Raw genomic sequence first — 71,918 nt, 5'->3', positions numbered from 1 at the left:
TTTGGCATTACCATGGGTTGGTGTCCTATATGGACCAAATATCAATGTGTAACAAATAAAAAATACAACGATTGAGTACTGCTATGAGAGAACAAGACTCTATAGCCAAAGGGCAAACAAACAGTGTGAGGTACAGATTTAGTCAAATGTAATTTGGGATGCAAAAGCTGCAAACAGAATATGGAGTATGACCTAGTCTTTTATGCCACAATTCAATATTAGAGAGCAGTAGTGAGATAAAAAGAACTAGGTAAAGTATCTTATTTAATTGTAAAACAGTAGGTACAGGATCATTTGAAGCATGACAAACAGTTTATTCAATTTCAAAATTTCTACATTTCTGAAAGAGGAATGTGTTGAATTTGGATCAAGAATGTAGAGACCTGGCTATGGTGACCAATTCCCCTCAACTTGCCACTGTAAAGATCTTGAACGAGGCAAAAATCAGGATATAATTGATAACACAATTATTTGAACTGGTGAATTTAGACACTGAAAACAAATTGTGCTTAAATTCTGGAATATGTACAGGTTTGTAAGGTGAAAACCATTGGCCAATTCCACAGAACTTACATGTTTATGTGTGTTTTAGTGCCATTAGGTAATCCTACAAGCGTGTGGTGAAGAAGGTTCTAAAGTGATGGGTGATGTAAGCTAGAATAATTGCAAGTAATATGGTTTGTAGCCCCTGTATCTATGATCCAAACATCATTTCTTAGACAAGAAAAGTAAGCATTTACAGTGCCAAAAATTATCCTGCAAGATTGGTAGCATGGGGTGTGACATTCTCCTTACCCAAAAGCTGAAGAATTGGACTATTATTCAGGTGTTAAAACAGGTCTAATGGCATTACCATTCCCAGCTTCCATGAGTCCAAAACAGATTCTGTGTCTGTGCTTGATTGGCAACAACAGCCTTGTTTTAGAATTAGTTGGTAATCTACTAGATATCCAATCAACTTATAGCAATTTTCCCTTTCTGACCAGGCAGACGACAATATTCACACTCAACTAGGGTTTCTTACCCTTGTACTTCTGGCTGAATTCTGACCTTGCCATTATTCTGAGCTACAAGGCAGTGAAACTTCTGAATTAACACTCATTCCCGTAAGAATTTTCTGGCTTTCATCCTGACTTACAACTGAGTAAGCTTGCTAACTCTTGGCAAAGGATTCATAAGCAATATTTAGCTCTCACCATCGAATATGGTCATTCAAACCCATTAAAAATTGTAATAGCTTCTGTTGATTGAGGTCTCCAGAAAGCCTTGGTAGAAACACTTTCTGGAGCAGGTAAGGTTACTAATGAGCCAACTCATCCCAAGAGACTTCAACTTGTTATAGTATACTGCCCTGTGTTTGTCCCTTGCGTGAGATAGACAATCTCTCGGTGAAGACCAAAAATCCTTGTTCCATTAACCTTGTGAAATGCTCCTTCAAGTCTTGCCAAACTTGAGAAGCATCAGTAGAATAGACGATCCCATGAAATCTCCTTGATACCGAGTTAAAAATCCACGCAAGCACCAAAGAATTGCATCGATCCCACTATGGCACTGACTGTGAGTGAACTGATGTCTTTGTGCATCCCATTTACAAACCTAACTTGTCTTCGCACATAAAGGCACTGTCATTGCCCAACTCCATACTCCATAATTTTCAGTCCCCATTAATTGTTCAGATACAAGAACAGAACCTGCTGTTGAGGGGTGAACATAGAGGAGAATTGGAGTCGATTGAGAGAATCGCAGATTCTTGATTTGAGGTCGCCATAATCGACGAAATTGAAGCTTCAGAGAAACTAAGCTAAAATTGAAGAAACGAGAGGATTGACTTCTTGACCTTGATTAGAGTGAAATTGAGAGTCTGATCAAGCAATCAGATCAATCTTGCGGAAAATCACGCTCTGATACCATGTTGAAGAAGATATAATCGATGAAGAAGGAAATGCATTTCGGGAAAAAAACTTTTCTGTAGATTAATTATTAACTATGTTACAGCACTTTATACTTAGTAAACTAACTCCAACTTGCCCAACTAACTGTGCAAGCTAACTCGAGTAATCTTAACTGGAGTTGACCAGCAGACTAACTATACCAATCACTAACTAAGGCTTCATTTGGTATACTGTTTCAAATGTTTTTCTGATTTTCCATAAAGATAACACCCAAAAACTATTTGTTTTAATATTTTCAAAATCTTATTCTACTTATTTATCTCACAAAACATTAATAATTACATTTCTCGTAAATAACTAATTTACATTTTTTTCCAAATATTATTCTAAAAAGTATCAGAATAATGAACCAACGAACCCTAATTGACTACACTGTAACTACAATACAATTGTTTGTATATACAAATTAATTCCTTAACAGACAAATCTGTAAATATTTGCTCAAATAAGAGATACTGAAATTGTCCATGTATATATAAACATCAATTCATCCACTTTGTTGTTAAAACACTATGATTTTCATTTTCTTTAATAAATAATTTTAAAAGATTGACTTTCCATTATGCTTTTATGGGTATAATTGTTATTTCTGCTTACCTTTTTGACATTCTGGAAACGCCAGAAAGTTTGAAATTACTGTTTGCTTGATCTGTATTGCAATTTTATAATGCTGAATCCATACTTCATAATGGAGATTTAGAGGTTAACTTCTCTAATATTGGTGCTTTGTAGGGCAAATGAGTTAAATTCTCAGTATTTTAACAACATTTTCATCTGAGCAAGTTCTGGTCACAATTCGGCATTAATATATCTTAAAACTTGAAACAACAGAATAAATAACTATGAAGCGTGAAAACAAATGTATATGTAAGACTAGAATTTTCATATTTAATTCCAAACACTATTTTTTTTTTTTTTTTTTTAACTACATAAGTTTGTCACACTTAATGAAAAAATCCAGTAGAATTGGTCAGCCTAATTGGATATTAGAAGTTTCTTCGAAGGAGTTAGGAAGATTACCGGAAAGGATGAAGCTGTTTATTATATCATCGTTTATTTCCAGTTTCTGGTGGTCTCGCAAGTCCTGCTATGTGCAAATTTAGCTTGCTTTGGAAAAACTAAAAATATTAGGACATGGATCCAAGGCTGTTTCTGCATAGGAATGAATGATAGGCATACTTTATAAGATCAGCTCTAGAAAATGTTGAATTCAGTATTACATTGCTCAAAGAACGGAGACAGATGGCATGGAAATTATAAACTTAGGCAGAATTAAATCATCAAGTTTTCTGGAGATCTAAAGATATCATCTATTGATTATATTGAGAGTTACTTGTTTGCCTGTCTCAATAGTTCTTTATCTATATGTTCTGATACTAAAATCCATAATCTGCAGATTTAGTTGGACATTTTAATTCTTTATGGTTTAATTGTGTTTCCTGTTGAACACCTTAACTCTTGTGCCAGTTAGCAGAGTACGTCATAATAAAAACAAATATAATGTTGAGCAGAAACTCAGCACAACATTGTCAATATCGAAAATGGAAGTTGAATAGGAGTTGATGCAATTCAGAATCAAGATGGACGGAAACCAGAAGTTCGTGATATAGTTTATCTAAACGGAAGTCCCATCGCAGAAAAGAAAGAGTTCGAAAATCCTGCACGAACAAAAGCATCAGGGGCAAAAACACAGGCAAGAACTGATAGAAATTTACAAGCGCCATCACAAAAAGCATCATAATAATATCCGAAGGAGCACGCAAACTTATCTAGAAATCAAAAGAGACAAACAGCAAAGAGAGCACCAAACTCTACAAAGAAGAAAAGAAATAAGAACTAGGATCGTGGTCCTTTCTTCTTCCTCTTCTCATCGCATGACAGATCCCAAGGATAGGACTGGGATTGGAGCATGAGCCACTAGTAGCCGTTTTGATTGCCACTGTAACCAGGGAGGACCATTGAAGGGGCAATCAACTGTGGGAAGAACAATAGCTTTTATGCATTGCTTTGTTCACATTGTGATTGGTCTACTCAACATCATCCCTCTTGGAGAGAACCCGTATGAAACTCTTGGTGGTTTGAGGTAGAAAAAATATTGATAATTATGATTTAATTTTGTTTCCTTTTTTTTTAATTTGATTTTCTTACTTATTTAATTAGGGGTTAATTGATTTAAGAAGTTTAAATTTAGTTAAAGTTTACTTTCTTATTTAAAGATTCCTTATTTTTAAGATTTTCTTATTTCTTATTACCATTAATGTAGTATAATCACTTGTTATTTTACAAACAATAATCAATGAATTTAAGTTTTCAAATAAATCTTTTATATTTCCACTTGAGAATTACTCTATCGTATTTCGGGGTTAGTCACGAATTTCGAGTCTAGGGTTTAACAAATATTACATGTCGTCTATGAGTCTTCCAGGAAAGGACAATAAAGCATATTTCATTTTACATATATACATACCCTCCTTTGAAAACTTTCGCGGTTCTTCCCATGCAAACTCCTAACAAAACTCTAAAGTCCTCTCTTTCTTTCTTCACATGCAATCCCATGATGAAATCACCTCTCAGATGCTTCCACTCTCCTAAACTCTTCTCCCACTCCTCAAACCAACCCATCTCTTTCTCGCGAATTTCCTCAATTTTCCCGCCAAATCCACTCCGTACAACCTCGTCTGCTCCGAACCCGACTCCAGCCATCCACCCAAAACCCAAATCCCCATGTATGGTCTATTTATGATCCTGTCCTGCCGGTCTGGTTACCAAAATGACGGTTGAAGGCAGTGAAGAAGCTCGAAGAGCGAGCCCGTCCCGGTGCCAGAGTCGAGTGTTGGGTGATGATTTGGAGAGGGTTTGGGAAGTTAGAAGTCAAAGTCAGGAGATTGAGAAACCCCACACGAAGAAGAAGGTAGTTTGGGCGTTGGGGACATAACGGGAAATAAGAAGAAAGGGAAGGCAATAGGTAAGTTGGGTTTGTGCCGACTGTGGCCACAGGAGGCAGTGGTGGGGAGGTCGTCGTGTGAGAGGTGGGGACGATGAGGAGGTTTTCTGAAGGGGATATGGAAATGGACCGTGGTGGAGCCGCAGAAGCCGAAACGTGCAGCCAAAGCGTTTGCGAGATGTGAACAGGGATTAGTCAGTTGATCGGAAATTCCTCTGTAAGCAGTGATATTTGAAGTGATAAATTGGTTTTATTTTTGTTTTTAAAGTTTAAATTTTTCATCATTAATGTTTTCCTTAGAGAAATGTGACATGAGTTAAATTCACTTCCTGAGTGATGCCATATGTCTGTTTGGTTTTGTCAATCTACATAAATATCCGTATGGAGTGGAGTGTTATAGAGAGTGACTTAACCAACTTTTGCTAGCACTTCCTGCTTAGTGATACCTAAAAATCCCTTGGTCTTACTTGCATGTGAACCAGGTCGAAATTTGAACAACTGTAATATATGCAACCTTGGTAGAAGAAATCTTGAGGATAGTAGGGTCAAGTGGAGTGAGTAGGATGGAAATAGACATTTGGGGTTTTCTTCTCTTATTGGGTAAGTTTTATTTGAGATTTTTAGTATGGATGAACCAATGTGATTGTGTGGTCATTGGGTAGAGTCAGGGGACTGCTTCCTTGTAGAAAATGAGATAATGGACTTGTAATGCTTTTTTCATGTCAGTGAATGTGCCTTTACAATAGTTATATTAAGCAAAGTTTAACCGAGATTCTTATAATAAGGTACTTGTATTTCCATTTTGGTTCGTGTCTCTGTATTAGGTCTGGACCCTTGGGGAATGAAGTTGCTAGGGTGCTTGGGGTGGTCTTGTACCAGGTTTGTTTCATTGACGTTTTCTATTCTTACTTTGTTAATTGCTTGGAGTTATTAATTCTTGTTTTTCTATTTGTTGATGCTGAATTTATTGATAGTGGTTATTGAGATATGATAAAATTTTTTTCTACAATTCTGTGGAATTGGAAGCCAACCTTTTAAATCTTATTTGGGCCTTAATAGCATTAGATACTATACCTTCCATCCCTTTGCATGTCGCATCTTGTTGCAGATTTACTACCTATGGGCCTCTGTTCTCGAAATTCAGTTTTAGCCGACAAAAAGTTGCGTTGTGTTCAAAGAAATATATTGTAATACCTCACTATGCTATTCTGGCTGACAGCATGAATCCTTCTATTCAGCATCAGCTTGTTAAAGATGCCTTGTGCCTTAAATTTTTTCCCTGTAATTGGATATTTCAAATTTATTTTTCATTTTATGATTGCTGGTTACAGCTCTTGTTGTGGTTGGTGGATCCTGGTGTTGGCAAGAGCAACTGTTGTTGCAGGTGTAATTCCTCAAGGTTATTTTTCTCAGGATCTCATTCTATAGACAAACATATGAATTCTCTATCAAATTGAGGATTTAATTCCTTGATTTATTGCATGATTCATTTTGTGTAATAATGCTTTCTTTTCATGCCAATTTTATTTGAACTGGCAGATGGCGGCAATATAGCTGAGGCCGTGATTGTTGGTGAACGCTCCGTTGTTTGTATGTCTCGGTGAAGAGGTTAGTGTTTCATGTTGATAATTTCTTTTCTTCAAAGCATGACTATGTCACGTGTATACATTTTCCAGCTTTCTAATTATTTTGCGTGTGTGTTTTGTTGTATTATAAATATTTGATTCTTTTCTTTATATACAAAATAATAGATTTTCATTTTTTTTATTAATAGTGGAGATGTGTTTTACAAAACGGAGAGAACAAAGTTCTAAGGAGGGTTGACCACCCTTTAGGCTTCTCTGCTTTTCTTGTTTCTTAGGGGTTTTTAGTTGGTCATTAAATAGCTTTTACTTTGTAGGACCTTTGAAGAGATTGTTTGCTGCACGGTTTAATTTGTCAAACATCTAAACATATTTATGTTCACCTTTGGAAATGAATTATAGTTTTTATTGTTTCGTTATATCTAACTGATAGTTTGCTGAAAAACTTCATCGGATGGAGACATGCTTAAAATTCTTTGAAAGATCTTGGGTTATTGATTCTAGGTTAGTTTCTGGAAGCCTATTTACATCTGGTGGGGAAATCATGCTATATGTTGTCGTTAAAAAGTTGCAATTGTGGGTTTCATTATGGATATGCAGACATCAAGACACCTTTAAGACTTTAGAGTAATATTTGTTTCCCTTTGTTTCCTCATTGTACAGAGTGTTGAGCAAATTGGAAATAGAGCTGATCGGATGGAGATTGGAACAGACGAACTTTTCTGTTTCCATCTGATGTGGAGGTCCCTATTTTATGCCAATTTTCTTATGACTGACTTTTCTGATCTTTCCTCTACACAACACACTATTATGTTTATGATTTTTATATCTGATTGACTAATTATTATTTTCTTAAACTTGATTGTGAAAATTGCCTTTTTGTACTGTTTTGATTATGTGTAACATGAATGCATTGTGAGGGATAAGGAGCAATCATTCTTCCTATCCACCCCTCCTTTGGTGATTTGTGTATTACATCAAATCAACTTTTTTCTTTGCAATACTTACTTCATCTGTACTGCACACCAAAATATCTGTTATAAATGGGTGCAGAGAAGATTTTGTTTAAGAATGTTTGTTTATGTATACATGTCATGATCTTCTCATTTTTTTGGATGCCAAGAAGATTTTGGTTCAGAAAGTTTGTTTGTATTATGCATGTCATGATCAAATAATTTTTTTTCTTATGCAGAAGTAGTATGAACTAGTATTCTTTGAGTGCTATCTTTGTAATTGGCTGATACATTTCCTCAGCTGCCAAATTTGTTAGCTTTATCATGAAGCAAATATTATGTTTAGTTTTTGGATCTAGCATCATGGAGGATACCCAAAATAATTGGTATCTTTTCTGATTTCAGGACATATTAGAAAAAGAGTTCGCCCCTCTCCCCTCGGGTGCTAATAATTGATTCAATTCAAACAGTTATTTAAAGAAAGTTAACGAAGGCTGGAGGGCTCATACAGGTTGATTTTTATCGTCTAGTCCTGCCAAGTCTGAATGCATGTTTTAGCTTAATCTGTTTGACTTATATGCTGCTTCTATTATGATCTTTGTGAGTATGTGTTGAAATGACATAGCTCAAAGATTCTTTAATTGTAACAACCTATTTCTAGTTGATAACAACTGTAAAAATTTCTCATTTGTGAAATAATTTTGCATTATTTCAAATTTTAACCTTGCTCTGCAACCCAATGTTACATTTCTGAATAGAAATGAGAAGAATTAAGGATGGCAGATTTGTACTTTGGGTTCTTAAATGAGCGTTGCAACTGATCTTTATATTTATTCGGTTAATCTTATAGGGTGGTTTTGTGATTGCATTTTCTTTGAGTATACATTGTATGGTGTACAACGTGAAGGAAGTACTTTTGGCCTTGCTACTTTTTCAAGAAGTCCACATCCCATTCTTTTGGTGAGAACACATTAAGTTTATTGAATTCTTTTTAAACTCAATTATAAGTGAGAGCACTTTCCAATTAATGGGAAAATTGATACTAGGTTGTTTGAAATGTGTTATGTTATTCTAAGATATGCTACTGAATGTTGAATCTATGATCAGTTGTTCCTTATTTGGTGGCGATGTACAACTCTAAATTATTTCTTTTTACTTATCTACAAAGGAACTACAGCGAGTTTTTTTTTTTTGGTAATGATCTCTCGGCTTTCGATTTGTTGCTGTTTAATTTATATTTACATTTAGTGACTTGTTTTCATAAAATAATTGTTTGGTATTGATGCTGATTTCTAGGTGTTCATGTGAATGTTTTTACCTGTAATTTTTGTAATCAAATTGCATGGGTTAACATGGTTAATATTATGGCTGATCTCTTATGCTTCTGCTCTTTTCACTTTTCCCCTCTCTGTTTTATTCAGGCTGGGCATGTGACAAAATCTGGTGACATAGCTGGGCCTCATGTTCTCCACCATTGTTGATGCTGCTTATATGTGGAAGTTTGTACCTTAAAACATTTCTTTTCTTCGTAGTTGATTTTGTTGGCTTTTAGAAATTTTTTATTTTTTATTGATGCGTTTCATTCTAGTTGTTTGTCTGTTGCCAGGAAGTCCTTATTTTATGAATCATACTTTGCTTAATGCCATGAAAAAAATCTCTGAGTGTTTGTGTTTTGAATGCTAATCTTAGGGTGAGAAGTGCTCATCTTATCGTCTGCTCGCGAGCTCTGAAGAATCGTTGTGTCCATTGAGAGGTAATATGATTTTATAGATGATGGCAGTTCGAACAGGTGCTAGTATATGCAGATATATTATTAACATAACAAGATGGAGTTTTTTTTCTTACTCAATATGGAGAAAATATTATCTTATGACCATTGTTGAGGATTTATCTTTACTTTCGATTGGGGTATTTGAAATGTCTCAATTAGGAATGCAAGTTGTTACAAACCCAGTCAGATGTTTTTAAGTGAGCAGACTCAGATTCTGATGTTTTAGCTGGACTTGCTGTTGCTGTTATTATGGATGGTACTCGGACATTCCTTACTGAAATCAGGTGCTTTCCAATGTTTTATAAATTGTTAGCTTTTTCCACATTGCTACTTCTTGTAACACGTTTTAGAATGGTAGTCCAATTTAATGAATATGGTAAACTTGTTTAGTTCCAGATCTATTATGTTATAACATTATATATAGGATAATCAACATTCTAAAAGTCTTATAATTGATGTACTTAAATAGTTATTTTACTCGTTTGTGTCACTGTGTTTGTTTTAATGTTTTCCAATTTTTTTTTTTACTGAGTATGTACGTATGGTACCAGACCTACTATTAGTATTCTTGGTGCTGTCTTTTAGTGTACTTCTGTGGTCCTTTTTCTGTAATTTAGACTTGCAGAGTTAAAAGTAAATAATTTGTAGTGTGTTAAACCAACAGCTTCAAGGGGTGGAAACTCCATCTAAGATAAGTTTTATTTTGGGAGGTAAGAATTTTTTTGTGAATTTCTAAGTTGAGTGCCTAATGTCAGATTTTATTGGTTATCCTGTTGCTGTTTGTTGCCAATGTTTAGTATTCTTTTTGGCCTAACTTCTTAAAAATTCTTTCTGACTTATAGTTTCCTTGCATGTCCTAAATGTTTGATCGACTTTCTGGATTTTCATGTAGGCTTTATGTGTGTCTGGTACGGTTTTTTCAAAACATTCAATGGTATCAAAGCAAGCAGAGCTGACATGATTATTGCAGTAAGTACTAACTTAGTTCTTCTTTCATACATGCATGCCTATATTTGTGTTTCTCTTCCTATAGAAAAAGTTTTTTCTCTAAAGGTATTGTTGTGCTTCACTGTATTTGCTGATACGATTTGCTGTTTCTAATAGTTTTTATCAGAGTAGCTATAGTTGTTAGATACTAGACCACTTAAACTATTTCTAGTTGCCAGGCTAGGAAGGCCTATATGAATCGAGGAAGTTATTTTGAGAATGTCTTGCCATTATGGACATTAAGCTTCACATAGGCATTGATTGAATAGTTCAGTACCAAAAAACCCATTTTAGTTACTTAGGAAGCATACAGGCAAAACATTACACAGTGTTTAACTATTGTCATACTTGGTTTAAAATTTGAATTAATAAAAGCATAAATTGTGCATGTTTGGTCCCCTGGTTACGAAAATGTTTTTTTCCTCCTCTTGTTGGAGATCCATACGACTAGGCACACTCAAGCCATGGGTTTATAAGAGTGGACAGTCTCTCCCCTCAATAAGGCCTTTTGGGTAGGAGTTAGCCCAACTCAAATTCTAATATGGTATCAGAGCCAGCCTCATTTGACTGAGTGATTGACCAGCGGTGGGCCAAATACCCTCCATTCATAGGCAAGTGGATCATATGGGGCTTGACCGTGAGGGGAGTGTTGGAGATCCCTATCGATAGGCACACTCAAGCCAATGGGTTATAAGATGGACATCTCCCACTATAAGGCCTTTGGGTGAGGATTTGGCCCAACTCAAATTCTAATACCTCTAAACAATCATCTGTTATCTGCAGCAGACAACTTATTTAGCTAACAATGTGTAGAGACTGCTTTCATACTTTTGTCAGAGCACCCGATTAGTTATTATCAAGACATGTTATGTCATTTTCTGCTTTACCAGAGATTGTTTTGAATGAACACAATTTCTTTCATGTGACTGAGTAAAAATATCACTTTCATGACGAGGTATAAACTCTCAAGCTTAGCATTCAAACTTATACACACACTACCTGTACAAATGGATACCAGAATTAGAAAACGAAACTTGTGCTCTGTACACATTCTTGAAAAAGTTTTGAAACAGAAAAAAAAAGCGCTGCTAAATATACCTTATATTTAAATGATCACACATCAACAAAACCTAATTCATCATATCCAGTATGGTATTCATTTCAGAAATGGTATTCAAAATGTTATTTCCATATCTTCTTTTTAGGACATTTAAAAGTTCAGACTCATTTGTTATGATGTTACTTTTCCAAATTGATTTAATGTATTTTATACTTCTGTCTAACAGTAATCTTAGCATGTTGCATTCAAAAGCATCAATTGTGACAATTTCTCTCTGGATTATAGGTTCTCATGGAGCAAGCTGGTCTGCGAGCTTCAGAGAAACGTAAGTTTCTTAACATACTATTTATCTTTTCCTAAATGATTTCCTTACACTATTTACTCTTTTCTCCCATAATTTCAAAAGGACTTTTACAATGTTAGGTCTTCTATAATTCATTCTTTCCTTTGTTTTGATCTACATGTGCACAGTGCAGGCATAATAAATATTTTGAAATTGGTACTTCTAAATTGTTATACATACAATCATACATTCACCAGATGCATTGGCGATTTTCATGTCTAAATATATGGTATTTGTAAGCAATGGAAAATACCTAATAGACCCTTCATTGCTGTACTTTATTTAGAGATGCCATAAGCTTTGTGGTTATGTTATTTTTCTAGTTACTGTATGGCCTACTGTTTTTACTTCTTTGTTTACTTTTATATTTGATTTTGTTCTTTTAAATCTTTTTACACCAGGCCATATTTCTAAATGTTGTTAGGGGGTGGCCGAAAGAGACTCTGGGGATCTTGCTGTAGCAGCAGCAATTTGTAGCAGGCATGTGATTTGAGTAGCTGGCCATTGCTTACCTCTTCAACTAATTCTTATGTTCTCTCTATATATGGGTTTTTACATTTTCTCTTAGCTTTTGGTATCTTTGGTTTATCCCACACATTATAATTAGACATGACTATCTTTCTTACTACTGATTATGACAGAGAATCTTGATTGATTTGCTTTGAGTCATGTTTCTGTGTTCTCTAGTTTATGTATATGCTGCAAATACTTTTTGTTTTCCTGAATAAATGAAAGCTCACACTGTCTCTTCTTGATTCCAGTTTTTCTCATCCCAATATAACATCCTCAGCTTTCTACCAGGTTGAACAATTTAAGCCTGGAAAAGAATCCCAAAATTGTGTATTGTGGAGAATGGTACCCTGAAGACAAATTAATTAGTTATGCTTGGTAACTTCTCTCTATTCTTTCATTTATTTATCTTCAATTAAAAAAGCATAACACTGAAACTTTTACCCCGGTTATGTTGTGTTTTTTTACATGCAGATATTGATTTGCTACTAAGGCTAAATATGCTGATAATTATCTGTAATGGACTCAAATGGTGTGCCTGCAGCAAAGATCAATTTGTTAGTTATGCTTGGTCACTGGTCTGTTTTTTTTCTTCATTTTTTTTTTTTTTTTTATGTTCCATTCATGAAGTGTATCATAGAACTTTTTGACTGTCATACAGTTATACTTTCTTTTAATATGCGGAATTCATTTCTCACACATGCTACCTATTCTGAGAATTTAAAGCTCTATAACCATTCAGCAGATCAATAAAGTACTGAAGACAAAGGCTATGAAGAAATTGTCGTTATATATCAAAGCAATTGCATGTATGTGATTTTCAGTTGTTGAGCTAGCATAATATATTTCTTACTAGGAAAACTTGATTCGGATATTTCGATTTTAATGCAGCGAAGCTAGTTTAGCATGTCATGCAATATTTTCTTGAAGAATCAAGGTCAGAAGGTGGTGTGTAACAGAAGCTTGGAAGAACGTACGAGGCTCTTTACATCAAGTTTCTCCACCTAAAGTTACAGTACATTAAAAAAAAATTCTTTTCTTTTAGCTTATCTAAACCAGCACGAATTTCCATGTACAGAACATTGTTTCACACGGGAGAAAATTGACAGAGGCCAATCATCCTCAACGTATCCTGTATAATCTCTGTCAATACCTCTTAGAGGTCAGAGTCTTAGTTCTCAAAAAATAATTAGCTATTTTTTAACGTTTAAGAGCTATTTTGTTTATTAAGGAATGTTACTTTCTATTCACAGCAATGACAAGTCATTGTTACATTGATCGAGGATGATTCCGCTAATAAATTGATGATTGGTCACAAATGGTTAGTTATACTTTTTCAATGCTCTCTGTTTTTCATCATTTATTGATGGTTGTTAGAAAGCAAATCATTCCATTGTGTGACTGGTTTTGTTATTTCTTTAAAATGCAGGAGTAATCCACTAGTCATGCTACCACGGCAAGCTAGTATATATATAAAAACTCCGTTACTGATTAGCAGAGGAAATGTTCAGTGGCAAAAACTTCATTTAGGATTGCAGAATATTTTGTCAAACTTATGCTGTATGTGTGCACAACAATTGTGTGGGTGCACAATGCATGCTCATGTCAAATGTGTGCACAACAGTATTGTGCTCGTACACTGGCGTTAGACATCTTGATCGCAACTGCTGATCACGATTGTGAGCACACTACTTTGCTATGCTAACATCACATATCTGAATCAACTTGGCACAAGTTACGTTTTTGTCCAAACAACTAAGATATTTATTCCCATCTTTTGAGCTATCATAAGGATCACCTACAAGTGTCACAATATCCTTTTGTGGTCTAGGGACAAATCATGTTTTTTCTTGATTTGGTTGTGGTCCTAAAATAAAGGTGGAATCATTTCCTCATTTGGACAATCATGAATCAGCCTTTGTTTGCTGACATGACACAAATTGTTGAGCAAGAAAAATCCATTATATTATCTTCCTTCTTGCGTATTTTGAACTAACCTTTGATATTATATTTGCTTGTGCTCTGAAATTTTCATCCTTGTTGAATGGCGGCTAGAACTTGGTTCCATTGCTGATGCTGAATCATGGCTTTGGTGTGTGAAGCTTGGGTGGAGCTCAAGTGTTCTTCGGGCGTGTTCCCAACGTGAAGAGATCTTTAGAGCGACAAGACATTAGAGATTCAGAGGGTGGCGTTTAGTGTAATTAGAACATGAAGTTCTCTTTGCTGTAGCTAAAATCAACTTTGAACTATATCTTGTAATGTTTGTTGTTTAGTGGATTTGCTTCGATCTGGACGAGGTCCCATAGATGTAGGCTAAGAGTGGTTTTAGCCGAACCATGTATATGCTCGTGTGCTTTATATTTATTGCTTATGGATGTTGATTTATGTCTTAACTTGATAACCATTAATCAACCTGGTAAATACTTCCACTGCCCTTTAAGAAATGGGTATCCTAACGTTGACTAGAGTTCACCAACTCTAATGTAAGAAATAGAAAATGTGGCTGATAAAACAAGTTGTCAATCTTAGGTTTTAACATTTGCTTGGTGAGCTTTCCATCTGCTCTAAGATTTCTATATCTGTTTTCGTATCTTTTTTAGAAGAACTCTTAAAAATATAGTAGGTGGGTGGCTATTAGAAAAGTTTGCTGAAAAATAAAATAACTTCTGAATAGTGAAAGAATTTCGTCATACATGTCATTAAATCATTCATGGAATTAATTTGTAATCTTATAAATAATAGTTGTATTTAATTTTCATGTTACAGAGTGTGCTTCTAAAGGATGAATTATTCAAGAGAAGCAAATCCCAACTCAACAGGCTCTAGCACCAGTTGGCTCTCACAAATGTAATTTAGCTGATTGAAATTGAGCATTTGAAGATTTTTTTTTTTTTTTTTTTTTTTGAAACTGGAAAGAACCTTTTTCCTATTATGTGTAGGGGAATGGCGCACACTGCTCTTATTTTAGCTATGAAGATTGATAAACTAAGGAAAACTCCATTAGTAAGTAGAGGTCAATTTTTCAGGGCATGCAAATGAGTTACTGTATCTTTAACTTCCATAAGAACCTTAAGGTCATCCAACACTTCGTTAAACCTTGTAACTTCCTATATATGGTGGTTTTGCGATTTTTTATAATCTTCAGAATTTGCTCTCAACTTTTTTCACTTGTCAATGGCTTGATCTCTTATAACCTGACAAATACTGAAAACAGAATTATGTTTTTGCTCAATCAGAAGTTCAATTGTTCATTAATTGCTGCAACACTAAGGAATGAGTCGAATGACACTATTTTCTCATACTTTCTAGACCCATTTATTATTATTTACCACAGTCTAAAATTGAATGAAATCTGCTAGAATCAAAGCTCTATTTCATGGTTCTCTGCTTCAGTTGAGACCCAAATGGATAAAACAGTATATATCAGCTGAATGTAAGGTATTCAACAACAATAAGAAAAAAGCAATCAGAATTTGTTTTCTTAAAACGTTTCCTCAAAATGTTGCCAAGAAATACATCAATCATCAATATTAGGAAAAAAAAAAAAAAAAAAGGAGTTAAGAAAAAGAAGGAAGAAAAGAGAAGAGAAGGGGAAAGAGAGAAAGCTGTCTGGTGCGATGGAGAGAGTAAAGAGAAGAATAGAAGGAAAGAAAAGATAGAAGAAATGAGAGGAAGAAGAAAGAGAAGGACAAAAAAATTAGGGATAAATTTGTGATTTAATCTTAAGAAAAAAATTTCAAGTCAAATAATAAAGGGTATTTTCGTCTTTACATTTAATATACAGTATATTTAACAAAAATTGCTAACAACGGAACATAACGGTGGGTAGTGGAGTGTCATTCTGAAACTTTCTGGGTGGAAAATGGAATTAGGCCAAACGTTGGGTGTGAAAATTGTTTAGTCATTTATCAATTCCCCAGCGTGTGCGAGGGGCATACCCCATTGTGGATCTGTGGTTGATATGAAACCGTTTCAAACTTGACTGTGTAGTGGTTGTTCGCACAAAGAAAGAATTAAGAATTGAAAAGTTATTTATAAATTAAAAGTATTCAGTATCATATTTGATAACTCTCAATTTCTCATCTTTTTTCCATTCAATTACTGTCTCTCATTCTGAACATGGCTGAGGCGATTGTTTCCGCAGTCTTGGAGCAGTTGACTTCAATCATCAAAGAACAAATACAACAAGAGGCGAGGCTGGTTGCGGGAGTCAGCAAAGAAGTAAAAAAGCTCACCAACAATCTTCAAGTCATTCAAGCTGTGTTGGTTGATGCCGAGCAAAGGCAAGTGAAGGAGATGGCTGTGAGATTGTGGTTAGATCAGCTCAAGCACACATCCTATGATATGGAAGACGTGTTGGATGAGTGGAACACTGCAATACTCAAACTGCACATTGAGGGATTTGAAGATACGGATGTTCCTAAGAAGGTGTGCTTTCCCTTTCACTCTGTTTGCTTTAGTTTCAAACAAGTCGGTTTGCGTCGTGATATTGCTGTAAAGATAGAAGAAATAAATGAAAATATGACTGATATTGTGAAAACGACAGACACTTTTAATTTTAATGTGATTAAGAGTGTCGAGAAACCAGAGCTAGTACAAAGTACGTCTTTAATTGATGAGTCTGAGATATGTGGTCGAGTTGAGGATAGGGGTGCTTTAGTAAGCAAATTGCTGAGTGAGGGTTGTGTCGACAATGACCTCCACATCATCTCAATTGTAGGGATGGGAGGCATTGGCAAGACAACTCTTGCCCAGGTTGCCTACAATGATGATGAAGTGATGAAAAATTTCAATAAAAGAATATGGGTGTGTGTATCAGATCCTTTTGATGAGTATAGGATTGCAAAGGCCATCATTGAAGGTCTAGAAGGAAATGCTTCTAATTTAGTAGAATTCAATTCTCTGATGCTGAAAATTCATGAATCTATTAAAGGAAAGAAATTTCTTCTTGTATTAGATGATGTGTGGACAGAAGATTACAATAAGTGGGAACCATTTTATCATTGTCTAAAACATGGTTTCCATGGAAGTAAAATTTTGATTACTACACGTAAGGAGACAGTTGCATGTATGATGAAATCAATCGATATCATCAACATCAAGACAATGTCTGAAGAGGAAAGCTGGGTTTTGTTTAAGCGACTCGCTTTTTTTCGTAGGTCTCCTAATGAGTGTGAACCACTAGAAGACATTGGTAGGAAAATTACAAGCAAGTGCAAGGGATTGCCTCTTGCTGCAAAGACCATGGGCAGTTTTTTGCATTTCAAAAGAACTAGAGAAGAGTGGCAATATATCTTAGATAGTGAAATATGGAAATTAGAAGAGTTTGAGAAAGGTCTTTTACCCCCATTTTTGTTAAGTTATAACGATTTGCCCTCTCCAATAAGACGTTGTTTCTCATTTTGTGCCATTTTTCCAAATGACTACATAATAGAAAAAGATGTTCTGATTAAGTTATGGATGGCTCAAGGCTATCTTGGATTTGGAAAAGACAAAGAATTGGAAATAATTGGTCATGATTATTTCAATAACTTAGCCACACGGTCTTTCTTCCAAGAGTTTGTAAAAGATCTTGATGAAAATATTATACAATGTAAGATGCATGATATAGTGCATGACTTTGCCCAATTTCTCAATAGAAATGAATGCTTTAATGTAGAAATCCATGGTAATGAGGAGTCATTGATAAACTATTTTGATCAAGAGAAAGTTCGTCATTTAATGTTGACAGTTAGCAAAGAGGCTTCATTACCCATCTCCATTTGTAGTATCAAAAGGTTGCGTAGTCTCGTAATTAGTTGTGGAGATTTTTCCTATTCATTGCCTAATGATATTCTATCAAAGTTGTTATTTGGTGAACTGACATGTTTAAGGGCATTGTGTTTTGATTTCCCTATTTCACCTATGAGTGAGATTCCAAAAGAGATTGGAAAATTGATCCATTTGCGATATCTTAAACTGAAGGGTTGTACAGGTTTAGAACAACTACCAGAAACTTTGTGCGGTTTGTATAATCTACAAAATTTAGACCTTAGTCATTGTATAAATTTGAGGGAACTACCTCAAGAGGTGGGGAAGTTGATAAACTTGAGGCAATTGTTAAATGAGAGGACTGACTCACTAAGATATATGCCTATAGGGTTTGAGAGAATAAGTTGTCTACGAACATTAAGTGAATTCACTGTAAGTGGAGGTGGTAATAGCAAAGCATGTAATCTTGATTGTTTGAAAGATTTGAATCATCTTGAAGGGAAACTTACCGTAAGAGGGTTGAGTAATTTGACAAATGGGAGTGAGACTAAGAGAATAGAAGGGCTTACTAACAAGAAAAAACTCTTTACTTTGATGCTAAAATTCGATAAGACTACAGAGTGGGAGACAATAAGTAAGAATGATGAAGTAGTTCTTGAAGCCTTACAACCACCTCCAAATTTAGAGACTTTAAGTATATGGTATTTCAGAGGCATCACGGTTTCCCCTAATTGGATGATGTCACTAACCAAATTGAGGGTTTTAAGTCTATGGAATTTCAAACATTGTAAACATTTGCCTCCTTTGGGAAAATTGCCGTCCCTTGAATCCCTGTATCTAACTATCATGTTGAGTTTGAAAAGATTGGGAAATGAATTTTGGGGAATAGAGGCAATGTCCCATCTTCATCAACTATTTTCTTCCCAAAATTGAAAGTTCTTGAATTTGTGGCTGTGAGAGAATGGGAAGAATGGGATTGCAGGATTGAAGAGAAGGGAGAGGAAGAAGAAAATATTACAATCATGCCATGTCTTGCTTCCTTGAAATTGTTAGGCTGCTCGAAATTGAAGGCAATGCCAGACTGCCTTCTCCGGAGGACGACTTTGAAGAAATTGAGTATTCAGCAATGTCCTATTCTAAAAGAACGATGCGGAAAGGGAACAGGAGACTACTGGCCCAAGATCTCTCACATCCCAAACATCTTCCTTTCTTGAAAATTTTGAGATCCTCCTTAAGTTTTCAAATGGGCAGCAGATCCTTGATTTACAGGTGATTTCTTCTTTCCCTCCTTTATATATATTTTTAAATTTTTATATCTAATCCTAAAAGTATTTAATATTTAAGATCAAGAAATCAGTTTTATATCGTTTGATAATTTTATATAATGCCAGGGGTAATTTCTTTTCCTCCATTTTAATTAGTTGTCGTTAAATAAGCAAAAGGAAGTTTTAATCTTTTGAATTTATTTTTTGTAAACAATTAATTTTCTTCTATAACTCTGTTTTTTCTTGATTTGTTCGATAATAAGGTGTTTGGGAAGTTTGACTCTTATCTGGTACAAAGAGCCACTAAATCCTTGAACACAGCACTACACATTGCTACAAATATGGACACATCAACTTGGTGAGGCAAATTATTAAATTGCGTCCAGAGATGGCTACAGCAGAGAATGAGAACTTGGAGACTCCATTGCAGAATGCCTGTTGTCAGGGGGATGCAGATGTTGTAATGCTACTAATGGAAACCAATCCATGGGTGTCTTGCAGGTCTAACTCTAAAAAACAAAGTTCATTGTTCATTGCTTGCCGCAATGGGCGTCTGGAAGTAGGAAAGCTTTTACTGAGTCAGCCCTGGTTGCCGGAGATAGAAGAAGATAATGATGATCTAACTTCTCTTCATGTTGCAGTTTCTAAAGGCCATGCAAGTAAGAATTTTTCTTTGATTGATCTGTTTAGTTGGTCTTCCAAGTAATGAAAGCATTGCACAGTTTCTTTGACACTAGCTAGCTTCAAGTTCAAGTTCTGTTCATGTACTGATGCTAATCAAACCAATGGTGCAGATATAGTTGCGCACTTGTTGAAAATATGTCCAAACTTGGTTCAAAAGATTGACAAAAATGGATATTCTCCATTGCACTATGCTTTTAGCAAAGGATGTGTTGCCATAACGAAAATGCTTCTACGGTTTGACTCAGACCTTGTCTGCAATTTGATAACAATGGATACACACCGTTGCATATGGCAGCTATGAACGGTGATGTTGCTATCCTTAAGGAATTTATGGCAGCAGCTCGGTCATACTTTCAGATACAAAAAATGAATCAGAAACTGTATTTCATCTTGTTGTATGGTTCAATCATCGTGATGCCCTTATGTATTTGACAGAGTTTTTCAGTTCCACCTATCTCCTTCACAGAGCAGAAATATTTGGTAACACCATTTTACATATTGCAATCTCCCAAGAAAACTATCATGTCAGTATAGATCTCTCTCTGTGAGCTTCTGTTAGTGCATACACATTTTTGATACTGGTTTTGTTTGGCATTACCATCTTCTAATTTCATTTTTCAAGTTCTTGTTTTTGATTGAAGTTCGCCTGTTGCCTGCTGATTGAAGATGCTAATCTTGTTTCAGTTAGCTGAGTATATCTTGCTTAAAAGAAAAATAGATATCAATTATCGGAACTATGAAGGACATACCGCCCTTGACATCCTCAGCCAGGCTGGATCTGCTTCAGGCAATCAGCACCTTAAAGACCAGATAATGAAAGCAGAAGGTAAAATGGGCATTGAACTTCCTCAATCACTGGTACCTGAAATCCCCAAAGATGCACTAGAAAATGGACATGCCAGGTCTCTAGCCCATAAAAAGAAGGAAATTTTCTTCCCCAAAGATGCACTAGAAAATGGATATGCCAGGTCTCTAGCCCATAAAAATAAGGAAATTTTCTTCCCCAAAGAAGAAGAGGAGGAGATTTATACAGAAGTCACGCTGGAAGACAGAGAGACACTGACAGTTCAGGGTACCGACTCATCTGAACCGCTGTCCTCATCAGAGTGGAGTACCCAAGCCACCATGCGTGAGCAGAAGCGTCAGTGTAAGAAACACAGGCGAGAACTAATTCAGATGTACAAGCATTATTATCATACTAAAAATCATGATGCATATACAGAGGTGCTACAAAAATGCATGAAACACAATCACACTAATCTCCATTTTGATTGCCACAGTTACATTCACCACAGGCATTAGTCCTCCTGGTGGTGTCTACCAGGAAGGACCATTGAAGGGAAAATCAACAGTGGGAAGAACAACAGCTTTGAAGGTGTTTGCAATAGGCAACAACGTTGCACTGTTCATATCTTTATGCATTGTGGTTGTTCTAGTCAGCATCATCCTGTTTTGAAGAAAATCACTGATGAAGCTGTTGGTTGTTGCTCACAAGGTAATGTGGATGGCTGTAGCCTTCATGGCGATGGCTTATGTTGTAGCTACATGGGTGATCATGCCACATGGCCAGGGGAATTCATGGACATTGGAGGTCTAGTGTCTATTTGCAGTGGGACTATTGGATCTGTCTTTGTTTGTTTCGGAGTTATGTTGGTTAGAAACTGGCTGAGCAAGTTGAAGTGGAGGAAACACAAGGGGAAGGGGAGAGTAAAGAGAAAGAGAAGGATGAAGGGACTCACTTTCTAGTAACTCTGATGTAGGCTTTCTTTATCTTCAGGATTTGGATTTCATCCGTGGTGAACATTTTATTTAAGGCCAATTTTTCTGAAGTACTTCTTGGTTGTTTCCATCTAAGCTTTCTTTATTCCAGGAATAACATTGCATTGTTCGTCTGAAAATTCCTTCATTGAAAGATGCATTGATCGATATTCAGACGCGTTTTTCAGTAACATGATTTCTATCGCAAAAACTGGCTAGATATTTATCTTATTAGTCATCATATCGGCCTTAATCTTTTAAGTCTACATATTTTGTGGATCTTTCAAAATCTGGTTTCAAAACACATTATTTTTAATCCAATAATTCTTAGTTGAAAACATAGCTGTTTGGTACCAGTTTCAGGACGAGGAAGAAAAATTCTGCAACCTTTATTTGTTAAAGTAACCATATTTTTAAGGTATTAACCATACTGTCTTTATTTAATTAGTGAACTTATGTGGAAAAAAATGACTGATTCTTTCTTTTTCTATTAATATTTATGGGATAATTTAGTTGATATTCTATCAAGTTTTTTGGCTTAATTATCTGGGCATTATCTGGTTTGTTTTTCAGTTTGACAATGTTGAAGAAGATGTAATCGATGAAGAAGGGAATGAATTTGGGGAAAAAACTTTTCTGTATATTAATTAATTATTAACTAATGTTACAGCAGTTTTATACTTACAGTAAACTAACTCAACTAACCGTACAAGCTAACTTTAGTAATCTTAACTGGAGTTGACTAGCAGACTTAAACTATACGAATCACTAACTAATTGACTACACTGTAACTAACAATACAATTGTTCAGTATATACAAATCAATTCCTTAATATCCCCCCTCAAATTGGTGAGTGATAAAGGTCTAAAACCCCCAACTTGTGCAGTAGCTTGAAGTGAAGGTGGCTGCTGAGAGCTTTAGTTAATAAGTCTGCTGGTTGCTTTGGTGAAGGAATGTAAACAGTTGTAATGAAGCCAAGCTTGAGCTGATATCTTATAATATGGCAATTAATATCAATATGTTTTGTTCTTTCATGGAAGATGGGATTAGAGGCAATATGATTGGCAGCTTGGTTGTCACAATAAAGAGGAATAGGCTACAATTTAGACTTAGCAAAACCAAGTTCTGAGAATAGATGCACCAGCCAAAGGAGTTCACACACGGTTGAAGCCATTGCCCTACACTTTGCCTCTGAAGATGATTTAGAAATTGTGGCATGCATCTTAGATTTCCATGAGATTAAGGATTTTCCAAGGAAAACACAATATCCTGTCATTAGGCAAGATGCCTAATCAGAGTCACAAAAAGCTGTCAATTTCATGTCATTTTCTGCTGGAAAGAACAAGCCTAGGCCTGGAGCTGACTTCATGTACTTGACCACTTTAAGAGCTGCAGTCATGTGTGACTGTTTGGGTGTGTGCATGAACTGGCTTAACAAATTGATAGAAAAACTCAGGTCTGGCCTTGTCATACACAAATACAGTAACTTACCTACTAATATCGGATAAACACTAGGATCAAGAAGCAATGGATCTGGTTCAGTACGAAAAAGTTCATCATATGTGGCAGATGTCAACTTTAAAGTTGAATCCATTGGGATGGCAGATGGTTTAGAACTTGATAAACCAGATTCTGAAATCAACTCTAGGGCATATTTTCTCTGACACAAGCCGATTCCTTTAGGACTTCTAGCTACTTCAAATCCCAAAAAATACCTCAGCAAACCCAAGTCCTTTAGCTTGAAATTAGAATGCAGGAGTTCCTTAGTTTGCTGAATCATCTCAACATTGTTGCCTGTGATAACTATATGATTCACATAGACTAATAATATCACAACATGAGAATCAACCCTTTTAATGAACAGGGAGTAACCTGATTTTGATTGGCTAAAACCTCCAACAATTAAAGCCTGTGTAAGCTTGTAATTCCAGGCTCTAGAAGCCTGCTTTAAACCATACAATGATTTGTGAAGCTTACATACTACATTCTGTTCCCCCTGCTTAACAAATCCCTGAGGCAAAGTCATATATATTTCCTCTTGCAAATCACCTTGGAGAAAGGCATTATCAACATCCAATTGATAGAGTGGCCATCCATACATAGAAGCTAAGGACAAAACAGTTCTGACAGTGACCATCTTGACAACAGGGGAAAAAGTTTCTGCATAGTCCACCCCAGCTTGTTGGGTATAGCCCTTAGCCACTAACCTAGCCTTGTATCTTTCTAGGGAACCATCAGCCCTATATTTCAACTTGTAAACCCATTTGCAACCAATGGGAAGCTTTCCAGGAGGTAAAGGGACAAAAAGGCTTTGTAGGAAGGTGAAATATAATCATAGGTAAGGAAATTTGAAATAGGATAAGGAGTAGTAGTGGCTGAATGAGAAAGGGATGGACAAACATAATCTGAAGTCCAAATGGGAGGTCTTTTAGGCCTGTTGGATTGCCTAACAGGAAGGGAAATAGGTTGATTTCAGGTGATGAAGCAGCTTGGGGAGAGGAAGAACTACGAAGGTCTACAATTTCTTGATCACCAAGGCAAAAAGATGGGGGAGCAGTAGGTTCTGAGGACTGGACAGGAGCTAATACAGTATCAGAATCAGGGAAAGGATTATCAAGAGGAAAGACAGGTTGTGAAGGAGTGGACCAAGTGAAAGGAAAAATATTCTCATAAAATGTGACATATCTTGTAACTGAAACAGAGTGAGAAGGAAGGTTATAGCCTTTCTGAGTCAAAGAATATCCAAGAAAAACACTCGTAGTAGCCCTAGGAGACAACTTGTCCTTTAGAGGTAAGAATAGTAGCATAAGCCAAAGATCCAAACACCCTAAGATGATCTAATGAAGGAGGTTTACCAAAGAACTTTTCAAAAGGGGATAAACCTTTTAAAATAGAAGAAGGAAGCCTATTTATCAAGTATACAATAGTCTGCACACTATATCCCCAAAGATGACTAGGTATATTGGCTTGAAATTGTAAGGCTCTTGCAACTTCAAGTATGTGCCTATGTTTCCTCTCAACAATGCCATTTTATTGAGGGGTATAGGCACAAGAACTTTGATGTACAATACCCTTACTACGAAACAACTCTTTACAATCTTTATTAAAAAACTCAAGTCCATTATAAGTCCTAATGCACTTTGGGGTAAAACTGTATTGTGTATGTACCATTTGAAGAAATTTTTTGATGGTAACAAATGAATCAGATTTATACTGAATGAGGAAAATCCAAGTGACTCTAGAAAAATCATCAACTATGGTGATAAAGTATTTGGCATTACCATGGGTTGGTGTCCTATATGGACCCCAAATATCAATGTGTAACAAATAAAAAATACAACTAGATTGAGTACTGCTATGAGAGAACAAGACTCTATAGCCAAAGGGCAAACAAACAGTGTGAAGGTACAGATTTAGTCAAATGTAATTTGGGATGCAAAAGCTGCAAAACAGAATATGGAGTATGACCTAGTCTTTTATGCCACAATTCAATATTAGGAGATGCAGTAGTGGATAAAAAAGAACTAGGTAAAGTATCTTTATTTAATTGTAAAACAGTAGGTACAGGATCATTTGAAGACTGACAAACAGTTTAATAAAATTAAAAAATTAAAAAATTAAAAAAAAAGAAAAAAATAAAATTAAAAAAAAAAAAAAAAAAACATAGAAAAAGAAAACAAATCCACAAAACTTGCCACTGTAAAGATCTTGAACGAGGCAAAAATCAGGATATAAATTGATAACACAATTATTTGAACTGGTGAATTTAGACACTGAAAACAAATTGTGCTTAAATTCTGGAATATGTAACAGGTTTGTAAGGTGAAAACCATTGGCCAATTCCACAGAACTTACATGTTTAATGTGTGTTTTAGTGCCATTAGGTAATCCTACAAGCGTTTGTGAAGAAGGTTCTAAAGTGATGGGTGATTGTAAGCTAGAATAATTGCAAGTAATATGGTTTGTAGCCCCTGTATCTATGATCCAAACATCATTCTTTAGCAAGAAAAGTAAGCATTTACAGTGCCAAAAATTATACCTGCAAGATTGGTAGCATGGGGTGTGACATTCTCCTTACCCAAAAGCTGAAGAATTTGACTATATTATTCAGGTGTTAAAACAGGTCTAATGGCATTACCATTCCCAGCTTCCAATGAGTCCAAAACAGAATTCTGTGTCTGTGCTTGATTGGCAACAACAGCCTTTGTTTTAGAATTAGTTGGTAATCTACTAGATATCCAATCAACTTATAGCAATTTTCCCTTTTCAGAACAAGCAAAAGACAATATTCACACTCAACATAGGGTTTCTTACACTTGTACTTCTAGCCTGAATTCTGAACCTTGCCATTATTCTGAGCATACAAAGCAGTGAAAACTTCTGAATTGACACTCATTCCCGTAAGAATTTTCTGGCTTTCATCCTGACTAACAACTGAGTAAGATTGCATAACACTTGGCAAAGGATTCATAAGCAATATTTGGCTCCTCAACATCGAATTTGAGTCTTCAAACCCATTAAAAATTGTAATAGCTTCTGTTGATTGAGGTGCTCAAGAAAAGCCTTGGTAGAAACACTATATGGAGCAGGTAAGATTACTAATGAGTCCAACTCATCCCAAAGAGACTTCAACTTGTTATAGTATACTGCCACTGTGTTTGTCCCTTGCGTGAGATAGACAATCTCTCGGTGAAGACCAAAAATCCTTGTTCCATTAACCTTGTGAAATTGCTCCTTCAAGTCTTGCCAAACTTGAGAAGCATCAGTAGAATAGACGATCCCATTGAAGATCTCCTTTGATACCGAGTTAAAAATCCACGCAAGCACCAAAGAATTGCATCGATCCCACTATGGCACTGACTGTGAGTGAACTGATGTCTTTGTGCATGTCCCATTTACAAAACCTAACTTGTTCTTCGCACATAAAGGCACTGTCATTGCCCAACTCCATACTCCATAATTTTCAGTCCCCATTAATTGTTCAGATACAAGAACAGAACCTGCTGTATTTGAGGGGTGAACATAGAGAGGAGAATTGGAGTCGATTGAGAGAATCGCAGATTCTTGATTTGAGGTCGCCATAATCGACGAAATTGAAGCTTCAGAGAAACTAAGCTAAAATTGAAGAAACGAGAGAGATTGAGCTTCTTTGACCTTGATTAGAGTGAAATTGAGAGTCTGATCAAGCCAATTTCAGATCAATCTTGCGGAAAAATCACGCTCTGATACCATGTTGAAGAAGATATAATCGATGAAGAAGGGAATGCATTTCGGGAAAAAAACTTTTCTGTAGATTAATTAATTATTAACTAATGTTACAGCACTTTTATACTTAGTAAACTAACTCCAACTTGCCCAACTAACTGTGCAAGCTAACTCGAGTAATCTTAACTGGAGTTGACCAGCAGACTTAACTATACCAATCACTAACTAAGGCTTCATTTGGTATACTGTTTCAAATGTTTTTCTGATTTTCCCAATAAAGATAACACCCAAAAACATATTTGTTTTAATATTTTCAAAATCTTATTCTACTTTATTTATCTCACAAAACATTAATAATTACATTTCTCGTAAATATAACTTAATTTTACATTTTTTTCCAAATATTATTCTAAAAAGTATCAGAATAATGAACCAAACGAACCCTAATTGACTACACTGTAACTAACAATACAATTGTTTAGTATATACAAATTAATTCCTTAACAGACAAATCTGTATAATATTTTGCTCAATATAAGAGATATCTGAAATTTGTCCATGTATATATAAACATCAATTCATCCACTTTTGTTGTTAAAACACTATGATTTTCATTTTCTTTAATAAATATATTTTAAAAAGATTGACTTTCCATTATGCTTTTATGGGTATAAATTGTTATTTCTGCTTAACCATTTTTGACATTCTGGAAACGCCAGAAAGTTTGAAATTACTTGTTTGCTTGATCTGTAATTAGCAATTTTATAATGCTGAATCCATACTTCATTAATGGAGATTTAGAGGTTAACTTCTCTAATATTGGTAGCTTTGTAGGGCAAATGAGATTAAATTCTCAGTATTTTATACAACATTTTCATCTGAGCAAGTTCTGGTCACAATTCAGGCATTAATATATCAGTTAAAACTTGAAACAACAGAATAAATAAACTATGAAGCGTGAAAACAAATGTATATGTAAGACTAGAATTTTTCATATTTAATTCTCAAACACCATTTTTTTTTTTTTTTTTTTTTTTTAAACTTACATAAGTTTAGTCACACTTTAATGAAAAATCCAGTAGAATTTGTCAGCCTAATTGGATATTAGAAGTTTCTTCGAAGGAGTTAGGAAGATTACCGGAAAGGATGAAGCTGTGAATTATATATCATCTGTTATTTCCAGTTTCTGGTGGATCTTGCAAGTCCTGCTATGTGCAAATTTAGCTTGCTTTGGAAAAACCAAAAATATTAGGAGATGGATCCAAGGCTGTTTGCTGCAATAGGAATGAATGATATGCATACTTTATAAGATCAGCTCTAGAAAATGTTGAATTCAGTATTACACATTGCTTCAAAGAACGGAGACAGAATTGGTCATGGAAATTATTAAACTTAGGCCAGAAGTTAAATCATCAAGTTTTCTGGAGATCTAAAGATATACATCTATGATTATATTTGAGAGTTACTTGTTTGCCTGTCTCAAGTTCTTTATCTATATGTTCTGACACTAAAATCCATAATTGTGCAGATTTAGTTGGACATTTTAATTCTTTATGGTTTAATTGTGTTTCCTGATTGAACACCTTAACTCTTATGCCAGTTAGCAGAGTACGTCATAAATAAAAACAAATATAATGTTGAACAGAAACTCAGCACAACACTTGTCAACATCGAAAATGGAAGTTGAAATAGGAGTTGATGCAATTCAGAATCAAGATGGACGGAAACCAGAAGTTCGTGATAATAGTTTATCTAAACGGAAGTCCTCATCGCAGAAAAGAAAGAGTTCGAAAATCCTGCACGAACAAAAGCATCAGGGGCAAAAACACAGGCAAGAACTGATAGAAATTTACAAGCGCCATCACAAAAAGCATCATAATAAATATCCATGAAGGAGCACGCAAACTTATAACTAGAAATACAAAAAGAGACAAACAGCCAAAGAGAGCACACAAACTCTACAAAGAAGAAAAGAAATAAGAAACTAGGATCGTGGTCCTTTCTTCTTACTCTTCTCATCGCATCGACAGATCCCAAGGATAGGAGGACTGGGATTGGAGCATGAGCCACTAGTAGCCGTTTTGATTGCCACTGTTAACCAGGGAGGACCATTGAAGGGGCAATCAACTGTGGGAAGAACAATAGCTTTTATGCATTGCTTTGTTCACATTGTGATTGGTCTACTCAACATCATCCCTCTTTGGAGAGAACCTCGTATGAAACTCTTGGTGGTTTGAGGTAGAAAAAATATTGATAAATTATGATTTAATTTTGTTTCCTTTTTTTTTTAATTTGATTTTCTTACTTATTTTAATTAGGGGTTTAATTGATTTAAGAAGTTTAAATTTAGTTAAAGTTTACTTTCTTATTTAAAGATTCCTTATTTTTAAGATTTTCTTATTTCTTATTACCATTAATGTAGTATAAATACACTTGTTATTTTACAAACAATAATCAATGAATTTAAGTTTTCAAATAAAATCTTTTATTATTTCCACTTGAGAATTTATCTCTATCGTATTTTCGGGGTTAGTCACTGAATTTCGAGTCTAGGGTTTATAACAAATATTACATGTCGTCTATGAGTCTTCCAGGCAAAGGACAATAAAGCATATTTCATTTTACATATATACATACCCTCCTTTTGAAAACTTTCGCGGTTTCTTCCCATGCAAACTCCTAACAAAACTCTAAAGTCCTCTCTTTCTTTCACATGCAATTCCCAGTAATGAAATCAGCTCTCAGATGCTTCCACTCTCCTAAACATCTTCTCCCACTCCTCAAACCAACCCATTCTCTTTCTCGCGAATTTCCTCAATTTTCCTGCCAAATCCACTCCGTACACCCTCGTCTCTGCTCCGAACCCGACTCCAGCCATCCACCCAAAACCCAGAATCTCCATGGTGTATGGTCTATTTATGATCCTGTCACTGCCGGTCTGGTTACCAAAAAGACGGTTGAAGGCAGTGAAGAAGCTCGAGAGGCGGAGCCCGTCCCGGTGCCAGAGTCGAGTGTTGGTGATGATTTGGAGAGGGTTGTGGGAAGTTAAGAAGTCAAAGTTCAGGGGATCTGGAGAAACCCCACACGAAGAAGAAGGGTAGTTTGGGCGTTGGGGACATAATGGGAAATAAGAAGAAAGGGAAGGGCAATAGTGTAAGTTGGGTTTGTGCCGACTGTGGCCACACGGAGGGGCAGTGGTGGGGGATGTGTCGATCGTGTGAGAGCGTGGGGACGATGAGGAGGTTTTCTGAAGGGGATAGTGGAAATGGACGCGTGGTGGAGCCGCAGAAGCCGGAAAAGGTGCAGCCAAAGCGTTTGCGAGATGTGAACAAGGGGATTAGTCAGTTGAATCGGAGAATTCCTCTGTAAGCAGTGAATATTTGAAGTGATATAATTGGTTTTATTTTTGTTTTTAAAAGTTTAAATTTTTTTCTCATTAATGTTTGCCTTAGAGAAATGTGAGCATGAGTTAAATTCACTTCCTGAGTGATGCTATATGTCTTGTTTGGTTTTGTCAATCTACATAAATATCGCGTACATGGAGTGGAGTGTTATAGCAAGTGACTTAACCAACTTTTGCTAGCACTTCTCTGCTTAGTGATACCCAAAAATCCCTTGGTCTTACTTGCATGTGAACCAGGTCGGAAATTTGGAACAACTGTAAGATATTGCAACCTTTGGTAATGAAGAAATCTGTGAGGGATAGTAGGGTCAAGTGGAGTGAGTAGATGGAAGACTACGAATCATTTGGGGTTTCTTCTCGTGTATTGGGTAAGTTTTAATTTGAGATTTTTTAATATGGATGAACAGATGTGATTAGTGTGGTCAATTGGGTAGAGATCGAGGGGACTGGCTTCCTTGTCAGAAAAATGAGATAATGGACTTGTGAATGTTTTGTTCATGTCAAAGTGAATCTGAAGTCTGCCTTTACAAATAGTTATATTAAGCAAAGTTTAACCCGAGATTCTTATAATGGAAGGTACTTGTGATTTCCATTTTGGTTCTTGTGTCTCTTGATATTAGGTCTGGACCCTTAGGGAATGAAGTTGCTAGGGTGCTTGGTGGTGGTCTTGTACCAGGTTTGTTTCATGTGACTGTTTCTATTTCTTATTTTCGTTAATTGCTTGGAGTTATTAACTTCCTTGTTTTCTTACTTTGTTGATGCTGAATTTATTTGATAGTGGTTATTAGAGATATGATAAAAACTCTGTATGTATTAGCTACAATTCTTGGAAGTTGGAAGCCAACCTTTTAAAATCTTATTTGGGCCTTCAATAGCATTAGATACTATACTTACCTCCCTTTGCATGTATCGCATCTTGTTGTCAGATTTACTACCTATGCGGCCTCTGTTCTCGAAATTCAGTTTTAGCCGACAAAAAGTTGCGCTGTGTTCAAAGAAATATTTATTGTAATACCTCACTATGCTATTCTGGCTGACAGCATGAATCCTTCTATTTGCAGCATCAGCTTGTTAAAAGAATGGCCTTAGTGCCTTAAGAATTTTTTCCCCTGTAAATTGGATATTTCAAATTTTATTTTTTCATTTTTATGATTGCTGGTATACAGGCTCTTTAGTTTTGGTTGGTGGCGATCCTGGTGTTGGCAAGAGCACACTGTTGTTGCAGGTATGTAATTCCTGCTGCAAGGGTTAGATTTTTTCTCATGGATCTTCATTCTATAGACAAACATATGAATTCTCTATCAAAATGCTGAGGAGTTTAATTCCTTGATTTATTGCATGATTCATTTTTGTGTAATAATAGCTTTCTTTTCATGCCAATTTTTACATTTGAACTGGCAGATGGCCGCAATAATAGCTGAAGGCCGTGATGTTGGTGAACCCGCTCCGGTTGTGTATGTCTCTGGTGAAGAGGTTAGTGTTTGCATGTTGATAATTTTCTTTTCATTCAAAGCATGACTATGTCACGTCGTATACATTTTCCAGCTTTCTAATTATTTTCCGTGTGTGTTTTGTTGTATTATAAATATTTGATTCTTTTCTTTATATACAAAATAATAGATTTTCATTTTTTTTTTATTAATAGTGGAGATGTGTTTTACAAAACGGAGAGAACTAAAGTTCTAAGGAGGGTTGACCACCCTTTTAGGCTTCTGCTTTTCTTTGTTTCTTAGGGGTCTTTTAGTTGGTCATTAAATAGCTTTTACTTTTGTAGGACCTTTGAAGAGATTGTTTGCTGCACGGTTTAATTTGTCAAACATCTAAACATATTTATGTTCACTCTTTGGAAATGAATTATAGTATTTTTATTGTTTCGTTATATCTAACTGATAGTTTGCTGAAAACTTCATCGGATGGGAGACATGCTTAAAATTCTTTGAATAGATCTTGGGTTATTTGATTCTAGGTTAGTTTCTGGAAGCCTATTTAGCATCTGGATGGGGAAATCATGCTATATGTTGTCGTTAAAAAGTTGCAATTGTGGTTTCATTATGGATATGCAGACATCAAGACACCTTTAAGACTTTAGAGTAATATTTGTTTCCCTTTTGTTTCCTCATTGTGACAGAGTGTTGAGCAAATTGGAAATAGAGCTGATCGGATGGAGATTGGAACAGACGAACTTTTCTTGTATTCCAGTACTGATGTGGAGGTCCCTATTTTTATGCCAATTTTTCTTATGACCGACTTTTCTGATCTTTTCCTCTACACAACAACACTATTATGTTTATGATTTTTATATCTGATTGACTTAATTATTATTTTCTTAAACTTGATTGTGAAAATTTGCCTTTTTGTACCGTTTTGATTATATGTAACATGAGTGCATTGTGAGGGATAAGGAGCAATCATTTCTTCCTATCCACCCCTCCTTTGGTGATTTGTGTATTTACATCAAATCAACTTTTTTCTTTGCAATTACTTAACTTCATCTGTACTTGCACCAAAATATCTGTTATAAATGGGTGCAGAGAAGATTTTTGTTTAAGAATGTTTGTTTATGTAATACTGTCATGATCTTCTAATTTTTTTGGATGCCAAGAAGATTTTTGGTTCAGAAAGTTTGTTTGTATTATGCATGTCATGATCAAATAATTTTTTTTCTTATGCAGAAAGTAGTATAGAACTAAGTATTCTTTGAGTGCTATCTTTGTAATTGGCTGATACATTTCCTCAGCTGCCAAATTTGTTAGCTTTATCATGAAAGCAAATATTATGTTTAGTTTTTTGGATCTGGAGCATCATGGAGGATACCCAAAATAATTGGTATCTTTTTCTGATTTCAGGACATATTAGAAAAAGTTCAGCCCCTCTCCCCTCGGGTGCTAATAATTGATTCAATTCAAACAGTTTATTTAAAGAAAGTTAACCGAAGGGCTGGAGGGCTCATACAGGTTGATTTTTATAGTCTATAGTCCTGCCAAGTCTGAATGCATGTTTTAGCTTAATCTGTTTGACTTATATGCTGCTTCTATTATGATCTTTGTGAGATGATGTATGAAATGACATAGCTCAAAGGATTCTTTAATTGTAACAACCTATTTCTAGTTGATAACAACTGTAAAAATTTCTCATTTGTGAAATAATTTTGCATTATATTCAAATTTTAACCTTGCTCTGCAACCCAACTGTTAACATTTCTGAATAGAAATGAGAAGAATTAAGGATGGCAGACTTTGTACTTTCGGGTTCTTAACATGAGCGTTGCAACTGATGTTATATTTATTTCGGTTAATCTTATAGGGTGGTTTTGTGATTGCATTTTCTTCTGAGTATAACATTGTATTGGTGTACAACAGGTGAAGGAATGTATTTTGGCCTTGCTACGTTTTTCAAAGAAGTCCAACATCCCAATTCTTTTGGTGAGAACACATTAAGTTTATTGAATTCTTTTTAAACTCAATTTAATAGAGTGAGAGCACTTTCACAATTAATGGGAAAATGTGATACTAGGTGTTTGAAATGTGTTATGTTAAATTCTAAGCATATGCTACATGAATGTTGAATCTATTGATCAGTTGTTCCTTATTTGGTGGCCGATGTACAACTCTAAATTATTTCTGTTTTTACTTATCTACAAAGGAACTACAGCGAGTTTTTTTTTTTGGTAATGATCTCTCGGCTTTCGATTTGTTGCTGTTTAATTTTATATTTACATTTAGGACCTTGTTTCATCAAAATAATTGTTTGTGTAGATTGATGGCTTATTTCTAGGTGTTCATGTGAATGTTTTCTACCTGTAATTTTTGTAATCAAATTGCATGGGTTGAACATGGTTAATATTATAGGCTGATCTCTTATGCTTCTGCTCTTTTCTCACTTTTCCCTCTCTTCTGTTTATTCAGGCTGGGCATGTGACAAAATCTGGTGACATAGCTGGGCCTCATGTTCTCCAGCACATTGTTGATGCTGTCTTATATGTGGAAGTTTGTACCTTAAAACAATTTCTTTTCTTCGTAGTTGATTTTGTTGGCTTTTAAGAATTTTTTATTTTTTATTGATGCGTTTCATTCTAGTTGTTTGCTGATTGCCAGGAAGTCCTTATTTTATGAATCATACTTTGCTTAATGCCATGAAGAAAATCTCTGAGTGTTTGTGTTTTTGAATGCTAATCTTAGGGTGAGAAGTGCTCATCTTATCGTCTGCTTCGAGCTCTGAAGAATCGTTTCGGGTCCATTGATGAGGTAATAATGATTTTATAGATGATGGCAGTTCGAACAGGTGCTAGTATATGCAGATAATTTATTAACATAACAAAGATGGAGTTTATTTTCTTACTCAATATGGAGAAAATATTATCTTATCGACCATTGTTGAGGATTTATCTTTACTTTCAGATTGGGGTATTTGAAATGTCTCAATTAGGAATGCAAGTTGTTACAAACCCCAGTCAGATGTTTTTAAGTGAGCAGCACTCAGATTCTGATGTTTTAGCTGGACTTGCTGTTGCTGTTATTATGGATGGTACTCGGACATTCCTTACTGAAATTCAGGTGCTTTCCAATGTTTTTATAAATTGTTAGCTTTTTCCACATTTGCTACTTCTTGTAACACGTTTTAGAATGGTAAGTCCAATTTAATGAATATGGTAAACTTGTTTAGTTTCCAGATCTATTATGTTATAACATTATATTAAGGATAATCAAACATTCTAAAAGGCTTATAATTGATGTACTTAAATAGTTATTTGTACTCGTTTGTGTCACTGTGTTGTGCTTATATGTTTTCCAATTTTTATTTTTACTGATTATGTACGTATGGTACAGACCTACTATTAGTATTCTGTGGTGCTGTCTTTTAGTGTACTTCTGTGCGTCCTTTTTTCTTGTAATTTAGACTTGCAGAGTTAAAAGTAAATAATTTGTGGATGTGTGTTAAACCAACAGCTTCAAGGGGTGGAAAATCCATCTAAGATAAGTTTTATTTTGGGAGGTTAAGAATTTTTTGGTGGAATTTCTTAAGTTGAGTGAGCTAAGATGTCAGATTTTATGGTTATCCTGTTGCTTTGTTAGCCAATGTTTAGTATTCTTTTTGGCCTAAACTTCTTAAAAATTTCTGACTTATAGTTTCCTTGCATGTACTTAAATGTTTGATCGACTTTCTGGATTTTCATGTAGGATTTATGTTTGTCTGGCTACGGATTTTCAAAACATGTCAATGGTATCAAAGCAAGCAGAGCTGACATGATTATTGCAGTAAGTACTAACTTAAGTTCTTCTGTCATCACATGCATGCCATAGTAGTTGTGTTTCTCTTCCTATAGAAAAGAAATTTTCTCTTAAAAGGTATTGTTGTGCTTCACTGTATTTGCTGATTACGTATTTGCTGTTTCTAATAGTTTCTTATCAGAGTAGCTATAGTTGTTAGATGACTAGACCACTTAAACTATTTCTAGTTTCCAGGCTAGGAAGGCCTATATGAATCGAGGAAGTTATTTTTGAGAATGTCTTGCCATTTATGAGACATTAAGCTTCACATAGGCATTGATTGAATAGTTCAGTACCAAAAAACCCCATTTAGTTACTTAGGAAGCATACAGGCAAAACATTTAACACAATGTTTAATAGTTGGTTTAAAATTTGAATTAATAAAAAGCATAAATTGGTGCATGTTTGGTTCCCTGGTTACAGAAAATGTTTTTTTTTTTTTTTTTCCCTCTAAACGATCATGTGTTATCTGCAGCAGACAACTTATTTAGCTAACAATGTGTAGAGACTGCTTTCATACTTTTGTCAGAACACCCTGATGAGTTACTATCAAGAACATGTTTATGTCATTTTCTGCTTTACCAGAGATTATTTTGAATGAACACAATTTCTTTTCATGTGACTGAGTAAAAATATATCAACTTTCATGACGAGGTATAAATACTCTAAGCTTAGCATTCAAAACTTATACTACAACTTACACCTGTACAAATGGATACCAGAATTTAGAAAACGAAACTTGTGCTCTGTACACATTCTTGAAAAAATGTTTTTAGAAACAGAAAAAAAAAGCGCTGCTAAATATACCTTATATTTAAATTGATCCAACATCAACAAAACCTAATTCCATCATATCCAGTATGGTATTCATTTTCAGGAAATGGTATTCAAAATGTTATTTCCATATTCCTTCATCTTTTTTAGGACAATTTAAAAGTTCAGGACTCATTTGTTATGATGTTACTTTTCCAAATTGATTTAATGTATTTTATACTTCTGTCTAACAAGTAATCTTTAGCATGTTGCATTCAAAAGCATTCAATTGTGACAACTTCTCTCTGGAATTATAGGTTCTCATGGAGCAAGCTGGTCTGCAGCTTCGAGAAAACGTAAGTTTCTTAACATACTATTTATCTTTTCATAAATGATTTCCTTATCACTATTTACTCTTTTCTCCCATAATTTCAAAAGGGACTTTTATCATGTTAGGGTCTTCTATAATTCATTCTTTCCTTTGTTTTTGATCTACATGTGCACCATGTGCAGGCATAATAAATATTTTGAAATTGGTACTTCTAAATTGTTATACATACAATCATACATTCACCAGATGCATTGGCGATTTTCATGTCTAAATATATGGTATTTGTAAGCAATGGAAAATACCTAATAGACCCTTCATTGGCTGTACTTTATTTAGAGGATGCCATAAGCTTTGTGGTTATAGTTATTTTCTAGTTACTGTATGGCCTACTGTTTTTTACTTCTTTTGTTTACTTTTATATTTGATTTTTCGTTCTTTTAAATCTTTTTACACCAGGCCATATTTCTAAATGTTGTTAGTGGGATGGCCCTGACAGAGACTTCTGGGGATCTTGCTGTAGCAGCAGCAATTTGTAGCAGGCATGTGTTTTCAGTAGCTGGTCCATTGCTTACCTCTTCAACTAATTCTTATGTTCTCTCTATATATGGGTTTATACATTTTCTCTTAGCTTTTGGTATCTTTCGGTTTATCCCACACATTATAATTATGACATGGAGATATCTTTACATTACTACCATGATTTATGCAAGATAATCTTGATTGATTTTGCTTTGAGTCATGTTTCTGTGGTTCTCTAGTTTATGTGTATGCTGCAGGCACTTTATTTTTCCTGAACAAATGAAAGCTAATCTTCTTCTCTTATTCAGTTTCTTGGGGCTTCCTATTCCTAATGGCATTTTATTCATAGGCGAAATTGGCCTTGGTGGTGAGCTTCGCATGGTGAGCACAAATCTAATCTCTAAATTCGAAGTGACTTTCCACGACATTATTACATATATGCTTGCACAGTCGGGGCACATGCCTTCTTAGATTCTTGTTTCTAGTTTAGCAAGTCTCTGTTTTCACACTTTATGGTTCTATTCCCTATTGCAATATTATAGGTACCGGGAATGGAGAAAAGGGCGAGTACAGTGGCAAGACTAGGATATGAAAAATGTATTGTCCCCAAATCAGCCGAGAAATCTCTAGCAAGTATAGCTTTGGAGAAGATGAAAATCATAGGCTGCAAGAATCTGAAAGAGGTCTTCAACATTGTGTTCCCATCGCCATCTAGTTGGCGACCATTCTCACATTTTTTGTGTTATTGGGGTATAGTAAATGAAAACCCTCCAAGAAACTTGTATATAACATAAAGTGTAAAATTGCTAAGCTAAGCTTGTTTTCAGAAAATGCGGGGGTTTATAATTATTTTCGTATTCTGCTTAATGCATTGCATTTTGGCAATTATCTTTTGTGTTCATGAGCTTTCTTTTCTGTTTAAACATTCCCATTTTGAGAAGAGTAGTAAAGGGTCAGCATATTTTCCAAATTTTGAAACAACTTTAAACAAATATTTCAGGAATCTGCTTTTCTTAATATTCTGCAAGTACTCGCTCTTCACTGAAATACAGGTAAAGCAAGCAATGGAATTGTAAAAGCAGTTGCAAATAGTTTGCTTGAAAGAAATTCCATGTCTGAACGAAACGGAAAGACAATCGGAATAGCTTTGAAAAAACTTCACGAATACCTAAACCAGCATCACCGCAAGGTATCACTTTTCCCATTTATTCTCCCCAGTTTTTGGATCAACTATTTTCCTTGAGCTTTTCAAATGCTCTGCAGAACCTATCTATTAAAAGCAGAAACTGTGTCCTGGGTATCAAGCAGAACATCTTGAATTCTGTAATTCTTTGCAAAACCATGTAATTCTAGAATATTTTGTTTAAATATATTTAATATAGGAATATTTAGTTTTCCTTGAAATAGGTTGTTTCCTAGTTTAAGGGATTTTTTTCCTCATTTTTATATAGTCACTTTACCTATATATACCGTCTCCACATCATAGAGGAATATACAATGTTAATAGAGATGATCACTGGAGCTCTTATCCGGTTAGTAATTATAATGTCTCAAATGATTAGTTACAGTACGTGTAAACTAATCCGATCATCCCCAGTTAAAAAAGAAACGAATATGTAAGTGAATTATTAAGAAACCACTGTTTAAGTTTAACGGACATGTAAATTTTACTTCAACAAAAAGTTAAAGTTTGTGATTTATAGATTCACGAAAAGTAAAAAAATGGAATGGAGAATGATCTTTAGCTACAGAGTAATGTTAAGTTTCACGTGTTTAAAGATGCTAAAAAAGCTAAGTCCACAGTAGGAGGAGGTCCTACCTGTCTCTGTCCTCCCCTAGTTTATTTCTTTGCCCTTTGGTGAGAAAGGTAAAAGAAATAATCATATCAATCAAAGTTGTGTGTTAGAGATTATATAATATTAATTGATAAACACACATTGGAAACATAAGGATTATGACTTATGGATAAAATGAGGTAATTACAGTCTAGATCTTTGTATATACAGTAAAAATACTTTTATAGTGATTATGGTGACATCAAACTAATTTATTATTATAAGGAGATTATAACTTAATAGAAGTATAGTTATAAAAATTGTTATTTTGATTTCTTATTTTATAATTTACCTTTTAATAGTATGTATTAAGATTTTAATTCATTGTTTGTAATCATTGCTGCAATTAGACAAAAAGAGAAATGAGATAATTCTGAGGATGATAGTACAAAATACAAAAAGTTTCATGTTAAGAAACTCTAAACATGCTTGAGAAGCTAGAAATATTTTGACTTCAATAAAAAGGTGTCCATACCAGCGAGTTATTACGTATCCGCAGAAATATTTTGACTTCAATAAGAATGTGTCCATACCAGCGAGTTATTATGTATCCGCATGTTAAAAGATATGGTAACAACTTTAAAACATAAATCATTGTACCAAATAATTTTATATAAATATTTTATTTTATCTTAAACCTTTGATGTAACATAACATATATATATTTTTAATATAAATATAATAAATTTTTATGTGGAGACAATTTTCTTAAAACGGGAATTAAGAATATTATAACTTATTACAATGTGAAGTTTATTCTTATTTAAAACTATCTCAAGTTGGAACTATAATTTTTTATTACTAGATAGAGGTTATTCCTATATAGAGTATCATTATAGAAAGTTTTTTTTTTTTTTTTTTTAAGTAATCGGGGTGTTTAGGCTAGCTTACGCTCACCTCAATTAATTTTAGAACCCCGTTGGACACCCTATAAGTCTAAAGGAACAGGTAAACCACAATGTTATTACTAGATAGAGGTTATTCCTATATAGAGTATCGTTATAGAAATTTTTTTTTTTTTTTTTTTTAAATAATCGGGGTGTTTAGGCTAGCTTGCGCGCACTTCAATTAATTTTAGAACCCCGTTGGACACCTTATAAGTCTAAAGGAACAGGTAAACCACAATGTTATTGTGGTAGGTAGTTTTAAGATTTGAACCAAAAAATTCAAGGAAATGAGCAAACCTCTTTAATCGCCAGACTAACCCCTTGAGGTTTATAAAGAGGTTTTACTATAAACACAACCTATATATTTTAGCTTTTGCTCAAATGCTTTGCTTCATCACTAATCCAGGTACTAAATTCTTTCCTTGCTCAATCGCCAACCTAGCTTTTGCAATAAAAAAGCAGCTTGATTCTGCATAATTAAGCTTTAATATACTTCTTTCCACAGTTCCATCTACACTAGCTATTGTGTTACTGACATATTAGATTCAACACTTGCTTTTCTAGATTCAAAATTTGAGTTACGACACTTTGTGGTTCTTCAGGCAACAATATCAGAGACAGCCCAATTAATCTACCTGCATCTGAATTGCAACTTCTTTAATTGGGTGAATTTATATTTTTTCTGGTAAGCCAGCCATATTTTATTACAACAGCATTCCTACATCTATCGTAAAATTACTTTTAGCATGTCTAGTTTTATTCAAATACGTACAAGCATGAACTTTCCAAGTATGTTCAAAATAGATTTTTTTTTTTTTTTTTGGGTAAACCCGATAATTGAATAAAAAAAAGAGAAAGAACAAATATTATGTAGAAATATGTAGAAAATCAATATTAAATTTTCTTAATAACATCACTGTCTCTCTCTATTGGGTTCACTTGGACTCACTGAAAATTTGAGATTAATTAAAATAGATTTATATTTTATAGTAATTAATAAATTTGATCACACTTAAATTTATATTTGTCCCGCTGAAATTTATATTAACTAACAATTTTTCACATTTTCTCTATTCTTCATTTCCTTTCCTCTTTTCTTATTCCTTTGGTTGGATTAATTAAGAAAGACTACTTTTTTAGAGATCACAAGGTAAGATGATACTTATTTTTTGTTATTTTTGCTTAAAAATCTCTTCTTTTATCTTTTTAATTGATGAAAGATCACGAGTTATACATATAATTAACATAATTGCATATTGAAGGTGTTGGGTTTAGTTAATTTTGGGTAATATGTGTGGTTTTTATGCAACGTTTTTATAATATGAAAAATTGTTAAGGACAATTATATAATTGATAATTTGATATGTATAACTTTTAAAATTAATTTTTTAGATTACATTTTTGTATGCTTATTACTTCAATATATAATTTATTATAAATTTATCAACTTAAAAATTTTGACTTCATTGACTAAAAATCTTGGCACGTCAATCGATTTGAGTTGCTCGTTTTAATTTTTCAGGAAAATATCATAGGAGGTCAAAATGCAGCATCTTGTAGACGAATTCAGCAAGCTTTGGAATGGATGGGAAATCCGAATGTTGATTTTACTTAGCCTTTTTTTACAATACATTCTCATCATATTTGGTTCACGACGAAAATATATAGCAAGAACCTGGATACAGATCCTAGTTTGGCTAGCATATATGTCAGCAGATTGGGTGGCAACTGTTGCCTTAGGCATCCTTGCCAGAAACAGTGGGGATTTTAAAAATAATTATTCGAAATCAAACCACCTGCTCCAAGCATTTTGGGCACCATTCCTTCTTCTACACCTTGGTGGCCCGGGCACTATCACCGCTTACTCTTTAGCAGACAATAACTTGTGGCTAAGACATTTTCTTGGGCTGCTTGTCCAAGTTGGTGTAGCGTTTTATGTCATCGTCAGGTCTTGGAGCAACAATGCCATAACATTTCTTGCCATTCCAGTTTTTATTACCGGAATTATTAAGTATGGCGAGAGGACTTGGGTTCTCAGATCTTCGAGCACCAAGCAATTCAGAGATTCCTTGCTCTCTGATCCTAATCCTGGACCTGATTATGCTAATTATGTGGAAGCATTTGAATCCACCATTGTGGAGCCTGATTCACTTGATGAAGCAAGGGTCCCGCAGCCAGAAATTAATCCCGGGGTTGATTATCTGCGTTTAGCTGATAACCTATTCAATAGGTTCCAATATCTCTTTGCTGATCTTATCCTCGGAACTAATGAGCGAATCGATTGCAACAAAATTATTCCCGAGAAGTCACCTGAAGACGCCTTCAAGCCGATAGCAGTTGAGCTTGGATTCATGTACGATGTGCTCTACACCAAGGCGACTATTTCTTATTCGCAGAAAGGAATAATTCTCAGGTTCATTAGCTTCTTTTCTGCAATATGTGTATTAGTTGCCTTCTGTCTCATCATTGACAAGCATGCTCTCCCCTTAGTTGACATTATTATAACTTACTTGTTGATAATTGGAGCTCTTGTTCTTGAAGTTTACGGATTCATCCTACTTATTATCTCTGATTGGACAAAGCTTTGGTTGAGCAAGAACAAGAATCCACTCGCTAATCTCATTCGTGCTGTTACTTCTCCTTTTGAGCCACTTTTTACTAAACGTGCGAGGTGGTCAGGATCCATGGCACAATACAACCTAATTAGTGGTTGCTTGAAGCCAGCCAAATGTCTCGCAGTTCAGAAGTTATTTGGCATCCAGGAAACGTTAGAGAAGTACCACTACAGAACTTGGAAGACCATTGATGTTCGTTTCCAGAAATCGATCTGTGAGCAGCTCCGGGAGAAAGGTAATCAAATTCAGTGCCCTCAATTTGACATAAAAGAAAATTTCAAGCCATTAATGGCTCAGAGAGGTGATTATGTACTTGCAAACAAGGGCATTCTTGAAGACTTTAAGTGGTGTACAACTTCTGTAGAATTCGACCATAGCCTCCTTCTTTGGCATATTGCTACTGATCTCTATTACCATGATATAGCAGATGATTTTGACAGAAATAAAGAGTTCTATCAGATAAGCAAAGGGTTGTCAGATTACATGTTATATCTTCTAGTTTTCTGTCCATCTATGTTGCCCAAAGGTATTGGTGAGATAAGGTATAGAGATACATGTGCTGAGGCTAGGAGATTTTTTAAACAGAGAATGTCGACATCCCAAAAGATTAAAGAAGCTTGCAAGGCGTTGCTCCAAGTGAACACTAATGTTCCAATGGAAAAAATAAAAGGAGATAGAAGTCAATCTGTGCTATTTTATGGATGTAAGCTTGCTAAGCAATTGAAATCATTGGAAAGACAAGATGAAGTATGGGAGATGATTAGTCAAGTGTGGGTGGAAATGTTGACATATGCCGCAAGCCGTTGCCAATGGAAAGAACATGGTCAACAACTTACAAAAGGAGGAGAGCTTCTCACTCATGTTTGCCTCCTTATGGCACATATTGGCTTAAGTGATCAATTTCAAATTCAGAAGGACTACATTAACCGTCTCGACTCCTCAGTCCTTGATCAAGTATTCAGGAATAAGTGTTTCTTGTGCTTTCTTGGTTGTACGTTATGCACTAAGCATTTGGTTTGATCATTTTTACTATTTTGTACATTGATGTCTTAATAAAGAACATAGTCTACTATTGAGAAAGTTTATAATATCACAGTCGTATTACATCAGTATATCATATATGCATTTAATTTTATAATTATCAATCAAATTAATTATGCGATAGATGAAAGGGAAAAAAAAAATTAACATAAAGACATCTTTGAAAAGAATAAATCGAAGAATTCAAAGCAGTCCAATTCGAGCTTTTTTTTGATATAGCTAGAGGTCTCGAGTGATCAGCTTCCAATATCAGAATAGCTTCCCAACTAAACTTGATGCTAATCCATTTAGGCCAGTAAAAGTGAACTGAAGCCTGCGAAGAATTGTCATGTGACAGGTACAAATTTTAGAATTTTAATTAATTAAAATTCATTAATTATTATTTGGTCCTGCACTTTTATATATTATTATATAATGTTTAACTACTGAACACTTTCTCAATAGTTGATCAGTTATCCTTAGCAGTTGTCTTTGATGGAAAGACTTAGGTGTACTTTAAAAGGGGAACAATTATAGGTCCCTAATACACGCAATTAATTCTGATATTCCCAAAACCATTGTTCTGAGAATTGCAGTACATTGAAAGAATCTGTAAACTTTGAAGAAGTGATTTGGCTATATACATGTTTATTGATATGAATAAAATGTTTAACAACTAAATCTCTGTTAGAAACGATAAATGTTATTGTTTATAAAAACAATAACATGTCAAAATCAAAATCAGCAATCATGTTTAGGAATGAAGGTGTAGATTTACGGGAAAATTGCTTAGTATTTTAATTTTTTTTAATTATAAATAAAAGGAACTGCCAAAAGCAATTCAATGACAAACCAAACATTGATTGAGAACTTATTTCATTAACAGAATTTAGTACTTTCTGTTTCAAGAACATGAATGAACTTTTTGCCATTGATCAATACCAGTTGTTCCTTCATTGCTTTTGCAATACCTTGTATTTTATGGAATTTTTTCAGTTTGATCTGGTTATTTTGGGGTTAAAGTGTTATATTTTGAAGCATCTAAGGGAGTAGGGATACTAGAAACAGAGAGGACTAAATTAAAATTTGCCAGATTTTTTTATGAGCTGTGATCCTTCAAAGAAAAGAACAGAGGGAAAATGGAGAAGAGAAAGAGAGAAAGAAGAAAAGAAAGGAAAGAAAGGGAGAGAAAGGAAGAAACCGAGAGAGAGAGAGAGCGATGAAAGTAGCCAGAAAAGTGGTTGTCCGTGGGCAAATTTCGAAAGGAAAGAAAGGGAAAGAAAGGAAGAAATCGAGAGAGAGAGAGAGAGAGAGAGAGAGAGAGAGAGAGAGAGAGAGAGAGAGAGAGAGAGAAGAGAGGAGTAGAGAGCGATGAAATTAGTCAGAAAAGTGGTCGTCAGTGGGCAAATTTCGACGATCGAAAAGAGTGAAGGAAGAATGATCAAATGGAAGGTGAGTTTGTTGACCAAAAGGGATGCAGATGCAAAAGTGTTAAGTAGCACTACAAGCAATATATTATATTGTAACAAAATTAATTTTATTATATGTTATTTTGTCATGAGTAATGTTGTGAGGTGGCAATTGATTTATGCCCACGTGGAAGTCAAAATACAACTTGGGCAGTCAAAGTTATTATGCTAAAAGCTAAGGGGCAATTCTGTCATATCTAGTCTTCAATAAACCTAATCCAAATTAGGTTTTGCTCATTTTCAGTTTCTCTCGAGCTTTCTCTCTTGGTTAACAGAGAGAGAAAGTTTGTTACGAACTGCTGGATGCGCTAGAAATCTAAAGAGCGTTGATGGAATCAACGGTGGTGCTAGGGTCTTAGATGGATTATTCTTTCTGTTACACTTTCTGTATAAATCTGTCACTAACATTTGGTTATTGTGTGTTATGTATGAAAGGTGAGGAGATTTGGGGTTTTACAGAGGGGTTTTGTGCACTGTGTAAAGGGTGAGCGTATATCTCTGTAAGGTTCTCTATTCTCATAGTAAAATCTGCTTATTGCCCTGGAGAGTGGATGTAGATAATCTGTAAAGATTACTGAACCACTATAAATCATTGTGTCTTTTATTTTCCAGTTTATTATCTATTTATTCTTTGTGATTTATCTGCTGTGTTGGATGTTGGTTTGCTATTGGTTTTTCATTTGGTCTCTTTAATTGCAACAAGTGGTATCAGAGCTAGGTTCTCATTCTAGCACCTAGGGTTTTTCTAGGTTAAGAGATCTTTTGTGAATCTGAAGCATCTAGGCTTAGATCTGGTTTTCTGTTTACAGCTGCAATTTTTTTAGGGTTTCTATTTAGTCTCGGGTAAATTAGGGCTTTTTACTCTGGGCATTTGTGAGGGGTAGGAACCTGACAAATCTAAGTTTGAGGTGGAGAAATTCACAGGGGATAATGATTACGGATTGTGGAAGATGAAAATGAGGGCTATCTTAGTTAAGGATGGTCTGTTTGATACTTTAGAGGGTGAGGATAGTTTACCAGACTCCCTATCTGAGAAGGAGAAGAAAGACTTGTTAGATAAACCCCACAGTACCTTAATCCTAGGTTTAGGGGATAAGGTCTTAAGGGAAGTTAAGAAAATGACCACATCAGTTGAAATTTGGGAAAAAACTAGACTCTTTATACCTGTCAAAGTCCTCTCCTAATAGGTTAGTTTTAAAACAGAAACTGTTCAGTTTTAAAATAGATGAAAACAAAATATTAGGAGAAAACATGAATGACTTTATGAAACTTGTACAGGATCTAGAAGGGCTTAGTGTTAAGGTTGAGGATGAAGATCAAGCAGTGATCCTTATAAACTCACTTCCAAAAATCTTTTCTAATTTTGTGGACACCCTTAAGTATGGCAGACAAACCTTTAAACTAGATGAAGTAGTGGTAGCAATTACTACTAAGGATGCTGAATTTAAAAAGGAAGGTAAACTAGATGGTGAGGGGTTTTATGTAAGAGGAAGATCTGATAAGAAAGGCCACAAGAAGGGGAATTTCAGGGGTAGATCAAAATCTAAGTCTAAATTCATTAGGAAATGTTTTCATTGTCATAAGGAAGGTCATTTTAAGAGGGACTGTCCTGATATAAAGAAAAAGTCAGGGGAAAAGGATGATAGCGGGAGTGTAGATATAGCTTCTGATGGTTATGAGAGTTCTGATGTGTTAGTAGTTTCTAAAAATGAAACTGATGTTGAATGGGTACTTGATTCTGGCTGTTCTTTCCACATGAATCCAAATAGGAGTATTCTGTCAAACTTTAAGAAACTAGAGTCTAGGAAGGTGTTGATGGGAAATAATGCAGTTTGTAGAGTCTTAGGAATGGGAGATGTAAGGCTGAATTTGCATGATGGAAGTTCAAAATGGCTTACTGATGTTAGATACATACCAGAGCTCAAAAGAAACTTAGTTTCTTTAGGAAGTCTAGACTCAATTGGCTATAGTTATAAAGCTCAAGGTGGAGTCCTTAAAGTAACTAAAGGGTCCTTAGTTGTAATGAAGGGTGAGATAAGGAATGGGCTGTATATTCTAAATGGTTCAACCATCACTAGAATAGCAGCAGTATCCTTATCTCAAAAGTCTAATAAGACAACTTTATGGCATAGGAGGTTAGGGCATATTAGTGAAAAAGGAATAGTTGAGCTGGGTAAGCAAAAGGTTCTAGGAGGAGATAAATTAGAGAAGCTGGTTTTCTGTGATCACTGCATTTATGGGAAGATGAACAAAATCAAATTTAGTGTGGGAAGCCACTGTTCTAAGGCTATTTTAGACTATATCCATTCAGATATATGGGGACCAACTAAATATCCATCTTTGGGAGATTGTAGATATTTCATCAGCATCATAGATAGAGCTGGGCAGGGACCGATCCCTTACGGGCCCAGGCCTGGGCCCATTTGGGACTGGTCCTAAATGGGACCAGTCACTCATGGGCCTGGGACCAGTCCTAGGCCCATGAGAAAAACCAGGACTCGGACCAAGCCCTAGGCCTGGTCGGGACTGGTCCTATGGGCTTGGATAATTTTTTTTCCCCTGATATTTTTTTTTATATTTTAGAGGCAAAATGAAGTCTTATAAGGGGTTTTTAGTATTTTTTAGGGGTTGATTAGTAAGTTTCTCAAAATTTAATTAATTTGAAAAAATAATAAATTAATAGTTAATTTTAATTTTTAACATAAATGTAATATTCACATTTCACACATTCACGCTTCACAAATAAACAATTAAATAATTTTTTATTAAATTATTCATCTTCAATTTCATCATCGACACTAGTTACATTATTCAAATCTGTATTCCTAAAGAGTTCGAGTAGTTTGGAATCTTCAGGGTGCTGTTGTAGTCTTCTTTCTGCATGAGTCCTATCCCGTAAACACGTTATCACTTCAATCATCTCATCGGTTAAAGAACATCTTCTGTCTTCAACAATCCAACCACTCTTTGAAAATGTTGACTCGGATGCAATTGTAGAAACCGGCACAGATAAAATGTCATATGCCATTTGGGATATAATGGGGAATCGACTTTCATGTTGGTTCCACCATTGAAGAATATCCATGTCAAGTTGCTCCTTCATCGTCATAAAGGTCAGGTCCACCTGTAGGTAGCGAGTCAGCTCATTTGGTCCATGTATGTACGAGCTGGAGCTTCCGCCACGTTCCACATATGCCCACTTGCTCGATCCTTGAGGGGGGGCTGCATCAAGGTCCTGATTGCCTCTCCTAGACGTTCCACTTCCACTTCTACTTCCATTGTACCTGCATGAGTCTTATCCCGTAAACACGTTATCACTTCAATCATCTCATCGGTTAAAGAACATCTTCTATCTTCAACAATCCGACCACTCTTTGAAAATGTTGACTCGGATGCAATTGTAGAAACCGGCACATATAAAATGTCACATGCCATTTGGGATATAATGGGGAATCGACTTTCATGTTGGTTCCACCATTGAAGAATATCCATGTCAAGTTGCTCCTTCATCGTCATAAAGGTCAGGTCCACCTGTAGGTAGCGAGTCATCTCATTTGGTCTATGTAAGTACGAGCTGGAGCTGGAGCTTCCGCCACGTTCCACATATGCCCACTTGCTCGATCCTTGAGGGGGGGCTGCATCAAGGTCCTGATTGCCTCTCCTAGACGTTCCACTTCCACTTCTACTTCCATTGTACATGTTCTCATATAAAGAAAAAAGCCTATCCAATTTGTGTTTAAAGTCAATCAAATAAGACGTATAATCATATCCTAAATGCCGGCCTAACTCAATAATTACACTGTTAACTACGGATAATTTAAACCTAGGATCTAGAAAAAGACCTAATCCATATAAGAATGGAATATCAACCAATATCTCTTATATTTTTCTTCCATACTTAAAACAATTTCACGTAAAATGTTATCATATCTATATTGAGCAAAAGTTTTAGCAATTTGAACTAAAATATCTAACACTAAATTAGTAGTTGGATAATAAATACCACTTAATGTATTAGTAGCATCATAAAAAATTTTAAGAAATGAATAAAAAAGTTCACAAACCGCCCAATCATCATAGCTAACAACTTCCTCTGGATAGTTCTTCCGGTTGACAAAATCTGTAATTTGTTTCGCGGTTGGCAAAGCTTTTTCCAACATCAAGTAGGTAGAGTTCCAACGGATAGGCATGTCTGTACATAACTTCAAAGGTCGAACCGATGGCTCCTCTTGCTTACAATATTTGACGTACTCCTGCTATCTTTTATTGCTACCGCCGACAATAAATCCGATAGCTCTGCGCACCCTCTCAATCTTTGAATATATAGCATCTAAACCTGCTTTAACTATCAAATTGATGATGTGACAAGCACATCTCTAGTGATAAAATTTGCCTTCACGAAGCGGATCCAATCTCTTTTCACATAAAGAGATTGCCGCAGTGTTAGCAGCTGCATTATCAAGCATTAGCGCTACAACTCTATCAGTTAATAAATATTTTTGCAAAACTTCAAGAATTGTAAAATAAATAGTTCAGAACTATGTTTTTCATATAATAGTTTAAAACCAATCAATTTTTGTTGTAAACCCCAATTATGATCTAAGAAATGTACTGTGACAGTTAAAAAATCAGTTTTTGATCTACAAGCCTATATGTCTGATGTAAGTGCAATAGATATATTCCTAAAATTTTGAAATTCGTTTTTAAGTTTATTATTTATTTTGTTATTAAGTTTTAGTATATCTCTTCTACTTATACTTCTACTAACAGGGGTATATGCTAGACAAAATGCAGTTTTAACCATATTAACAAAAAAAGGATTTTCAGATAAACAAATGGGAGAGTCCGTAGCAACTATATATCTTGCTATTTCCTCTCGTGCAACATGTGTATTATATTGCCATGTTGAGAGAGTTAAGGATTGTGGATTAAAATTAAGTTGAGTTTGAATTTGTCTACCTGATCCGCTTGAAGATGCATCTATTTGGGGATGCTTCTTCTCTACGTGTCGTCGCATCGTCGAAGTCCCCTTCTCAGCGCCAATAATGGTTCCACATAAATTACATATCCCACATGATTCTTCCCCCTCCACATTTGTCTTTGGCCGTTTTGATTTGGTGCAGTATCGCCATACATCGGACACGACCTTCTTTGACGGTCGGGGGGGTTGGGCTATGCCCGTGCCCATTGACTCGCAGCTCACATGTGTTTGGCTATACCTCGTCCCGACCAAATGTGGTTGTGGAATTGCAACTGCTTCCTCTGGAGGAAATGGTGAAAATGGATTAAAGCCTTCAATTTCTTTGGTGGATGGAACGTAAAACTCATTTGGGGAAGACATTATAAATTTATGATAAAATAATAAATAATTAAAATGAAAAGAAATTAAATAATAATATGAAATTATGATGATATTGAAAAATAGAAAAAAAATTGAATAATATAAATAAATAATATGAATAAATTATAAATATAAATTGAATGAGAAATTGATTGGAGATTTGGAATAGAGAGATTGAGAGAATGAAAGAATGAGAGATTGATTGGTGTGAAAAAAATGAAAGATTTTAGGGTTATTTATGTGTAGTTTGGAGGGGAGGGAATGAAAAAAAAAACTTATAATTAATAATATAATTATAACCGTTGGCTGCTGTGACCGTTGGCAGCCAACGGTTATAAAAAGTTAAAATACTTTTTTTTTTTTTTTAATAAATTTTGTAAAATTTTATTTTAGCCCTTGTAATTTATACTTATTTAAAATTAATAAGGGGTTTAATGTAATTTTACAGGGGACTAAAAGGATAAAATACAAAAAAATTTGGGCCCAGGCCCAGGCCTTGGAGAAGGGCCCTCCTCCTTAGGCCTGGTCCCGTTTTGGGACCGGTCCTAGGACCAAGTTTTGGGGCTAGGCTTTTGGGCCCGGTCCCAAATGCCCAACTCTAATCATAGATGACTATTCTAGGAGGTTTTGGATTTATTTCTTGAAAACTAAGGGAGAGGCCTTTAGGAAATTTAGAGATTGGAAGATCATGATTGAAAACCAAATTGGGAAGAAAATTAGGAAACTTAGAACTGATAATGGTTTAGAATTCATAAATGAAGAGTTTGATAATCTGTGTAGGGAGAGTGGAATTCTGAGGCATAGGACAATAAGACACACACCCCAGCAGAATGGTTTAGCAAAAAGGATGAATAGAACCATTCTAGAAAAGGTTAGAAGCCTATTATCCTATTCTAAGTTACCCACCAGGTTTTGGGCAGAGGCTGCTCACACAGTTGTTTACCTAATAAACAGAATACCTTCCTCATCCATTAGTTTAAAAACACCTATGGAAAAATGGTCTGGGCATCCTGCAAACTATAGTAACCTTAGGGTTTTTGGCTACACTGTTTTTGTTCATGAAAAAACAGATAAGTTACAACCAAGGGCTATTAGGTGTATTTTCTTAGGTTATCCTGATGGCATTAAGGGTTATAAATGTTGGGATATTGGAGGGAAAAAGTGTATTATTAGCAAAGATGTGAGCTTTAATGAAGATGAGTTGGGTGGTTTGAGTCAGGAAGAGAGTGACAATGCAGATAGGACAAAGGTGTTTAATCTGGATCTAGGTGGAGATATTCCAAGTCTGAACAATCCTGTTACAGAATCTGTTTCAGATCCCCATAGCTAGGAGGATGAACCTAGCTTAGGTGATAATGATAATGATGGATATGACTAACAAAATTATCAACTAGCTAGAGATAGAGAAAGAAGGGAAATTAGACTACCTAGAAAGTACTCACATGCTGACATGGTAGCATTTGCTCTTCAGGTTGCTGAAGAGATTGATGAGGAACCTAGAACTGTTAATGAAGCTATGATTAGTAAAGATTCTAGGAAATGGAAACTTGCCATGCAAGAAGAGTATGAGTCTTTAATAAAAAATCAGACTTGGATCCTTGTTAACAAACCTGAAGGCAGTAGGGTGGTTAAGTATAAATGGGTTTTCAAAAAGAAAGAGGGCATACCAGGGGTAGAAGTACCTAGGTTTAAAGCTAGGTTAGTAGCCAAAGGTTTCACACAGGTTGAAGGAGTTGATTATAATGAAATTTTCTCACCAGTAGTGAGACATACCACTATCAGAATTCTCTTAGCTTTAGTAGCTCAGTTTGATTTAGAATTGGAGCAATTAGACATCAAAACTACTTTCTTGAATGGTGATTTAGAAGAAAGAATCCTGATGGAGCAGCCTGAGTTGTTTGAAAAGGGGACTACAAACCAAGTTTGTTTGTTGAAACAATCACTATATGGATTAAAGTAATCACCTAGGCAGTGGTGAAGAAAATTTGAATGTTTTATGGTGAATGCTAGGTTTATTCGAAGTAGCTTTGATGGTTGCTTTTATTTTAAGTGTTTGTATGGTAAGTGCTACATTTATTTGGCTTTATATGTGGATGATATGCTTTTAGCTTGTAAAGATCTTTCTGAAATTGCTAGATTTAAGGAAGAGATGAGTAGACAATTTGAAATGAAAGACTTACGGCAAGCTAAGAAGATCCTAGGAATGAATATTGAAAGGGATAGAAAAATTGGAAAACTGATCCTGTCACAGAAAGAATATGCTAGAAAAGTCATCAGGAAGTTTAACATGAGTGATTCCAAACCTGTCAAAACACCCTTAGGACAACACTTTAAACTCGGTTCAGTACAATGCCTAGAAACAAAAGAAGAAAGGGAGGAAATAGCTTGCATCCCGTATGCAAATGCAATAGGGAGCTTGATGTATTTGATGGTTTGTACCAGACCAGATTTAGCCTTTGCAGTTAGTTCTGTAAGAAGGTTTATGAGTAATCCTGGGAAGAATCATTGGGAAGATGTAAAATGGGTGCTTAGGTATGTGAGCGGTACACTGACTACTGGTATTGTTTACAGAAAGGGGAAAAATTAGGGGAATATCATTGTAGGATCTGTGGAAGCTGATTATGCAGGAAATGTAGACAATAGGAAATCCATGACTGGTTTCTGTTTCCTTTTTTGGAATAATTTGGTTTCTTGGAAGGCTAATCTGCAGGCAATTGTTACTTTGTCAACTATGAAAGCAGAATACGTTGCCATTACAGAGGCTGTCAAACAAGCAATGTGGCTCAAGGGAATGCTTGAGGAAATTGGTTTGAACCAGCAGCAGGTTCCAATCAAGAGTGATAGCCAAAGTGAAATTTTTCTGTGCAAAAATCAAGTGTTTCATGAGAGATTGAAACACATTGATGTTAGGTTGCATTTTATAAGGAATATGATTGAAGATAAAGCCATTAAGGTGGAGAAGGTTCCTGGGAGTGAAAACCTAGCAGACATGTTCACAAGTTTGTTGTTTTGGACAAGTTAAGACTCTTTAAGAGCCTTCTGCACATTGAAGAAAATTAGAAGGAATTCCAGGGCCGTAAGTGAGGGCAATGATCAAGTGCCAAGATGGAGATTTTTCGTGAGATGGCAATTGATTTATGCCCACGTGGAAGTCAAAATACAACTTGGGCAGTCAAAGTTATTATGCTAAAGCTAAGGGGCAATTATGTCATATCTAGTATTCAATAAACCTAATCCAAATTAGGTTTTGCTCATTTTTAGTTTCTCTCGAGCTTTCTCTCTTGGTTAACAGAGAGAGAAAGTTTGTTACGAACTGCTGGATGCACTGGAAATCTGAAGAGCGTTGATGGAATCAACGGTGGTGGTAGGTCTTAGCTGGATTATTCTTTCTGTTACACTTTCTATATAAATCTGTCACTAATATTTGGTTATTGTGTTTTGTGTATGAGAGGTGAGGAGATCTGGGTTTTTACAGAGGGGTTTTGTGCACCGTGTAAAGGGTGAGCGTATATCTCTATAAGGTTCTCTATTCTCATAGTATAATAGCTTATTACCCTGGAGAGTGGATCTAGGTAATCTGTAAAGATTACCGAACCACTATAAATCATTGTGTCTTTTATTTTCCAGTTTATTATCTGTTTATTCTTTGTGATTTATCTGCTGTGTTGGATGTTGGTTTGCTATTGGTTTTTCGTTTGGTCTATTTCATTGCAACAAGTAACATAGGTATTATGACAAAATAAAGAAATATCACATTAAGTATAACAAAGAGTATATACCATGACTAAAAAAAAATATTATCATAATATTTTGTTCCAAAAAAGGAACCTATAAGAAATATAGTAAAGAAAAACATTTTTATTACAATATTTCATCACAAATTTTTGGCGTCAAATTTTGGCGCCTGAGAAAATTGTTTGTTATGACAAACATATTTTGTCATAAAACATTTTAGTCACTAGATTTAGTTATACATGCTATAACTACAAATTCTATTATCACAAAAGAATTTATTTATTATTACAAGAAAAAAAAAATTGTCATAATATATGCTGCAATAGAGGTATTAATGACAAAATGTTTGAGTCAAAATTTAAGAGTCAAGATAAATTATTTATCGTGACAAATATATTTGTCATCAAAAACTTTAGTCACTATATTTAGTAATACATGTTATAAGTACAAACTAATTTCTTACAAAAGAATTATTTGTCATTACAAAAAATAAATATCATTTATAAATGTTAAAATTGAGGTATTAGTGACAAAATATTTTAGTCAAATCATTGCAAAAAAATGTACATTCTGCAACCAAATTTTTAGCAGCTGCCTAATACTAGTTGCAGATACCCCACCTTTAGCAACTAAAATGCAATTGGTCGGTAGAAGGGGATAAAACCATTTATTCCTATGTTTGGTGTCTAAAATTAATATCTTGTGATTCTTTGATTAGTTGCACAATAATTTACATTAGCGACTAATTTGTTTTGTTGGAAATTTTTAGGCTAAAATTTTTCTCGATAAAGCAGAACAATTGACATCTAAATATGTGATTTCGCATCTAAATTTTTTGTTATAGAAAACAATTATTGACAACTACACTATAGTAGCTAAATTAGATGACACATATTTGTTAATTAATTAGTAATTATTTTGATTAGTTACAAAATAACAAAATTATCGAAATATCCAAATTTTTGACAATAATTATATACGTCCTAAGGTATATTTAGCAACAAATTATTTTGCGCATATTAAAAATAGTTGCAAAAATGTAGCTATAGCAACCAAATTGGATTTAGTCGCCAAAATTAATTGATATTTTCATATTCCCCCCCAATTTTCGTGTTCCGGCCAGAGGAAAATCATAGGTAACCAAAATGATTATTTGACAACTAAAAAATTAGCTCCAAATTATAGTGTTTGGCAACTAAAATTTTAGCTGCTAAATATGGTTTACAAAATATGAAATATACTAATGGTAACAAAAAAATTAGTTAAAAAAATAATGAACCAAAGAAATGACTAATATTTTAAATTAATTACCCATTCCTATATAAAACCAACCTAATTCCCAATTCTTGGTTCCCAATTTCCCCTTTGATATTTTTAGCTTACACAAACAAAGAGTTTTCAAGAATGGGCCAAGATGATGAGGACCCAGAAAAGCGTGGGTCAAAATCATCATCGCCGTACAAATGGTTGAGCAACTTTCACCATGATCTGTTGGCAGGGGCGGTTATGGGCGTTGTAGTGCACACGATTGTGGCCCCAATTGAGGGAGCGAAACTATTGTTGCAGACCCAAGACAGCAACCTGACCATTGTTGGGAGTGGACGAAGACAATTTAAGGGTATGCTTGGTTGCATTGTCCGTATAGTCCGAGAAGAAGGCCTTTTATCTCTTTGGAGAGGCAATGGCAGTAGTGTGCTTCGTTATTATCCTTCTGTTGCGCTTAATTTCTCTCCTAAGGTATCTAATCAAGATTTTTTTTTTTTTTTTTGAAACTTTAGTTTATTGTTATCTTGCTTTAGTTTTAATGCAATTTTTATTGGTTTGTACGGTTTTTTTCGTTTGGTGTTGTTTCTTGAATATTTTTCCGGAGGTTTAATACTTTGTCAGTTATTTTTTTGTGTATAATTGATTTCAATTGGGTATTTAAAGTATTTCCGAGTAAAGAAAATTGGAATGCGACTGACCTGCAAGTCAGACCACCGGGACCTAGAACAGGACAGCCCCACTTGTCGTTGCAGTGAACTATTCCTCCTCCATTCAATATGTCTGCCATATTCTTTTTCCTTTTCTTTGATTCAGGTTTAAGTTATTGTGCCTTCCGTGTTAGCTAGCATTTCTTTTTCTATTAGCTCATGTTCCGTGTTCTTGTGTTAAACACATAGGTGGCACAAACAGCAGATTGGTTCATGGCTTTCGTGGCCTCGCTATTTCATGCATTAGAGACAATGCCAACACATGCACATGTTCAATCTTTTTTACCAAATTTAAGCCCAACTGCTTCTCTAAAGCTTAGTTTTATACAATTAAAAGAAAGCACTTGAAAACAGACACCTCTTTTATGGCCCTGCTATAACAATTACTTGGTGTTACCAAAGGAGATTAATTTCCCAGCAGGATTAACAGTTGAAGGATTTAGAATCTGATGCACAATTTCCTGAAATTCATTAGTTTCTGTAATCTGAGTGCATAAACATCTAGTAGAATGGTAAACTTAATTTGTAGAATCTCTTGAGCGTATGAAACTCTGTTATCATCCGGAACTTTAATACATACTTAATACTTTGTCAGTATAAAATGAATCGAATGTAATTTTGGGTAAACAATTTCGATGCAGATACCTTAATACTTTGTCAGTTATTCAAGGTACCACTTTTGCATAAATATAGATGGAGTGATATTACTGTGGAGGCTGAAAGTAGTAAAATCTCTAATGAAATCGAGTCTCTTACAGATCCCGTGTAGAAGGTGAGGTATTTCAGATACCTGGGTTGCACATATATTTACACAATTTCGTACTCAGTATCCATGTGTGGGTATTTGAGTTTGCAGATTCCAATAGACTGGAGAGTGATCTTGAAGAGTTGAATTGCTCTTTGAATTTAGTTGCATCACAGGTTGGTTCTCCATTGACAACAATTTTTTTCTTTTACTATTTGTTTCAAACTAGTTCTTCTGTGGTTAGAAAAATAATATTAGCTCAAGCTTATCACCATTTTCCCTGTTTATTGCAAATTGCAGCAATAATTGTAAAAGGTAGGAGACAGAGTGATTTAACACTCCAAATGCACAGGGATGGGGGCATCCAAGTAATAGACAATTACAATAGGTGAAAAAGAAGCCAAGAATAATAATGGAAGGTCAGATACTTTGTATAATACTGATAAAGTCGTCTTTTATATTATACAAAATTAGTATAAGAATCCAAAAAGATCCATGCCGTCACTGAAACCTGATGGTCAAGTCAACAATCTAGTCAAAAAGTTGTTAATTGCACTAGGGCTCAAGGATGACAATGATTAAGGTTTGGTATATATGTAGACCCCAAAATATCACTTTTTCCTAATTATTATCCAAGCTCTAAACCCACTATTATGGGTTTGTACCAAACTCATCTCCTGTTTTTTGGATAAGTTTTTTTTATTTTTTATTTTTTTTTAATGATAAGGGTATTTGAGTTAGTTTGCATGTACTTTTACTAATCCTCAAGGACAATTAAATACCGTACAAGTCTAGTATTCTGAGATAAGCTACAAATGTAGTAAGTGACTGCAATATTTGAATTCACGAAATCAATAAAATGAGCAAATCTTCTTGACTACTAGACCAACCCTTTGGGTATACCAAACTCATCTCAAACTTGTTAATTTTAAACCATTAACAAACCTTCCAATTAGATACTAGTATTCTCGGATTTCCAGGTCAAATTATCATCTCTATTCACTTTTAGACTCTATGGTTAACATGTTTACCAATGAAATGAGAACATATTTGATTCAGGGTCGGCCCAAGGGGTAGGCAGGTGAGGCACCTGCCTAGGGCCCCCAAAAAAAAAGCCCCAAAAAGGGGTCCAAAATTATTTTAAGATTTTTTAAAATTAATTTATAGAAATACCATTGGACCTAAAAAAGTTTATAATTTTTTATCCAAACCGGTCCAAAGGGCACAAAAAAGCCAAAAAGGCCCGAATTCATTATAATTTTTTTACATAAATTTACCAAAAAACCATGTTTCATATTTTCCATTCACACCCCTAAATTAACTAAACTAGCTATTTAAATTCCTAAAATTTCAAAGCACCCACTCAATCCCTAAAATAATGAAAACATTGCATCTCCACCCCTTTACACCGTCATAGTGTCACTGTCGGCGTTACAGTGATGATTCCGATCAATTTTCTCACCAAAATCGACTGGATTCATCACTTAATCATTTCCAAAATGTTTTCCTAGCCTTGACAACCCCCAATTTGGCCGATTTTTGTTGATTTTCGCAACCCATTTTCATTCTTTACTGTGTGTGATAGCTATTTCTGGCACGTATTCGCTGTCGTTGACCTTCACCGACACCACCATCTTCGTCCCCTCAGCCCCCTCTCCAAAACCCCTCACTTACTTGACCCCGGTAGCCCGCCATCCACCTCTCACCCTCACAAGAAAGATTAGGTAATTTGGTTGTATTAACAATTGAAAAAGATTTGGTTTTTAAACTTGAATATAAAAATTTAATTAGAGATTTTGTATCTCAAAAGGTAAGAAAAATAAATTTAAAATAATTTTTTAATATATGCTTATATTATTAAAAGGTTTCTTATCTAAGGAATGTTTTTGAAACGCCCTGATTTGTTTCCATAAGTAATTGTCCCTTCAAAAGCAAGGGAGATATCACTTTCTTTATTCTATCAATGGCACTTCCTTTGTCAGCACATTTAATGGCACTTCCTTTGTCAGCACATTTCAAATCAAAACTGACGATAAATAAAGACATAAAATAACTTGTTTCTTGTTCCATTGATTTCTTTAATCCGAAGATCCTTCTGAAATAAATAGGTTTGATCCATCCCCACATATTCACATGCAGATCTTTTATTTAGTGCAGTAAAGTAAATAAAATAAAAGAAGAGACAGGAGAAAGAAATTGAAACACCCACTTATTGCAGTGGGAAGAGTCAAAAGCAACCCCAGTTTGGCAGATTCCCTTCCATGATTTTGGAACAGGTCCCATTCCTCCGTCATTAAAGCTTTCTGATTCTGGCCATATACCTAATTATAATAACAATAAACAAACTCACTTTCACGTGTAATCATATTTCTTAAAAAAACAAATCGGAGCAAGTTTTTACTAGAAAATTACAGAGAGGATAAGAGAAAGTCACATGTAAAACAGAACATATGCAAACAAATTCAACTTGATTTCAAATTAGTTTATGGCTTTTACCACTATCCAAGACGCCAACTATTACTTCTTGTCCGTATTTGGCTTTCGATAAGAGGCCTTCTCCACCCTCGTTTAAGCCTACAAATTCCCATGATCTTGTTGTCTGTAATGTGTACAATCCTGGTTCGCTTTTATGCACTGATACAACTTCTTCCAATTCTGTCAAATAATCATATGCATATCAATTGTTTGCTATGAGTGTCACAACAAACAGAAAGTAAAACAAATTAAGAGATTAATTTGATTCCAACTTACCTGAAAGTTTGGAGGCTTCATCAGAAGTGAGCACTGCGGCGAAGCCATTGATGCTGTATTGGTAACTGTAAAGACGAGAAGCCTTAGCTTCTTCCTCATTGTTTTTCACAGAGAGCAAATATGAATGGTGGGTGTCTTCTATCTCATGCAATGCTTTTTCTCCATTGTGTCCACGAAACTGAACTATGTAGATCTGTCATCATTCAAATTAACCATATTAAGTATATATTCATATACACATTCAACAAAAACTTCTGTCGCCAAAAACAACAAAAGAAAAAAAAAAAAGAGACTGCAAAAGACTTACGTTTTTTTCTTCACAAGAGGCTAATAGAGGAAGAAGAAAAAGAACGAATAGAAAGATATTGATATTGTTCATGGTTGGTAATTATATATCTTGTAGTTCTGATGATGAGTATTTATACTTGCGTAAAGTATATCTTAACAATTCAAAAAATTATATAACATATAAATCTATGATCATTGGGGGATAAGTGCTTCGTACGGTGGCTGAACTGACATATCACTCATGAGTATATCACGTATTGGCTTATAAATTCTCCATGTTGACATAATAATTAAAAAAAAATCACATTCAGGGGTGAAATTGCAAATTTTCAAACATAATCAATGGAGTGTTAACACAAGTTGATAATAATTTGCAAATGGAATACAAAAAAGATAATAATCAAATATTAAATTAAGCCACCCCTCTAACTATTATTGTTGACCTTATTTAATCCATCACTATATGCTTGCGACAAAATTAGGAGGAAATGCTTTCAAAACGATTTAATTAAACCTTTTTTTATTAAACAATATGATTAAAACGTAATTTTTGACCGATTCTATTATAAGATAACATTGTTTTTGTTTTATCAAATATGTTGAAATTAGTCAGTTTATTAACATAATACTAAAAACCGATCACAGAATAACCACGACGGTTTAATTTGTTACTATTTCTTACAAGGGTAGCAAGATTGTCCAAGAAAATGGAAGGGGTTATTAAGATTCGTATATTAATTTAATGTTTGAGAAAGAATAAGAATATGCTGATGTCAGTATTTATGATGACATCAGTATTATCGAGTAACTACCTGGGTCCATTTTTAAAACATGGATATTAATTTAACGTTTGAAAAAGGACAAAATATTTATAATCAGGATTTTTATGTTTAATCATATTTTAATTTGTAAAAGGTACTTAGGTATGTAGAATGTTGCTTCAACCGTTAACAAGAAAATTGTACCCAATAAAGTAAGAGTGATGCTATGGGTACTAATGGATGAGTACTAATATGTGTACTAACTAAAGCATAGTACCCGTACTATGTGCATAGTACGGGTACTATGCTTTAATTAGTACACATATTAGTACTCATCCATTAGTACCCAAAGTTTTATTCATAAAGTAATGCTTTAATTGAAAAGGAAAAAAAAATGTTCCGCTTGTGAAAGTATCTGGAAGTAATTTTTTTCTAAAATATTTTATCAAATGTTTCTCTAAAACATGATTTAAGTGTTGATATATTTTTTTTTTTTTAACTCAAAATTGTTTATGAAATATTTTACCTGATGTACACATCTAATTTCTTCTTGGTCATTATAATCTTCATCTTTCTTGAGTTTCTTTGTGCACAAATATCATGTTTTTACTTATATAGAACATGTAGTGGATAATTTCTCTTTTGGTTTGGAGATATCTTGCAAAATGGACTCTGCGATTAAGCAAGAAGTTTATTTGCAATTCAATCTTGTAACGGGTACTATATAAACACAATCATGATCTCTTTGAGGGAGAAGATCCTGAGAGAAAGACTAAGAAAAGAAAAAACCGGGAAGGAAAACTACTTGAGATGACTCTTTATAAATAAGAATAACTCTACAACTCAACTTGTAAATGCACTCAATAACATAATAGTGGACGTAAGTTTTGCATAAGAAACAGTCGAACAACATTAAAAAACCTATGAATATTATCATTCATTTGCTATCGTATTGCCCCTATAATCTATTGTCGATTCATCAAGATTACGCACTCATCTTATGTGATTCTAGCAGTGTCAATCACGTACCTCTGATTGATGCAATTTTCCGCATCAACAGAATGTAATTTTCTTAATACGAGTTTTGACACCTTGTGTTCTATTGACAACAAGAGTAAGAATAATAATTACGATATATAAGATAAAATTTTCAAAGAGAGAATTTATCCTTGAATTTTAAAATACATGTAAAATTTGAGATATAGTCAAGTACTGCATAATCTCTGTACAATATTAAGGAGGCGTTTGGATCATATAATGTTTTATTATAGGAGTATGTTATATTAACGGAAAAATATATCATCTTGAAGATTACTAAAAATGTTTAAAAAATATATTTGATTGATTTGAATAAATTGGTGAATAATATATTTTGTTGGGAAGATAAATGGGTGAGTATATTATATAGATTACTAAATTGCCCTCCTTTTAAAATATTAATATAATATTATTTTTTGAATAATTTCTTTTAACCTCCTATATTTGAAATTTTGTTAAAACACTCCAACTATATAAAACTTTAATTTGTAGCAAAATCAGCCTCACTTACCCCAAGCCACTGTTGGCAACAAGCCACCACTGGCAGTTAACGAAATAGCGCACAATTGGCCCTATGGTAGGTCGTGCACCGACAAAGCCATTTCCGGCCATGGATCACAAATCCATGGCCGTTTCATGGCCACAGATTCACGGCCATAGAAACGGCCAGTTTTGGTTGTTTTCGGCCATGGATGTGCTGGAAAAAGCCTTATTGGCGTACAACCGACTAGATCCCATGGTCGTACACCATTACGGCGACTGACGCCGATGGCTGGCGATGGTCTTGGGTAGCTGGGGGTATTTTGTTAAATTTTAAACTTTTTTGTGACTGGGGTGTTTTAGCTAATTTCTCAAATGTAGAGGGGCTCGGTAATGGTTATTTGGTAAATATTTGAGGACAATTGTGTCCGAAATGGTATTTAATTAAGGCCAAAATAGGTATAAAAATCAAGATTACCCAGTAATGTTTTAATCCTAGGAGTGGGGGAGGGTATCGGATTACCCACCACATTACCAATAATAAACACTATTTACAATAAAAAAATTATATTAATATTTTATTACTTGCAAACCAAACACCAGAATCTTGCAAAATAAACAAAGATTACCCTCGTTATCTTATATGCCCCTGATCTAAACGCATCCTAAGAGAACAAATACATTCAATATTTTTTACTGCAAGAAGACTATTTCCAAACTAAGAATAAACACCATCTAGCACAATCATACCTTGGGTGGTTTCCTTCACAATCTCGTTTACACAGTTCTAGATCATATCCTTATATGAGCCTAACTGGGTGCAACAAAATAACACCCCGTAAGGACTTTCTTTTATAAGCCATCTTCAATTAATCCTATATGAAATTGTATGTTATTTGGTGAAATGGGAATTAATTTATACACATTATATTGATCACAGAGTTGTTTGCTTGTTTCAACTTGTTAGGATGTCATAAAACCCACATCAAATCTAAGAATTTCACATTTCAATTTCAAACCCATTTATTAAACTTAACAAAAATCAAATGTATTATCCAAAATTAACTAAATACTGATTCAATAGACAATTACGTCAATTATATACATAAAATGATAAAAATAGCTTAAGCCAATATAGCTTATGATCTTTCATCAATTAAAAAGATAGAAGAAGATATTTTTAAGTAAAATAACAAAAAATGAACATGATCTTACCTTATGACCTCCAAATGAGTAGTATTTCTTGATTAATCAAACCAAATGAAGAAAAAAGTATGAGAGAAGATGAAAAAAACCGAGGAAGAGAGAAATATGAAAAAAAAAAATGAATATTTTTGAATCCCAAGACCAATAAAATATGAAAATATCTTGTAAGGTCAATAAAATATGGGTATTTTAGTATGATCAAAATTGTTAAATACTATAAAATATAAACCTATTTTTAATAATTTCATGATTTCTATGGGTCAAATGAAAATATCTTAGTAGGTTAATAATTTCACTGAATATACATTGGCTATAATACAAAAAAAAATTTGTCTAATTCATAAATCTATTAAAAAAAATTAAAAATTAATAAAATATCATTAATTTTTTTAGGCTAATCAAAAATTTATTTTGAATCGACTCTTAATTATTATTATTATTTTAAATTATTACCAACTTTAACGGAATAAGAAACTTAAAGAAAATTTCAACCAATTTAAAAATAAATATTTTAATAAATTGGGTGTGCTTAGAACATGCCGGTGATGTACTTAAGAAGAGTAATGGGCTGGGCTACACCATTTGCTTCTTCTTTGATCCTCATTGGGGTAATTAATTGATTTTCATTCTTTGTTTAAAAAAAAAAAAAGTAAAAAAAAGTTTGATTATGTTTTTCCAAAATTTATAATTGAATAACCAAAGTACGTTAATAATTGAATACTTCAAAATTAATGTTAAAAACAAGTGAGATTACAAATATATAATAATTTATGTTAAAACGGGTGATATTACAATATATAGTATTTTTAAATTCAAGTGATATATTATATCATATATGGCATCTTCATGCCACTTACTATATCAATATATCATTAATACACAAATGTCAAATTAAATGACATATATTACGTTAGGCTATATTAAACTAGATATATCATTTATATTCTTAACGAAACATATGAAAATTTTCTTCTTTATCATATAATGTTAGGCTATATTAAATCAGATAATCTAACTTTTACAAGACTGATTAGTAGATTAAGCCGTACTAGATTAAATAGTTTAAGCATTTTTAAAAGGCAAAACGTATTTTAGTTATTTTTGTCGTAAATATCATTGAGGTCAATTAAGTCTACTCACATGATTTTGTTATTTCTGTAATTTAAATAAAATCTTGACATTTTTGTCTTTTTAAGTATTAGAATGGCTATAAGGGTAATTTCCTAACAATTTTGGGATATTTTGCCAATATAAACAACACCTTAAATCTTCCCTTAAGATTTTATGTAAATTGCAAATTTCACGTTAATAATATTCTTATGATATAAGCAACTTCTCATTAACTTTGATATACCCTCCGGAGATAAATATTTTTATTCGTACAACACTCTTACCGGATCCTATCCAATCCGATCCAATCTGACTCGACTGGCTCATACTAATTCTCTAAGATTCATTAATAAGGAGATTTGAAAACAGTCAGATCTACTATCAAAGATCTAGTCGTTGACGACGACCATATTTTAGTCATCATTAACAACCATATTTCTAGCTGTCATCGTTGATGGCCAGATTTTTAGCCATAAATCTGGTCGGAAATGGACAGATCAGTTCATGACCGGTTAGATCCAGTCGGTCGTGCTTCGTTACGGCAACGGTGGTGACTGCTAGTGGGTGATAGTTGCTTGGGTGGGTAGGGGTCTTTTTGTTAATTTTAAAGCTTTTATTGAGAAATGTAATTGTTAAATGTTTTGAGTTGAATAGAATAAGATTGGATTTTGAATTGAATAGAAAAATAATTATTTTATTGGATTGGATAAGATAGGGTAAAAAATAGTGTGTCAAAAAGCAGCCTTTAATTTTTTTTTTTTTAAATGCGCCCTTCTTCCCCTTCTTCATAGCTTTGCCACTTTATATATATTAAAAATTTTCAATTATAGTGGTAGGATATTTTAGATCTAAATAATTTATTTCACTTTCAAATGTTTTTTTTAATAAATTAAAATCATTTTTGTTAACACTTTTCTCTATTTAATGGATTACTGGGAGGAAAGTCTCTATCAATATGGTCTATTAATTATTAATTTAAAGTCTTTAAAGTTTAATCATCTTAAATACGTCAATTACTTTAAAGTTGTATATGAAATTTATCCTTATAAAAGATGTTGGATCATTGGATGGGAAAAGAGGACTCAAAGCCCAAGTCATTTATACATCTAATACCATATTATTAGCCCCTAATAAATGATTAATTTAATGCAATTTGACATAAAATAATATAATATTATATATATATAATATATATATATTAAAATATATATATATATATATATATATTATATATATATATATTATATATATATATAAGCTTAGGTAAACACTGAATACATGAAACAACTTTAGACGTCATTAGTTTCCTTTATTTTCAAATAATTAAATAACACTTATTTATGATCACCATTTTTTCCTAATTCTTTAGATAATTATCTCTCATTAATATAAACATAAAATAAGATATATAAAAGATAAAATAAAAGTTTGATGAGATAAAACCTTTATGTATAATAAAATTTTTTAAAAAAAGGGGGGGATAATCTAAAATAAATTAATACATAAATCATAAAAAGCATTTACTTAGGTTTTAGAAAAATAATTTAGGGAAAAATTTGAGTAAAACTATAGTTTATGGTAAAAGGATTTGAAGTAATTTTAAAATAAAATTAAGTCAATTTTAATTAAACAAGCAAGACAAAGATTTTAAAAGGATTTAAGAAGTGGTTTTGAAAAGAATTAAAATAAAACGAAATCCCAAGGGTTAAACAAACAAGTTTCCAGGGGAGAAATAATTTATAAAATCAAAACAAATCAGAAAATTACGAAAAATTAAACTTCGTCTTCAATTTCTAAGATTTTGAAAATATAAAATCAATAAAAATTTTAACTAAAATTCTCATTTGTGGGACAGCTGTCATGCATGTGGTATAGTGTATAATAATGGTAAAAGTTTGCGTGATTGACGTTGAGATCTAGCTTTTGTTTATAAACATAAGACAAAATCTTCACGAATCTTATAACTACCATTAATCAATTACTTAATTTCAAATAATGCTTTGCTTTTGACTGACTTCATGATGATTATTTTGAACATTTTTCTTAACAATCAACACATTGAACCTAATTACATCTAGTCTCAAAATCAAAAAACCTCTGTTCCTCTCTTTCAAATCAATGGGAAACGTCTTCTCAGACTTGATTTCTGCCACATGTCAAGCCATTTTTCACTCCTTGCTGGATTGCACTTCCAAAAAAGTGGCATACATACGTGAGTTGAAGATAATGTTAATTCCTTACGGAAAGAATTGCAAGAATTGGTTGAAGCAAAGGCCGATGTGAAGAGGAGGGTTGACTTTGCTGAACAACGTCAACAAATGCCACGGCTGAGCAAGTGCAAGGGTGGCTTTCAAGGTTGGAAGCTGAGGAAACTGAAGTTGGTGAAATGCTACGTGACAGCTCTCAAGAAATTGAGAAATTATGTCTTGGAGGCTACTGTTCCAAGAAAATTCAATTCAAGCTACAAGTTTGGAAAGAAAGGGCCAAAAAGTTGCAATATGTGGTTAATTTGAAGAATGAGGGAGCTTTCGAAGTGGTAGCTCAGGAAGTACCAGAGCCTGCTGTGGACTGATCCCTATGCACACACATATGTGGGGTTGCAATCAACATTTGTATAATGGAAAGATTTGATGCTCTCATGGCAGGTGAATAGTGGGAACATTGCATTGCTTAGACACGGGAGTCGGCAAAACAAACTTACTAAAACCAAATCACAATAAGTTCTGCAATGAGACTCAAGGTTTGATGTTGTGATTTGGGTGGTGGTATCAAGTTCCGAATTTGAAAAGATTCAAGAAGACATTGGGAAAAAGATAGGTTTATTGACGATCATGGAAGCGTAAAAGTCTTCAGAGAAAGTGGGGTATCTTCAAGATATTGAGTAGCAAGAAGTTTGTTTTATGTTGGATGAATATGGAAATCGGATTAATTTAACTGAAGTGGGTTGTCCCTATCTCAAAATCAAAATCTGTATCGAAAGTAGTATTCACAACTCGATCTTTGAAGTTTGCGGCTCGATGAAAGCTCACAAGCCTTTCAAAGTGGAGTATTTGAGATGAGGAAGCATGGAAATGTTGTTTGGGACAATTTACAAAGTGATTGTTTGGGCAGTGATCCTAATATTCTCCGTTCGCAAAGAAGTGCAAAGAGTGTGCTGGTCTGCCACTTGCACTAGTAACCGTTGGTCGAGCCATGTCCTGCAAGAAGACACCCAAGATGGAGTTACGCAGCTATGTGTTAAGGAAATCAGCATCTAAATTTGCAGGTATGGGGACAGAAGTGTATCCTCTTTAAAGTTCAGTTATGATAGTTTGCCTAGTGACAAATTAGATCTTGTCTTTTATATTGTAGTTTATATCCAGAAGATTTCATATTAGTAACGGAAATTGATAGAGTGTTGGATAGGTGAGGGTTTTTGGATGATCTAATAAAAGTGAGTATATACCAGGGATATTATATTATTGGCATCCTTGTTCATTCATGTTTATTGGAGAAGAAAAAGATATTGAAGATAAAAGACGAGATTATGATGTAAAATGTGCATGATGTGATACGTGACATGGTTTTTGGATAGCAATGATATTGAGAAGGAAAAACAAATTATTAGTTGAAGCAGGGATTAATGAAGCACCAGAGATTGGAAAAAGGGTTGAAGTAAGAAAAATACATTAAGGACAATGCCATTGAGATTCTGTCACAAACACCTACCTGCCCTGATCTCCAAACTTTGTTTCTCAATGAAAATGAGTATCATTTGTCTGTGATGACTTCTTTAACTTTATGCCTTCTCTCAAAGTTTTGAATCTATCACGTAATAGGCTTTCTGAATTACCAGTTGGAGTTTCAAAATTGGTTTCATTACATATCTTGATCTGTCAGTAGTGTAGTATAACAGAGTTGCCAATTCAGTTAAAAGCCTTAACGAATCTGAATGTTTGAGCTGGAGAAATGATGAGCTAAAACAGCGCGTCAATTGATATCTAATCTTCAAAGTTACATACATTGAGAATGTACGGTGGCTTTCCGCATTTGGAGATGGAGCAGAGGATAGTGATTATTTGATGGTGGTGGTGAAAAATGGTGGAGGAATGTGATTGTTTGGAATATTTAAAGGTGTTGTCCATCACCTTGGGAAGTTACAATGCTCTCCAAAGACTTGTGACTCCGTTAAGTTACAGAGTTGTACTCAATCTATATCTTAGGGGTTATCATGAGTCAACGTCGTTCAATATTTCAGATCTAGCAACTCTCAAGCATATTATCTACTACGCATTGAAGAATGGAAGGGCTCTTATATGGGAATGCAGGGGATGTCAAAAAATACGGGAACCATCCAGTTTCTACGTCTTCACCCATCTAGAAATTAATGTGCAACTCATTGAGGGATTTGACATGGATGGTTTTATTCCATACCTCAAGTCTCTTGTTGTAGGCTCTTGTGTTGCGATGGAGGAAATCATCGATGTTGAAAAATTGGGTGAAGTTCCGAGATGATGTCAGATCTAATCCCTTTTCAGAATCTCCAAGTTCTTAACTTATTTATATACCAGAATTTGAAGAGCGTCTTGGGAAGGCCTTGCCCTTCCACGTCTCAAGGAAATTCGTGTAGCGTACTGCCCAAAGCTTAAGAAGCTTCCACTGGATTCAAATATGTGCAACGGAACATAAAATTGTTATCAAGGGAGAGAAAAAGTGGTGGAAAGAGTTGCAATGGGAGGATGAAGCAACTCTAAATGCTTTTCTTCCTTGTTTCAAATCTTTCTGGTATGCAATTTTATCTATATTTGTATAAAAAATTGTTGATTACTGAATGTAACCTATAGGTTGTCAGGATTGCTTGAAAAATCTCATAAATTAAACTCATTAAAAAATAATTATTTATATGAGCATCACAGATTCATTGAGATATCAAATCTAACCCCAACTGCTATTTAAGTATCTTTAAATACTTCTCATATTACTTGGAAGATTGATTAGATTGAAAACCCAGAAAAAAATATCTCCATGTTTTTTAGTATTTGTTATTTCATTCAAAGTGAAGAGCATCTTTTGTGAGGTCTTGTCTTCGCACATTTGAAATAAATTTATTTCTAGCTCCAGATGTGGGATGAATCGCATCACTGTATCAGAGTGCTAACTAGTTTCTTGATAATGTCTCTAAAAATTTGATTTAAAGCTTGAAGTTTCTTGAGATATCTAAGTCTAATTAGAAAATAATTATTTAATTTAGAGTGATTCTTAATTAATACTTACGTGTTTTGGCCAATTCATATCAATTTAGAATTCATGATATTCTTTTCGAAGTAAATATTACTTGTGGAAAGACATGTTGATCCTTTGTTTTTTAATGGATAGATTATTGGAAGAACATTAAACAGATTTTATGGTTTTGTGCATATAGAATATACTTATTATCTTTAATATTACCATGAATCCGCGGACTTCACAAATCGATCTGAAAAACTATGTTTATTGAATTATTTGCAGATAGATCAATAGCAATCGTGAATTTATGAGGCGCTGCAAAATGCTGTTGAATGTGGCATTAGAAGCTGTAGTTTGTGGTGCAAACCCTGTGGAAGGTAGATAAATATGGTTGAGATAGTTAATTACGATGCTTCTTTTCATGACTTGATTTATTTCACTTGTTTCTTTGTGTAACAACCTGTTGATCTCTTCCATTCCCGATTGGTTTGGTTTATGTAAACTTGAAATTTCAGCTAACCTCTCTATCACTCAGCAGACAGCAAGACTATGTAGCATCAGAGAATGAGCATTCCTTACTTTCTTGCTTGTGTTGCAGCATCTTGAAGGTTGATATATAAACTTCATTTAGTTTATATTGGCATCTATATGTGTGGAGTCTTCTAGGGGATGCTTTTCAACTGTTTTTTAGTCTTTACATATCCTTACAACACAAACTTCTTGAAACACTCTTTAGCCATTCCAACACTTGCAGAAAAGAAAACCGGTGCCAGAGAAGAAGTTCAAAACGAGGAAAGATATGAGGCCGTTCAAAATGATCAGCTTGATAAGAGGAATGCACGTTACATCACATTTAACTGCAGAGAGGCAAAGCTCCAGTAGATACAGCTTTTGGACAGTATTGCATTTTTATGTGACTGCTGCAGAGGACAAGCTAGACAATGCATGCAGCCCGTTGAAGGTCAAGGATTCCAACCTCCTGGATCAACTTTAGTGAGATACATTATGCTTTACCATCAGTAGTCAGATTAATCTTGACAGCGTGAATCTTCAGTTGGTAATTAATTATGGCATAGATTTTGTATCTCGCACTCTAAAGTCTGTGTTGTAAAATTTGTGAAAAAACTAATTCAATTCTTCCTTTCTGTGCCCCATAAACCATCAATTATTCCAGAGCAGCTATTTATATTCAAAATGGGATTGTGTTGCAGAGGAGCTATGTGGCACAAGTGACCAGATTTTGCACTTTTACTTGCCTGATTGGGTTTGTTAGTTAGCTTCTCCTCAGCTGCAAGTCTTGTTTTAAAGTAGTAATCCAATACTTCCTTTCTCTGTCCAATAAAACATCAATTATTATTCCAAATTAATAAGAAATTTAAAGTTCATCATGTAAACTAAAGCTATAGAGTATTGGAGAAATGATAGAATTATAAGAGAAAATCCCTAAATCCTATTGAATTTGAATCCCTAAGACTAAGACCCAAACACTTTACACAAACGACAACCCCTCTCAAACTTGCTGCCTCCCTCTCCATTCTCCATAATCTCCACTCTCGAGGACTCCAGTTGCCGTCTTCACTCTCCAACGACAAAAATGGAGGCTTCGACGACAACAACATAAGCTTCTTTGAGTCGATGCTCAAACTCGCCACCTTCCTCCATTCTCCATAATCTTCAACCAGTCGCCGACTTGCCGTCTTCAGTCTTCGACGAGGCTTCACTTCACAATCTTCCTACTTCATAGCCTTCATTGAAGCTCGACTGACGAGTGACGAGTTCAATCTTTGACAACAAAAATAGAAGCTTCGATAACTAACTAGTGGCTGTGATGGGTTCACTCTTCGCAATCTTCATTCTTCAGTCTTCACCAAAACAAAAACGAGTTCACTGATACGTTAAGTCGACGACTAACGAGTTCTTCAGTCTTCACCGATGACTGACAAGTTATTGCTGCTAGATTAAGCTTTTGTGTTTGGATGAGAAGAATTCACCAGAATAATTGGTGATTAATTTGTCAAGATTGTTGTGAATCATTTGGTTTTTTGGTCTCTTGAAATTTCTTTCTTCTAGAAGTAGAAAGTCAAGTACATCAGATTAACTTAAGGGTATGTTTCTAATAAAACCGGTTTGTAATCTGGTTAACCGGATCGCAAACTGAAAATTGGATCAGCTTGAAACCGGTTTAAGTCATATTTCTGACCGGGAGCAATGTTATAGTTATCGAAGAATGTACACTGAATGACCGGTTTTTTGTAGCACTACCATCAAGATGACAAAATTGATAATATTTTCTATTTATATTTTAAAAAAATTTGCCTCCCAAAAATAAATTTTCAATTCCTCTACCCTCTAATGAGATTCCAAATTTTCTAAAACTACTATGTCTGCAGGCTGCACCAAAAAATTCTTTTGAAGAATA

At 34.4% G+C, this 71,918-nt stretch overlaps 6 protein-coding genes, 1 long non-coding RNA gene and 1 pseudogene across 8 annotated transcripts; 7 read left to right on the top strand and 1 right to left on the bottom strand.

Annotated features, from left to right (window-relative positions):
• The first annotated feature begins 16,222 nt into the window (after positions 1–16,222).
• On the top strand, positions 16,223–18,787 carry LOC116141583 (putative disease resistance protein RGA3). The gene has a single exon (XM_031427067.1). The coding sequence runs from the start codon at positions 16,223–16,225 to the stop codon at positions 18,785–18,787; it is 2,565 nt and encodes an 854-aa protein (XP_031282927.1).
• A 1,027-nt stretch (positions 18,788–19,814) lies between these two features.
• On the top strand, positions 19,815–21,549 carry LOC116141582 (annotated as a pseudogene).
• Positions 21,550–29,854: 8,305 nt separating this feature from the next.
• On the top strand, positions 29,855–30,495 carry LOC116141763. The gene is made up of 2 exons (XM_031427245.1): positions 29,855–30,132; positions 30,408–30,495. Exons 1-2 carry the CDS (start codon positions 29,888–29,890, stop codon positions 30,493–30,495), a joined length of 333 nt encoding a protein of 110 aa, XP_031283105.1. The 5' UTR covers positions 29,855–29,887.
• LOC116141581 (DNA repair protein RadA-like) lies at positions 30,496–37,279 on the top strand. Its single transcript, XM_031427066.1, has 14 exons — positions 30,496–30,531; positions 30,747–30,846; positions 31,337–31,395; positions 31,572–31,643; positions 32,299–32,382; positions 33,017–33,124; positions 33,530–33,592; positions 34,076–34,156; positions 34,349–34,414; positions 34,568–34,723; positions 35,348–35,425; positions 36,508–36,546; positions 36,978–37,060; positions 37,150–37,279. The coding sequence occupies exons 1-14, from the start codon at positions 30,496–30,498 to the stop codon at positions 37,277–37,279; spliced, it is 1,155 nt and encodes a 384-aa protein (XP_031282926.1).
• Positions 37,280–37,286: 7 nt separating this feature from the next.
• Positions 37,287–37,897, top strand: LOC116141762 (DNA repair protein RadA-like). Its single transcript, XM_031427244.1, has 2 exons — positions 37,287–37,421; positions 37,583–37,897. The coding sequence occupies exons 1-2, from the start codon at positions 37,320–37,322 to the stop codon at positions 37,832–37,834; spliced, it is 354 nt and encodes a 117-aa protein (XP_031283104.1). The 5' UTR covers positions 37,287–37,319; the 3' UTR covers positions 37,835–37,897.
• A 2,466-nt stretch (positions 37,898–40,363) lies between these two features.
• LOC116141580 lies at positions 40,364–43,397 on the top strand. Its single transcript, XM_031427065.1, has 2 exons — positions 40,364–40,447; positions 41,285–43,397. Exon 2 carries the CDS (start codon positions 41,307–41,309, stop codon positions 43,395–43,397), a length of 2,091 nt encoding a protein of 696 aa, XP_031282925.1. The 5' UTR covers positions 40,364–40,447; positions 41,285–41,306.
• A 15,132-nt stretch (positions 43,398–58,529) lies between these two features.
• LOC116141579 (subtilisin-like protease SBT5.6) lies at positions 58,530–59,806 on the bottom strand. The gene is made up of 5 exons (XM_031427064.1): positions 59,719–59,806; positions 59,412–59,604; positions 59,157–59,315; positions 58,870–58,981; positions 58,530–58,686 (listed from the first exon to the last, which is right to left on the bottom strand). Exons 1-5 carry the CDS (start codon positions 59,788–59,790, stop codon positions 58,530–58,532), a joined length of 693 nt encoding a protein of 230 aa, XP_031282924.1. The 5' UTR covers positions 59,791–59,806.
• A 9,149-nt stretch (positions 59,807–68,955) lies between these two features.
• Positions 68,956–70,754, top strand: LOC116141754. Of its 2 annotated transcripts, none has more exons than XR_004129874.1 (3): positions 68,956–69,058; positions 69,782–69,876; positions 70,038–70,754. It is a non-coding gene; the product is annotated as an uncharacterized LOC116141754 (long non-coding RNA). The 2 variants fall into 2 exon arrangements; XR_004129873.1 differs by having other exon boundaries at positions 70,015–70,754.
• The last annotated feature ends 1,164 nt before the right edge of the window (positions 70,755–71,918 follow it).

The sequence above is a fragment of the Pistacia vera genome, unplaced genomic scaffold (genome assembly GCF_008641045.1).
Source record: "Pistacia vera cultivar Batoury unplaced genomic scaffold, PisVer_v2 Contig40, whole genome shotgun sequence".
NCBI lineage: Eukaryota > Viridiplantae > Streptophyta > Magnoliopsida > Sapindales > Anacardiaceae > Pistacia > Pistacia vera.
Note: the sequence above shows the minus strand (reverse complement) of the source record. Positions and strands in the feature narration are given on the sequence as shown.

Coding starts and splice junctions, on each gene's coding strand:
- LOC116141583 (XM_031427067.1), top strand. CDS start 16,223: ATGGCTGAGGCGATTGTTTCCGCAGTCTTGGAGCAGTTGACTTCAATC.
- LOC116141763 (XM_031427245.1), top strand. CDS start 29,888: ATGGGAAATAAGAAGAAAGGGAAGGGCAATAGTGTAAGTTGGGTTTGT. Junction 30,133..30,407: donor TTGAATCGGAGAATTCCTCT/GTAAGCAGTGAA, acceptor CATGTGAACCAG/GTCGGAAATTTGGAACAACT.
- LOC116141581 (XM_031427066.1), top strand. CDS start 30,496: ATGGAAGACTACGAATCATTTGGGGTTTCTTCTCGT. Junction 34,415..34,567: donor GTTTCGGGTCCATTGATGAG/GTAATAATGATT, acceptor CTTTACTTTCAG/ATTGGGGTATTTGAAATGTC. Junction 36,547..36,977: donor GTCTGCAGCTTCGAGAAAAC/GTAAGTTTCTTA, acceptor TTTTTACACCAG/GCCATATTTCTAAATGTTGT.
- LOC116141762 (XM_031427244.1), top strand. CDS start 37,320: ATGAAAGCTAATCTTCTTCTCTTATTCAGTTTCTTGGGGCTTCCTATT. Junction 37,422..37,582: donor TTGGTGGTGAGCTTCGCATG/GTGAGCACAAAT, acceptor GCAATATTATAG/GTACCGGGAATGGAGAAAAG.
- LOC116141580 (XM_031427065.1), top strand. CDS start 41,307: ATGCAGCATCTTGTAGACGAATTCAGCAAGCTTTGGAATGGATGGGAA.
- LOC116141579 (XM_031427064.1), bottom strand. CDS start 59,790: ATGAACAATATCAATATCTTTCTATTCGTTCTTTTTCTTCTTCCTCTA. Junction 58,982..59,156: donor AGTTGGCGTCTTGGATAGTG/GTAAAAGCCATA, acceptor TATTATAATTAG/GTATATGGCCAGAATCAGAA. Junction 58,687..58,869: donor GACTCTTCCCACTGCAATAA/GTGGGTGTTTCA, acceptor ATTTATCGTCAG/TTTTGATTTGAAATGTGCTG.